The sequence below is a fragment of the Micrasema longulum genome, unplaced genomic scaffold (genome assembly GCF_059751315.1).
Source record: "Micrasema longulum isolate JH-2025_06_02 unplaced genomic scaffold, ASM5975131v1 h1tg000845l, whole genome shotgun sequence".
In the NCBI taxonomy this organism is placed as follows: Eukaryota; Metazoa; Arthropoda; class Insecta; order Trichoptera; family Brachycentridae; genus Micrasema; species Micrasema longulum.
This window is the reverse complement of record NW_028278037.1, coordinates 122911-194999: the sequence shown is the minus strand read 5'-3', so window position 1 is coordinate 194999 and position 72089 is coordinate 122911. Positions and strand designations below refer to the sequence as shown.

Sequence of the window (72089 nt, the reverse complement as noted above, 5' to 3'; positions counted from 1 at the left end):
AATTTCAAAAGTATTGTTTCGATCGGGTTACAGTGCATTCGTATTTTTCAATAGCATATGTGGTTGTATCTATTAACAAACTTTGTTTACTTGCCTATTCTTGTTTACCAAACGTCTTTGAACCGGACCCTACTGAAATATTGTTTTTTTAAGTCTGCGGTTGGAGGTGTCTGCGAGTTGCGTTTCCCCCACTCATTAATTGTACTTTTGTCTGTACCTTTCCCCTCTCAAGTATTTCCTTTGATCTTTTCTTTCACGACAGTTCTGAGATACTTTATGAAGGATTATCATACCAGCTATTTTTCTTCCTTTGGTACAATTTATGCATTAGAACACAGGACATGCCTATCAAAAGAATCATTATTTTATAGTTAGATACGTGAATTATTTACTTAGTTGGAAAACATGTGAAAATATATTGTTTCACTTCCTGGGGAGTTTTTAAGATTAACTTTACTAATCACAACAGACATATGGAACAATTTTGAGAATGAAATATGCAAGTCTAGGATTTACAGGATTTATGATCTGTCATTGGTTGGTTTAAGTGGCCATTTTACACAATGTGGTACATTCACAATTCGAGTTACGTTTAAAAATTTTAATTCTTCAATTTTTCCTTTTGTTGACTTCTGTTGAGTAAAAGGGCTTTAATATTTATAGATGTGGGTGACATTCATTTGACTGAATTATTTCACCTACTATGCAGCCTTAGCTTTGTTTATAAACATTCGGACGTACTCAAAATACAGTAATTTTTATAATTACAAATTAAAATATTTATACAATAGTAATTAGATGGACATTTGTGATAACAGTCAAGTGCTTATAAACAAATAATGACTATTGATTATTTTTAATTAAATAACAATGTTACATAGGATTAAAATTTGTAAACTGTTTCTGAATTCCTATGAACAGACACATTTTTTTACATTAGTACGAGTATATATATATATAGTATGTAAGGGCCATGAACTTTATTTATTTATTTGTAAATTTAATTTCTTGATGGAACTGCACTTTAATTATAATTATAAAAATACAGCATTTAATTTTATTCAACCTTATTTACAGTTTTTATCAGTTAAAGAATTTCATTGTTATCGACATCGTCAGACAGGTTGTAGATTTTTTAAAAAAAATTATAAACGTGAAAGCAGGGGTTATGTATTTTGTATCATGATCTTTTATAATAAAAGTAATAAACGATATTAAATTAAGCGAATTTAAGTATGACGTAAAAATAATTATGTCAATTTAAGTATTATTTAAATGTAATAATAATACTTTATTTGAGCAAATTTTATACATCACTTTAATGGTATTTAAAATAATATAACAGTCTATTAAATAATAATTGAACCAGAAAACAAGGTCTTTCATATTTCCTGACCAAAAAATATCAATTGCTATTTTAATGTGTTACAATTAGTACTAATTTTAATTTGTAATTTCTTTGTTTTTCAGATCGAAATCCGAGTCGCAGTTTTCTCCGCGCCGCGTCGCGTCGCGTCGCGTCATTTCCCCGCCGTTACAGCCTGTTTGAAGGGAATATTAATTTTATGTAATAATTATAATAATTAAATTTTAACTTAACCAGAGCATCTGCACCTAACAAAGTATAAACTAAGCTAGAAATAGGTGTAAAATTAGCTAAGTGTCGGTATTAATAAGATAAACATAAGTTTTCATTTCGAGTGTTTATAGTTCGCGAAACGCTAACAGTAGCGCGCGTCGCGTCACCTCCTCGCCAGTTATACCCTCCTGATACTTCGTTACATCGAAGCGGTTTTGGCGAGCGTAATTTTCGGAGTTTCATCCGTGTGTGGACCCCGTTGGATATTTCGTAGGTTGTGTGCGGAGCTTGGAAGCCTGCCACACATTAGCAAACGTATTTGTTGTAATATAATAACGCATACACAGACAGACAGTTCGCGCGCGAGTGTCGAGTAGTAGCTTCAGTTTATACTTCCTCGAGCGTTCTGTTATCCTGGTATCCGTGGGCGCCGTCCCGGGCGCAGGGCAGACGAATGAACCCTCTGAATCTCTCCACTGAAAAAGGTAAATATCATTTTCATTAACAAAAAACGCAGATTTATTTTTGAAAAATATTTTTTACAACTGTTTATGTTTTCAAAGTAATTTCCAACTATTTATTACATGATTTGGTTGGCTGGAAAAAAAAGTTTCTAGCAATATGTACGCAAAAGTACTAACTTATTATTTATACTAAAGTTAGAAAAATAAATAGCTGGATAATAGCTATCAGTTCAAAACTAAATTTAATTGAATAAATCAAAAAATATATCATAGACATCTCTCATTTATCGCACCGAAAGTGTTCAATATTAAGCTCTCAAGGATAAAATCTATTTTCAAGAAAGTAGTTAAGGACTGGATTTTCATTAGTGGGAGGGATTTGAGTAGGGAACTCCTTGATGATTTTACGAATGTTTGAGTTTACTGTATTGATGTTAAAAAAAAAATTATATGTTTCTGATCCTATATTTGTTGTGCTTATGTGTCTGTGTCAACTAATTGCTAGTCGCATCACAACACAGGACTTTTAGTCCCATAAAGTTGAGACTTATGTCTCAAATAATGTAAAATAAACTTATGTTTATTCTATTCTATTTTATTTGGGAAATCAACAGTTCTACGTACATATTTATAGTAAACAAATAGACATAGTGTATATACTCGGAATTAATAACATATTTCTACAAAGTATACAAAGTTAGTACAGAAAATATAAAACATATTAAATAAATACATTTAAGTGTATACATATAAAAGTGTTATTTTCATGTGCTCGTAAATATTTTTTAATAATCAAAGAATTTTTTAATATTTTTTTAAGAACATTAAGTTATTGTAAATTGGGCGGGATTAGAACAAGAATGCTTCAAGAGAGGATAAGGAGGGGAAGGGAGACCTACAGAGACTAGGTAGAATTTTTTCAAATTCAGGATTATGGATATTCGAGCGTTTACAGGGCTTATGACCTGTCATTGGCTGGGTTAAGTGGCCACTTTACGTTTTACAACATTCCCCATTCCGCTTATTAGCGAATATCGACACAAGTAACATTTTTTTTATTTTTGTATATATATGTTATTAAATGAGAACCATTCACAAGCGTGGTGGAGCGCCATCTATGTATTGATATTGGAGTTAAGTATTTTATAAAAAAAATAAATTAAAAAATTAATTATTTTAAAAAATATATACCTACTCACCCTTGGGAGAAATCCAGATTTGTGTATGTACAAAATACACGTTCCTAAAATAATGTTGTATAATATTTATTATTTTTATAATGTATATAAATAAATAAATAAATTTTAAATGTGTATTTTCAAAGAGCTCTGGTATCTATAATTTATCATAACACGCTTATTTTCTAGATCTGCTAAGACTAAAATAAAAAACAGAAATTCAATGCAGGTTATTCAAACGAATACAATTTGAAATGTTAATTGACTCATTAATTTGGACTAATTCATGAAATGGTAAAAGCTAACATAGACATTTCCTGCCACCTTCATAATTAATGTTATTTAAAAGGTAAAACATCATTTAATGATAATTTCATATCGTTACATTAATATCAGGTTTATTCAGGGGGAGTGCGTCGTTTTGATTTTATATTGCGAGTGATAAATTGTAATTCCGTCCCGAAAACCTGAATTTTAAATGTAACGTCAACGGATGTTTGATTACACTGCACTGCACAATGTGGTGATTAAATGGATAGTTTTAGTTTAAACATGAAATGTATAACACATTGGATAAAAGTACCTACACACTCAAAATAAACTATAAATATTTAAAAGGACATTAATATTCTGTCGGCGTTTAAGTCGAGTCTTTTTTTAAAAATCAAAAACTTTGTTCCAAAAACGGAAAAAAATCTAATGTATGAAGCCTATGTAAAAACTAAAATATGTTATACGCAACTACCATGGGACACAGAATATCAAAATGACATAAACAGACTACGAAAACAACAAAATAAAATATTAAAGTTAGTATTTGACCTTCGTTATCTAACTGCAACTAGAAAACGTTTTAAACAAACTAAGCAATTAAACATAACTGAACTTTTTCAACTAGAATCATTAAAATTTATCCATAAATTAGCCACTAATGTAATTGTAGACGAATAACTAAAACTTGGAAAAAATTGTAGTCAACATGGACATAATACGAGAATATCAGACAAATATTATATACAACTTTCTAGAACAAGACAAGGACAATCAAGACTAATGAACCAGGGACTGAAATTATACAATAAATTACCAAACAAAACTAAACAAAAGACTCGGACAAACTTTTCAAAAGATGTAAAACATATTATTTTGAACAACAGAATATAAATGAAAGTTATTTTTGTCAAATTAATGTTATAATCCGTAAGGGTTTATAAATAAATTTTCAAATAAAAAAAAATAAAAAAACATTAATTATTGTTCAAACAACAAATCACGCCGCTTCCTCGTAGGGGTAGGTAGAAAGAATAGAGCCACATATAACCACACTGTCTTTTCATACAGACTAAACATCCTCTTCATATATACATCATGGGTAGAATGGTAAATGTTACACAGTGCGTAAAGTGGCCACTTAAACCAGCCAATGACAGCTCATAAGCTCTGTAAATGCCTAGTCTTCCATATTTCCTTCTCAAAAATGTTTTCCCTCTCTGTTAAAATAAATTACAATATAAATGTTAATACTCAATATCACGTTTTCCATGAATAAAAGGTTTAAAAATGATCGCCGATACCCTGCGATTTCAGAAGGTACAAATGCAGTACCCTATGAAATATCAGCTTCACGAGAGAATGACGAAGGTAATTTTTTGCTCAAATACGCTGTAAAAACCTCAAGATTTGCTTTGCAAATCACGTAAAAATTTAATCCTTTTTTGTTAACAGTTCATCATTCTTTTTACCATCTTGTATTATTTTGTACCTGGAACGTAAAAAAATGCACACGGCACTGTGTGCATTACATAGTAGCTGGCACTTCATGTTTTCATGTCTTCAAGTACAAACAATGTTGGACAATTTGTCTCCTGAGCACCTACTCGTGTCTTATGACGTCACGGGACCGCACGAGCGTGTCAGCGCGCAGCGCCGCCGTCTCTGAGACTCAATTATATTGTGACGTTGCGGGTAGCTTGATACTGGGCCCTGATTATTTCACTTCTTCGTTTCGTAAATTCGTTCGTATCTCATACCGCATATCCGATAAAATAGAGTCATAACTAAAAAAAATAGATTTTTAGTAAATATTACAGAATAAATTGTTTTCAATGTTTAAAATATATATTTAAGAACCAAAATTTATTTACAAGTAATTAAAATTGATAAAGTCAAAGAAGGAATCGTGTGTTAGAAATACCACATTGTTAATCGAGGCTCGCACAGAGACATGCATATTTTATAGGCCAATTTTTTTAATTCTCTTTTTACTGATAATATTTCATTTTCAAAATTTTCCTTCTTCTAAAAAACATGCACTATCCTGGATTCAAACTAAAGATACGAACTCTTTTTTTCTATGATTTATTTTGTTGCCCTTTAATAATAAGGAATATTTCTGTGTTTTTTTAAAAATATTTTTTATTTCCTTTTTTAACTACTATAAAAAAATACCATATTATTTTTAACAAAATATCTTATTTTTTCTTTCTCATGTTACACAAAAATATTACAACTGTCCATTATTTATTATAGGAGCAAAAATTCATTACCATTTTCTTGTATACCCACGAACAGGTCATTTACTATTTTTACTGTTAATATGTATTTCGTTGTTGTGTAATAATGCTTAATTTTTTTAATACTCTGTTTTATCATTTATTTTTATTGTAAAAAAATAAACAAAAAAATATACATAAAAAAAATCATTTAAAAATTGTCTTTTATATGGATTTTTATTTATTGGGAATATATTTATTTATTTGATTTTATTTGGGATTTATACAGCACTATCATAAAACAATAAGTAGAAATATATTAACAATACTAGAGCCAATTAAAAAAATCCACTGTAAATCTAATAATACATAATATATAAGAGAAAGAGATGTGTGTGACGTTTGTATTCATGTGTGTGTATGTGAAAGTATGTGTGTTTGAATGAATGAGGAAGAGTGTGCACATGCGTGTGTGAATGAATGAAGGAGAGGGTGCGTGTGTGTGGGTGCGTAAGTATAAAAATATAAATAATCTAAAACTTGTAATTATATTGAAAAGTGTACAGGAAAGAGATTGGTTAGAAGTTTAACTATAAAAAAAAATATATCTACTTTCGAAACCTTTTTGTAAATATTTAAGTCAAGAAATGTTATATTTTTTTTAAGCATGGTTAATTTCTAAACCTTATTCTTAAAAAAAAAAAAAAATTAAAATTGAATTGATACACACTGAATGAAGAATGAAGAATGTGCAATGAGTCCCATACAATACAGTAGGTAATATTAACAACAACACCAATAAACCATTTCGCCGTTTCCACGCAATAGTACCATTGACCACATGTAAACAGCAATTTGTTGGACAAAAAATTATCTTGAGACACCGCCACTGAGATAGACGGGCAGGATATTTCCACGGAACAATGGTTACGTCTACCACAGCGCGCGGCTGCATTGTCCTAATGTGAATACGCACGGACAGGATCTTCTGACAATAGCGATTTACTCGACGCGTTTGTGTCACTCCCGCGTATATTATAGAAGGCAGAAAAAAATGTTTTTATTATTTAGTCCTTTTTTCATCAATTTTGATAAATCGTGAAATAAAATATATATTATTTTTCGTGATTTCGCTCGTAATAAACGCCGTCGTGTGGTCATTTTCACAGCGCTCCCGTGTGAAGTGCAGACGAATTTTGTCACAGCGTTCTGTCTCGCGCGATCGAGGCTCTTTACGGAGCTGGGACAAGACGATATTGTCATATTTATTATATTGCCACATGTAAACGGCCCTTTACGATTCACCCAAAATACTTATTTCAGTTATTACTCTATTTTATCGAATGTGCAATATATCCATCTGACTTTAACGGAATCAATGCCGTATTTCGATCCCGTTTTCGCTTCAAACGATACGAACGAACTAATGAAACGAAGGAGTGACATAATAGGGGCTCAGAACAAAAAATCTTTAGACAAGCATAAAATTGTTTTATAGAAACAGAAAAATGTTGAACGTCAAAATTATGCATACAGTTTTTTCAAAAGACCGTTGATGACGATCTTACGGCGTTATTCGGCAGAACTAAGAGACGCGGGATCAACGTGAGAGGAGGCAAGAGACCGCTAAAATAAAGCATAGCCCATCATGTTGCAAAAAATACAGTTTTACATCATGTCTGATTTCGAAGATCTATATATTTATGATGTGCTTATGATTTACAACTGAGAGAGACGAATGAATCATAATTGTTCTCATCATGTTAAAAACTTCAGTTCAAACTTTGATGAAAGATATATTCTCCAACTGTGTATATACACACATACATACTTTGTTAGATGGGCATAATTCAGTAAACGCTGCTCTAGTTTTTGTACTAGTATGTTCAATTGACCATTTTGCAAATTTTACAAGAGACGTGTTTTTGTTTTTAAAGTCAAATAAGTTAAATCAGTAAGTGGAGATTGGCATTAAAAAAATGCTAAATATACTATTTAATAACGAAAGAAAGAATAATTAATAATAGCCACATGGACGCGTAATATGATAATGAATATATTGGGATTCATAACTCAATTTTGCTAAAAATGATCTATTGAACTTACAAGTACAAGAACTAGGACAGCGTAAAGTAAAGTTCAATAAAGTAACAATATTTCGAATATGTAAATAGTTTTTTGCATTTTAATTAAAAACTGGTTTAAAGAAATGTAAAAAAAAAAATTCATCAGTCATTTTAAAACAGCTATTCTTCCGAAACAACAATTTCACATAAAATTTAACTGTATTCAAAAACCGTTTTTAAACTTTTACTGTTAAGAAAAACTAGTCCGTATTAAATCTACTAGTCTTAATTAAACCGTTTGAAATAACAGTTTTCATGTGCACGGAGAAAAAACCGTAGCTTCTCTCTTCTATTGGAACGAGAATAAAATTGCCAGGATTTAAGAATCATGAACCTGTTTCTTAAAAAAAATGTTAAAACAGTTTTTAGAGCAGTATAGCAAAATTGTAGCCACTTTCTTAAAAAACCGTTCAAAACAGCCTGAGTCATAACAAGTAACGGTTTAATTAACGTATGTAAAACTGTTCCAACTAATGCTTGTACTAGATTTTTTGTCCACGCTGCTTAAAACTGTTATTTCAAAACAGTTAAATTTGTGAAACTGTAACTGTTACTGCTATTACTTTCAAATAACCAAAACGCCCATCTATAGTTTAAATAAGTCAATGGTTGTTAAGCCAGAAGTTTTTAAATATATTAAGGTTTCCATATTTATAACGGAATTATTTAAAAATATCCCCTAAAATTAAACTTATCTATGATAATAATAAAAAAATAAAATAATCCTTAACTAAAATTTGATATTTGAATCACTCACTTTGTTATTTTGTGTGTGTTAAACCGCTACATAAATTTAATGTGCCGATCGGTTTCAGAAAACGAGTATTCTTCTATCACGGCTTCTTCTTATTTTTATCGTTCCTCTCCCGATGGAGGTTGGATATCGTCGTAGCAATTCTCCCTTTGTTGGCAGCTGCCCTGAACAAGGACTGAGTACTGCAATGGAACCAGCCTCGCAAGTTCTTAAACCAAGAGATGCGCCTTCTACCCGCACTGCGTCTTCCTTCAATCCTTCTCTGAAGAATGACATGTAAAATTTTATATTTTTCGCCTCTCATCACGTGCCCGAAGTACTCAAGTTTTCTTTTCTTTATGGTCTCAAGTATCTTTTTATCAAGGCTTAAAAAAATATTTTTATTTTCAGTTTTGACATTAACGTATTAAATTTATTTGAGTTATGTTATTCAAACTTAAATGATACGTAATTTGAATATCAATCGTTAACATGTCTTATGATATTTTTGGCACTGAATTTTATTTATTTTATTTTATAAACATAAACGGCAAATCTGCCTTTTACAAACATTTATAATATTAACATATTTGGCTTAATATATATATATATTTTTTTTAAAACATGAATTTCCTTATACCCAAGATTTATAAAAAAAATAAAATTATACAAGATTTATATAAGAAAAATTAACGTAAAAATAGTACAGCATATTCAGTAGAAAGCTTAAATAATAAAACATTATACAGTAAAACAACAAGAAAATAATAAATACTGTTTCATACAGCTAGGCAAAGTGAACATAAAACTATATATATATATATTATGAAATGCATGAATAAATAAATATAATTACCATTCACCATCTTTGAAAAAGTTCAAAAGGTTTGTTTGTTTTACAATACATTACTGATAAAAGGTAGTATTATTAAGCAAATATAATTATGATATGATCTTTCTTTATCATACTCGCATGTTAGATGGAAGTTTAGATATTCTTGACTTATAACAAATATTACACAAGAGAATTCCCTACAAACCCTTGGCATTCACGTTTATCTTGCAATATTCCTTGAGGCATTCTCATAGCTCATATTTATTGGAGAAGTGTATGACGTATGAGTGTGCTAACTCCGAAGCGCTTGAAACGATTGGTAATAAATTGAGATTTAAAAAAAAGTCAGAAAATTGATTTGTTTATCCGACACTGTGATGTTGCTTACTGCTTACTGCTGAAACTTACTGCTGTGCGTGGTACTTTTATAGGCCCTGTCAGATAATTATCCAAAATCAAACAAACACACATACGTATTTGAAGTTTTTTTATGCATCCAACAATGTTTTGAGTATGTCCAAATATTTGCAGACAGGCTGGACTTCCTCCCTGGAGATTCAGATCTAAATTAGTCACAGCAGAGAGGAAAACATATTTGAGAAAGGAATATGTAAGTCTATGTATTTACAGGGCTTATGAACTCTCATTGGCTGCTTTGAATCGCCAATTTATACACTGTTTAACATCCACCCTTCTCATCATCATTCCCTTTCCGCACCTAATGGTGCATAGCGCTCTGCATTGGTACACCAATTGCAACGTATTTTGATCACCTTTTTTTGTTACTTGAAGGTAAGATGATCAGTCTTACGCTTCAGGCATCAGTCCAGGGACTATAAAATATTCTAGTGTAAAAACACCCTTAAAATAAATATTTCATATCAACCATGTCGGAAATCGAACCCGAGACGTCTTGCATGTTAGGCGAACGCGCTGACCATTACACCACGAGGCCGACCTTTCTACCTATGTTTAAACATCCACATTCTCGCAACTCTGAATTAACTAACTGGTTAAAGAAGAAGTATAAAACTAAAAAATTGTTTTCTGCAGGATAAATCTATCCCACAAGGCAAAGGTTGCAGTTTTTTTTATTTCACAAAAGTCAACTATGAAAGCATCCACCCCTTTCCCGAAACTGTTCATGAAGACTTGAGTCTTTCTTCAGTTTCGCATATCAATATATATATTTTTTTAAACAAATTAAGCGAAAATTTAATATTTCTTTACAATCAAACTGAAAATAACAAAACAAATAAACTTTAAAAACTTTCATTGTACCCCTCACTGCAGCATTTATTTATTTATTTATTGTGGATAACTTATATAGCGCCATTTTCGTAATAAAATACCTCAAGGGCGCTTTACATGGTGATTCTACTGTTAAGTTAATTTAATTGAAGCTTTAAATTTGTAATTTGATTTAAATAATTTACTTTGTTGTCACGTGCTACGGATTTATTCAAATGATTTAGAGAACAAGTGGGTTTTAAGTTTTTTCCGAAACATCACTTCACTTTCACAGCCTCGCACCTCTGCTGGGAGAGCATTCCATGCCATAGGGCCTGCGACCGCAAATGCGCGCTCACCAAATTTAGTGCGCTGTTTGCGTAGAGGTATAATAACTTTTCCAGCATTGTCAGTTTGTGATCAATCAAATACACATGGTCAGCACAATCACCTTTTTATAATTTCCCAGTATGACAGTGGAAGAATACAGTGTTAGTTCCAAATCGAGACCGCAGCCGCACGCTCTAGATCCCGCATCGGAAAGGAAGAAGAACGTAGTAATACAAACAAATCAATCAAACGACACGAAACCCAAATACACAAAGGAAACATTGGAATAATTTGCCCTATACAACATGCACTCAATCAACAGAAAAAAAACAACACGTATCTATAACAAATCACAGAGGAACATCAAATTATCAAGACACTACCGGCAAAATCCTAACACAGATCCTAACATGATTCCTATCGAACTCAGGCGAAATTACTTTTCGTCATAGTACTGAATTCCTCGTAAAAACCATTTTTCTAATACCAACAGTAGAAACAATCCCATGCAAAGACCTTAATCGTCCTAACAATCTCACAGACCTTAAAGCAGACGAAACGGGTCCTAGAGCATGGTCGGCGCGTGGTTCTCTTGAGTTAGTCTACTATTTAGATTTGTAATTTACCATTTCCCTTCTATGGGACAAGAACAACACAGACGGACAAGAGTTCAGTTCAGACAACTAATGCTAGTAGTAAAAGTCAATGGATGGAAAATATGAGAAAATGGGGATGTTTGAACATAGGCAGAATGGTAAATGTTACACAGTGTCTAAAGTGGCCACTTAAACAAGCCAATGACAGGTCATAAGCCCTGTAAATGCCTTGACTTCCGTATTATTTTCCTTAAATGTTTTCCCTCCATGTTGCAACCAATTAAGATATTTCTAATGTTTATTTTTAAAAAATAACCACAAACATTGCGTCAGCAAATATAATCGTAACAGCAAGCTTATTTTGTCACAATTTCGTTTCGTAAGTTCGTTCGTTCTCATCCATCCATCTCATTCCAACGCAATCAAAACCATATTTCTCTCTCATACGATACGAATGGATTTACGAAACGAATAAGTTACAGCATAAGTCCACAGAGACATAGACACACGTGGTTTTCATGCCAAACGTTACGTAACTATGTGTTAACCAACATGTCTCTTTGTTAAAACTTTGTACATCTTCATTTGTATTGTCTTTCTATGAATATCTACTTCCCTTTGGACCTATTTGTTTCATGTTACAATATCTATGTAAAACACAAGGCATGGAAATACACAATACAGACACAAGTCTGTCTTTACACACTTGCAACATGACCGTGTATGTATTTTATATATTATGTGCCATGTACGAGTAGGTACTTGTTTTTCTTGCATGTACTTGCATGGCTCCAAGTTCTAGAACGCTCTAATCTTGTTGGCATGCAAACTAATTTGTTAATATAGTTGCCCGAGTTACCACTTCATTAACATTTATAAGCTACTCATTAAATTCACCGTCTAATTCGGTATTTTAAATTAAGTTTCGCCTCTTTTCTTATTTATTTATTTCACATAAAATTTTATATATTTTATTTTCTTTATGAACGCCTCACTGGGCATAACCCGTGTCGAGGCATTCCTTAATAAATAAATAAATAAAATGATATGTACATTTACGAGTACTTTTTACTAAGATATATAAATGTTCATAGAAGCAGAGAAAGAGGAGGAATGTATAGTTAGAGCCATACAATGTCTTCTTCCTTTTATTTCCTTTTTATTTAATATTAATATTTTTTTAGAATTTAATTTTTTCCCCTCTCCCCCTGCATTCATAATAAATTAATGTGAAATCTGTAATTGGTCTTAATTTTTATATTGTTCTTTTGTACCTTGTATTTATAAAGATTGTATGATTTCCTTAATTAATTAATTTTTCGTCGACCTACCAGAGTTGCATTCGACGAGAATGCATTTATAAAAAAAATGGAAGATGTTGTTTTTTTGTGTTTAATAAAAGTTTGTTTTTGAATGTTTACAAACATTATTCGCTTTTAATGGATCCTAATCAGATTTTTTCCTTATATTCCTTATAATTTCTTCCCATTTATATCTTTTTACTGGATTTTTGGTAATTCTAAAGTTATATCAACTGACATTCAATACATTTTTGAAAATTGCATTCATGAATAAAGTTCACCCCTGTTGGTGAGAAGAGCCGTATATGTTTTTTTTTAAATATTGTATCATTACCAGTCTAACTAGAGTTATTACTCCGTACTTGGACCGGCAAGTATACCACAATTATCTTAAAAATATAATATCTAAGTTATAAAGTAACCTAAAAAGTTATTGATTTTAGTTGAAAGCGAAAGTTTTTCTTTTTCAGCTTATGTTTATTAAATATCACAGTTTAACTTCCCTAATTAAATGTACAAGCATTTCTGATCCGTCTTTTCAGTTCAAAATTCAGACGAAAATCTTTTACAAATACTTTAATTTTGCGGAATCGTTAATATAATATTATGTAGCAATATGTCATTATGTTTTGTTAGCATACCTTTTTAGAGCAAAGTAAACTCGCAAATACCACTGAGATTAAATTTTGTACCATCAAAAACACTAACTTGGTATTTTTCAAAAATATTTCACATAGATAGATTTCACCCTAGAAGTACGAGCGTCCATTATAACTTCGTACATTTACGGATGCGTATGTTAATAGGCCGTTAGTTCGCTCTGAAAGCGGCTTACATAATGTACAAGTACACCTGAAAATATCATATATGTATGTACATTTTAGTATTTCGATACTCCTTTCCTCTAAGTGCTCAGTACAGAGTACTGTGTTCCCGTGCATTAAAAAGATTATTCCTAAAGTATTAATGAAGGAAATATGCATTAAACCAAACCATTTTACATACATACGTACATACATCGTGTGTGAGAACTCTATTTATATAGGAGTAGACGTTTAGCTTTTACATGCCCAATGACCAGAAGGCACGAAGACATGGAAAAATGGCCTATCCTTTACTAATAAATGGTCAAACACTTTAATTAGTAACCTGAATGGTAGCTCAACGTTGTCACCTTTTTGCTTGACTTCATTATGTTATGAAATACAAAGTACGCTTCAATAAAATAGTGTTTTTGTAGATAGTAAATTGTTATATTTTATAGTTTATTTGTTCCAATTTTTGCATTTAAGGTATTTTGGCTTACATGTTGCATCTATTGCTTTGTGCATATGTCGGAATCATGCGTGTAGATGAAACAAGAAAGCTTTTACCTAGCTGAAGGTTGACGCAAGAAAACAACGGCATCCGTGGTATTTATTACATATTGAATAAACACGGTAGATGAGAGAGTACCTGTGTAAACGTTTTGCTTGAGCAACTAACTGATTAACTAAGTACCTAGTTCAAAGTGACTGTAATTTTAAGTGTTACTACTTGTATGTATATTGTCCAGTGTTTATTTTACATCCCTTCAAAGTTTTTACGCTATTTTCCTGGCTGTCAGCAATTTGATATCTGCTCGCCTCAGCGATTTGTCTTTAGTAGTTTTGATGTTTTGATAATCTTTTGTTCACATACATCAAATGTATGATTCAATCTCTGCACTGTCCTTAAGACGATCGTAGGTCCGCTGACAGTAAGCGTTTGTTTTCGGATGAGTCATACACAAACAAAGACTCTTCGTTTTCTATACGATTCGTAGATGATAATATTTACCCATGCATCATTACTATGTGATCTGCATCAAATGGTGCAAGTGGAGCTGAATTGATACAGCGATTGCTACAAAAATCATGAAGCATAGATGATCTACAATATTTTTAGTTATTTTTGAGTTGAGGAAATTAATCGTGATTTTTTTCTCAATTCTGGGTGTTGTATGCTATAATTTGCCACTGTAATTGGGTTTCCTGGCCTGTTGTGGTTAAAAAAAACCAAACGAAATAATAAATATTCAACAACATACATAAAAGCAACTTCGTTTATAACGACTTTTTTTTCGACCGGTTTCAAAGCTATACAAGCTTTTTTATCAAAATATATTTAACTAATCCCTGCTCTAGTTCTTCTATGTTAAAATACCATTTTTAACAAAATTAAGTTATACATATATATATATATATATAATTGGATAATTTATACAGCGCCGTTTTTGTGAAAATCACTTTAAGGGCGCCGTAAATAAATAAATATTCCACCACGAGCGCTTAAACGGTTGGGATTCTTGTTCTTCGTCTCCAATGATGATATTTAGGAGCTAGATTACATCACGTCTTGCAGCAACAGAGCGCATAGACAATAAGAAACCTAGCTCCTATTTACATTTTTTATTTGACAATAAAATTTTGAGATTTAGTGTTATTTAAAAAAAAAACAAATTTATAAAAATAGAAGTTTGATTACAAGTTTTGCAGCTACTGAGCGCATGGATGGTTGGAATTCTAGACCTCATTTACAAAATTTGGATATTTAAAATTATCAATAAATTTACAAAAACAAACATTGAGCATAATAGTAAATTTGTAAAGTGTTCGTGCTTTAGCATTTTTTTGTAAAGTGTTCGTGCTTTTTTGACTTTTTAAAGTAAACAATAAAAAACTAAACAGATAAATCACCGTTTCAACACTATATAAAATATCTAAAGGGCAGCTTTCGTACATTTTGGGTAGTTGGTAGTCACTGTCGCAGTGTCGCACATGTGCAAACACATGTTGTTTGCTAAATTCCTAGAAGATGGTCCGGTCCACGTGTAGTTGCCGGGGGGGGGGAAAGAAGCCTATTGTTCCAATCACTTATGTTCATTATCTTATTACGCGTCCATGTAGCTAAAGAAAAATTCTTTTTTCCACTATTAAATTGTATTTTTAGCATTTTTCGAGGGCCAATCTCAACTTCCTGATTTTACTTATTTGGCTCTAAAATCAAAAAAAACTATTGTAAATTGTACAAAATGGTCTATTGAATATAAAAGAACTAAAGAAGCGTAATTAACTCTGTCCTATTTTCTTAAGTTAATGTTTACAAAATATTATGTTGCGTATGGAGCTAATAAATCAAGTATTTTTGTCTAGTACGATACGATCTTTAAAACTAAAGAAGAGTGGACTTAAGGAAATTTTGTTTATTTGGTGGATTTTTTTTTCTTAATATAAATCTGGTGGAGGGGTAGTGACGGTTCTGATTCTCGCGATTGGACTTGTTTCTTTCAGTTTACTAACAAGCTAATTAATTTACATATCACCTTCAGAATTGGGAAAATAAGATTGAGGGTGACAGACAAATTAACTAGAATATACTTTAGTTACTCTAAGGGCGATTGAAGCATTGAAAGAAGTAAATGTCAAATCTAAAAAAAAACGCGAATCTTTTGTAAACAAAGAATTTTAAAAATAAATTATTTGCCGTTTGTTGAATAAAAAAAATCTAAAATAAAGTGCATCGTGCGGAATAAAATATAATATATTAGATAAAAAAAGAGAAAAAAAAGTAAAAACAGGTATTTTGGTAATAGATTTGTAACTCGCTTGTAAAGAGAAGAAATAAATTTTAATTTAATTAACAATGGGATATAAGTTAATAGAATCTATTTGCACAAAATATGAAAATGTCTTCCGGGGAAATGAAGTAATCTTAAGTAGAATTATGTACATACTATAAAAGAACGGCAAAAACATAAAGCTGAAATTTAAAAAACTTTTGTCATTTTAATTGATTAATTAATAATATTCAAATAAAAAAGGTCTGACGTTGCTATTAACTTAAATTTATAATTTATTTACTCATCAATATCGTATTGATTTGAGAAATTACTTTCAAAGCCATTATAATTTGAAATGTATCAAGATTATTTCATTTTAAGCCTTTATAATATGTGTGTAAGATTTTAATTCTCGTATCTTCAGACATAGAAAAGTTGGTAAGTGATTATACACAAATGTTTTCCAACATTTATTGAAATGTTTGACAACAAGTTAGTACTTTAAATATCAATTATGTTGATAATGTTTTTTTACAATATAATAGAATCTCAGCAGTACATTATGTTTATCTAACAATGTGAAATCGGTTTTAAGGCAGATATTTTGAATGCAAAAATAAATAATTTACCAAACAAGACCAATAATAGTATAAACCGTACGCTTAAGAAAAATAAATCAATAAAGTCAACCCTCCTACAACGCAAAGTGAAAATTGGGAACAACCCTTTTATATTACAATTTCTATATAACGAGTTTTTCATGCAAGACAACATTCCAACAAGGAAAAGTCTTGAATAGTTTATCTTTTGCATTCATCTGCATGTTGTTTGATTAGGAAGTACAAATTCAGTTAAAAATAAAGAAATACAAAAATGTACAATAAGGGCCCTAATTTCCCCAAATATGAGCAAACGATAAAGCACAGCGCTCTTTTAATTAAGTACAAGATTATCACTACACAGGGTTTGGCTAATAACAGTGATTACGAATGAAAAGCTCCTAATAAGTTTTATTATTTATTTGGTTAGTAACATTTTTTTAGTTTATAAATTGTTTTTTTTAAAAAATTATGTTTTACATACATTTATTAAGGACAGAGACAGTTTATAGTGACACAACTATTAATTTCTATTTTCTTATAGCGCGGTTTCTATATAACGCGGTACGAATTAATTGCTTTATATGAGAGAGTTGACTGTAATATGCTTTCTTATTTATAATATGTTAGGGCAATTTTTCATAATGCTTCTTTACCAATGTTAACAGCGTTTTTTTATGAGTTTGTTAAGTTTTAAATAATTTAATTACTTGTACCTACGTCATAATAATTAAAAAATTAATTCGCTAATAATAAGCCCGTTTGACTATTATAGAATAAAATCACAGATTTCATAAAACCATCAGGAGGAAATTCAATTGAAAGAAGTAATTTCAGAAAAAAATATTTTGTTTTTACTATCCATACTCGTATTTGAAAAAAGTACAGAAGACAAAATAAATAAGCCGGTTGCAAAATTCCATCTTTTTTTCTATATTTTGTTAATTCTTTTAGCGTTGCAAATGGTTGCTTTGAGGCTATTTCTTAACCAAGAGAGACTTAGTTACATTCTTCAAATCCCTCAAATAGAACGTGAAAGCTTTCCGACTTTTGTAAGAGTAAATTGGACGGATGCCAAAATTGAACCCAACAACAAGCAAAAGTCATATTCTTAAATTGATAGGCTTTATAAACACAATAATATTTTATTGTTTTACCACTCATTTTATAGATTATCATTTATTTATAATGGAAAACCCTAGAACGTAACATGAAATGTAGAAAAGTAACAAGAAAACACCAAATCAAGTTTAAAATATTACTAAACTATTATGGACGTATGCATTGTCATTTTATTTTATTAATTATTAAACAAGCCCAGAGGACTTTTAAATAACAACAACAACAACGAACCATCACACCGTTTCCCCGTAGGGGTAGGCACAGAGGATAGAACGCCTAACACTTTATCTTGGCATACAGACCTCGCTTCCTCTACATTCATACATCTTCTCATGCACGCACGCCGATTATTCCTACTTTTGACATGTCCATCTTCAAGTATTTGATGGACTTGATCGTGCCATGTCTTTCTCGGTCTTCCTCGTTTTCTGCATCCATCAACATTTGCATCGTATATTCTTTTAGCCATTCTTTCGCTGTCCATTCGCTCTACATGTCCAAACCAACGCAGCACCTCTTTCTTGATTCTGTCAATAATGCATGTCTCAGCCTTACACACTTCACGGATCTCGACATTTGTGCACCTATCATACATCGTTTTACCACACATTCTAGGCTTTTAAATGAGACGTATAAAATTAAAATTCAAGCGTTTCATTGTATAACAGGACAAAATGGAGGTCTAATTAATATGTAGGTATGTTTTAACAGAAATATTTTAAATAAAATTATGTTTTATAGATATAAATATATAAATAATGATAAAATACTACATAAAAGTGGGTAGGTACATAATTAAATGTTTTTGAAAAATGGTAACAGTTTTCATCAAAAATAATTAAGTTACTAGGTAAATTAATACAGTTTTTGTAGAACAGTGTTAGTATTAAAGTAATTCCAACATATTAATAAGGAATTCCATAGGCATACAAAATAATTTTCCACATTGACATTGTATTAAAAAAATATTAAGACGACGCATTTGTTTTGCTAAAATGTTCTGAAACAAAACGTGTGTATACAGGTGCCCTTAATTTACGGGACAATTTGTGATCGATTGAAGAACAATTCTGTTCTGTGTCAATATAAAGTTTGGCAATACGCGTCTTGAACAGGGAGCCACCTAGTGCCTTACATATTGCACTAAACACCTGAAGCGTAAGATTGATCACCTTAACTCTATCTAAAATTTAATCGAATAACGCTGCTGCATTAAACAGGTTATTATTTCGATTATTTGTCAATTATTTCCTGATGGTTATCTACTGTTTTAGGAACAAATGAAGATGGAATAAGTAATTGATTAGTTTTAGAAATCATAAAGAAAATAATCAACAGTAGTTTTAGAATATCCTAATCGTCGGAGACTTAGACCAGCTTAACATTTTTAAATACGATATGCGAAGGCTGTGTTGAAGCACCGAAAACGGTGACCTAAAAATTGTAATAAAAAACTTACGAAATCTGAAATCCTAGCCTGGTTTTTTGAACTGTTCCGTTCTATTTTCAGAGCGAGTTTCAAAGGTTTTAAAGCGTAGTTCTTTAGCGCAAAAGCCTCCGTAGGCGCTCCGGGTAGATACGAGTATAAGGGTGCATGTATCCCTTATGCAATCGATTTTCCTGCGAGAAGCAAGTACTAGGAAATACAGTTACGAAAGCTATTTCTCGACCAAGTGGGCTATGATTTAAAAGTGAAACTAACAAGCTTCCATTGGGATCGTCTGTGCAATCGAATTGTGATGGAAAAGCATTGGTTCCACTGAGCAGTGTGATAAAATTCTACTTCCATCGTTTCATTATAATTTTAAATTTCCTACATTGACTCGGTTTCCATCATTTTCTAATGACTCCATTTACATAAACGGCATTGATTGCCGTTTTCTTAACATGTAGGTATATTATTAGTACCAAAAGTTAAACCGAACGATAAAGTTATTCATCATTCGAATGAAATCAATTTCAATTTGTTGTAAAATAATAAAGGTGAATACTTTATTGACCAATTTGTTGTTTTTTTTGTTTTGGTAATAAATTAGTTAATAATTCATAGCATCTTTACTGAAGAAAATAATGTTATTTGTGATATTGTCATATACATTAACCTAATAATGCACATAGGCATGCCCTGAGCCCTAAAAAATGATGACTCGTAACTCATGCTCAAACGCTCAGTCATGCCCAATGCGTTCTTAGTCGTTCTTCGACCGCCAGCCAAACGTGACGTTTAGAATCGAATTCAAAATGCCTGCTTGTGTCATGAAAGCGTGTAAAAACCTTTCGGAAAAACATTGTAAAAAGGATTGTGTGACTATTCATTCATACATATTTGTTCATGAGTGATTAAAAAAACATAAATAATTTATTTAAACATTTATTAGTAAGCTCTTCTTAATTACATGACTGCATTCATAGGAATATGTATTTAAAATATAATAAATGCTAGTTTATATTATTTTTGCATTCCCCGGAATTAAGTTAAAATAAATAAATGTATTTAAAATGTCATTTACAAATAAAAACTGTTATTTCTGGTTATGTATGTTTTTAGCTTTGTATTTAATTTTCTTTTAAATACGTTTTGTAACTTTAATTATACAAAAAACATTTTTATTCTATGGGTTGGTTAGAATAAATTTCCATTTGGCAATAAGCATGTTATGGACAAAAAGTGAAATAAATAAATATAAAAATAGTTACATTTAAAAGCTTTTTTTAAAAGTTTTACGGGTGCCAGCTAGTGTCGTATCTATGGTAACGAGTTACACAGAGATATGCATACTCTTTTTATACTTAAAAAAAAAATGTTGAGGGAAATTGAACACTTACTATATTTGCCGGATGTAGCTAGTATAGGAATAACAGGTGTATTCGTTTCCATTTGGTTTATGATTTTAAAGAGTTGGTAATAGTTATTTCTTTTAGTTATAATTTGTTCTGTTAACTCTGTGCTCCCTGACGGTTTTAATTTGTCCTGGTGTAAAGTAACTCATATTTCTCTTATATATTTATTTATTTATACTTTTACAATGTTTGTATTGTTATTTTTATACAGAATAATATTCCCTCACTGAGGTTTCGTGCCGAGGGTATGAGAACGAATTTGATGTAACTAATCACTGTTGGTACATATTTGGAAGTTTTTGAGTAGTTTCGGCCATGTTGAAATAATTATTTCTAAAAAATGACTCTTGGAGATCTGTTTTGCGTAGAGTTCTTAAAATGACTATTTCTTGACAAGTTTAAATAGTATAATTATGACAGCAAGTAAGTTTCTTTTTGCAATATTTAGGTTGTATGATTATAATGTTAGTTTTTCACAATGAGATATAATATATATAGATAACACTCCACACAAATACAAGCTAAAAAGTCGTCTCCAAAGGAAATGAATTACCAGAGGAGGGAGCAAGTATCGTCACGTCAACTTTGACAAACAAGACAAGTAGTAGAGTAAAAAACATGGACTGTTTACACGGGTCTACTGTAAGTTCTATTCAGTATATCGCTCCCTTCTGCTTACGCGTCGCCTTTGTTTATCGTTTCACTTTATGCCCGATTAGCTGAGCAGGACAGTGACAGGAGTTAGCTTACGACTAGCAACATATTGATGAAACGTTTTTAACACTAACATATCTTTTTTAAAAAAATATTGATTAAGATAAAAACCTTACTTACCGGCGAAAGCTTATACCATCGCTTTTCCAGATCGATTTGTGCTGTATCTTAGCGTACACATAGGCATTTCAGTAATTGCGAGGAGAAAAGTAGCCGGTGAACCCTCGCAACAGACTAAAGTTCGTTCTATCAAACATATGCCAAGTGGCCGCAGGTTGAGGGAACATATTTCGAATGCTTATGTTTACTTTAGTTATATACCGCAATTGGTTTTTTATTTATTTTTGTAAATACATTGCATTGAAAAAAACATCAACTTATTTAAATTGCAATTCTCTGACGATACAAATATAAACCACTATTTTTTTTAATAAATGGAGTTTAAAAAAAAACGAGAAAAAATCGTTATCGTTTTTAAACTATAAATAACACAATTAAAAAAATAAAAATTTAAAAAGCTCTACTAAAAATACGTTCAGGGAGCAAAAGGAAAACGTAAAATATTTTTACCATTTATATAATTATATTTTAAATTAGTAAAACGACATAAAGTATCTTTAAATAAGTTGAATTATGTTCATACGACAGCGAGCAGAATATATAACAATATAAAATTTATAACTGAATGTAATTCTCATATCACCAACCTATTAAACATTTCACATTTTTTAGCTGAGAATGCACTTTTGAGAATTAATGCGCTGTCAGGATTATCTAGACGAGAACACTGCCTATTTCATACTACAAAGTTACAAAGCTACATAAATTGAATGTGGTTATGCAGAAAGATAAGAAAAATAAGAACGTGAATATTTTATTATAAAAAAAAACAAACTAAATATACAGGGAGTATTTTTGATAATCCCGTCGGATCTTTATAAAAAAAACTTTTATTCGTCAAAATCGTTGGTACAAATGGCCAACCTATGATCGATGATGTTCACCGATTAAAATCGACCAACTCGTTCCGGAGATACAACTAAACTGAGCGCGCGCCGTGCCCACCCATGCCCAAATTAAGACCCCCACGCTCAGCGCTGTGACGTCACCTCGCAACCCTCTTCTTCGCTGATAAACAAAACGGACTATCCAGATATAGTTTTAGATAGTCTGTAATATTCATTGTTTTTGTACACGAGGCCCCTTAAAGTACGTAAATGTTGTTTGCAGAAAAACCTTATGTGACACCAAGAACGAACCATAAGCATTCATTTGCATTCAAATAAAGACAATATTTAAGAAAAAACCGATAAGTATACCCGTTAAGTTTTTATCAACTTTAGTGTAATTGAAGATATAGGCATAAAGTGTACATAGGACAAATAGGGCGCACAGCAAAGAAAAGGATTGACGAACACAAAAGAGCGTGTTAACTTGGGCATCCTGACAAATCCGCAATAGCGGAACAGTTTACAGACACCAGGCATTTTTTCGCCTTTGAACCGAAAATTTTGCATAAACCCAGTAATTACAGTGCACGAATAATAAAAGAGGCAATTGAAATATACAGACAGCCAAACAACATAAACAAAGACGACGCGACGGGCTGAAATTAAACTCAACATGGTTCCCAGCACTACACACTACAAAAAAGAATAGAAATGTGCTTACCGCCGACTACGACACGGTACAAATTACTAGTACTTAAACACATACGTTTTTTTTCAACAAAACACTTAGTTTACCCTGAAGATGGCTCTTGTAATGGTAGCTGAAACGTCGGAACAAATCCAACACACATGGTATAACCCAAATAAGAAACATATTAATAAAAGTGACAGTGAAAACATTTACACCTATGTAATTGTAGAATTTTCTCATTACACAAGAAGGCATTTTTATTCGTAGCGTCACGTCTGATCACGAATTCCGTTATAAAATGAAGGCAATTACTAACCAATTGAAATGCCATCGACAACGCACTTGTAAGGTATTATACGTTATTAAATAAGGTGATGGAGCCTGTTTTTTAATTTTAATCGAAAACTTTTCGCTTTAAAGTAAAAGCAGTGAACTATTTTATCTGTAAGCAGCTGAGATTAGAAAAAGCAGTTGGCAACACAATTTATTACAGACTATGTTGTCTCTACTGTGAAAAAACATGACAAACTAGATAGGACTAGTCTTGATCCTTTTTCGAGAAATACAAATAGGATTTACTGAAGTTTTCGAAGGGTGCCTCTTGGAAAAGCATGGCGCGTAAAGTAAGGGTGAATGTTAGTGTTTTCATATATTATTTATGAACTGTTTAATATATTTATTTCAATTTCAAGCAAGGTTTACAAAGCATTACGTTTTATTTAAATGTTTGTTAAATTCTTATAGATTTGAATTTTGAAGAAAATAATCATATTGTGATAATATGTTAAAAAATATATAAGAATTATCTAAAAGTACCCACTAACAAACTATATAAAAGCACTTCATCAGGGTTGTGATATATTTTTATGTATTAATTTCAGAAAATAACAATACTAGTATTTTGTATGGATTTAGTTCTGGGTATAGGCAGGTAGAATGTACTTTGGAGTCTTGTTTCGGTCGGTACATAATATTTTAATGCACTAATTAAAACGGGCCCATCTATTATGTTATTAACAATATTTTGAGTTTGTCCAAACTTTTGTAGACAAGGACTGGATTCAACTCCCTGGGGAGCTGTTTATATTAATATATTACATGAAGAAGTATAAAAATTGGCCATGAAGAAGTATAAAACCTGGTCCATGAAGAAGTATAAAAATTGAAAAAATAATATCTTCAGGCGTTGCCTAGTATGTAGGTGAAATAATTCAATTAGATGAATCTCACCCGCATAAACAAAAGTTTTAGCTCTTTAACTTCACAAACATCAACAGATGAAAGAATTGAAGGAATATGAATGTTCAAATATAGGCAGAATGGTGAATGTTACACAGTGTGTAAAGTGGCCACTTAAACCAGCCATTGACAGGTCATAAGCCCTGTAGATGCCTAGACTTCCATATTACCTTCTCTTAAATGTTCTTCATCTCTGTTGTAATATATTAATATTATGTTATTAACTCGGTTATGTAGAAACAATCGATCAGAAATCACTCTTTCATATTCCAGAGGATGACATAAGTTTAATGTATTAAGAAATTAGTATTTTTTAGTCTTGAGACCGTGTCACTACTGTCAGGAGTGTCCACAAAATTAAGTGCACTCAGCGGTCCATAGAAAAATGTTGGACTTCTTCTTAAGAGAAAGAATATGCAATTGGGAAAAAAGACGCTGTACCAATATCGTAGAAATAGTGGAAAGACAAAAATGGAATTAAGCGGGCCATGCATCGAATCAAGAAGTTGATAAGTGGACCTCCAGAAAACTGAAGTGGAGATTCTAAGAAAGAAAAGGAAGGTGAGGAGACTACAGAAGAGATGGACTGCCGACATAGTTGAACTCGTAGGACATAAGCGGAAACAGAGTGCCAGTACAGAGAGATATGGAAAATTTGAAAAAAGCCTATACTCAGGAGTGTCGAAAAACAGGCTGAAAAGAATAATAATGAAAATAACGATTTATTTTCGTGTTTACAATAAAATTATACAATACATTAACAGTCGGTTTTCTAATAATATTAAAAACAATTTCATTAGTGCAAGGCATTTTTGTGAGAGAACATAAATATAAATAAATAAAATAATAATATGATTTAAAAAATATGTATATGGCACTGGTATACAAATCGCATCGTATCTGAAATATTTGGTACTACTAGGTAAATCGATTCACAAAAAAAAAAAAAACACAAAATTAGTAGATACATACACTGATTGTGTCACCGTAAGGTGTGCCACTTTATTTATTTAGTTTATTTGCTATGTTGACATTAAATAAAAAACAAATGTTTAAATTTACGAAAATGCAGTCACGCTATATAACAGCGCAAAACCTGGTCTAGTACCAGGAAGCACGAGAGGAAAAAGCAATGAGTTCATAAGAGTTAGTAAACTCGTCCATTCAAGTGGATACGTTCTCTCTGGACACACCGTTTTCTTGTAACGGCCAGAGCATCCAATATTGCTTTGGATAAAATTTAATTCAGTCGCTGAAAAATATTTGAAATACAAAACACATAAATAAAAATGTTCCGAGTATAGAATCCACACAGATTATATCAATGTTCACACATACTTATCAATGGACAATGATAAAACATGAATTGAAAAAAAAATGCAAATACACAAGAAGATTCGTGACTTATTCCAGGTGAACCAAATATTAGCATTTTTTTATTCTTTTTTTTAATGCTTAATATATTTTTTCTTCTTTGCATACCTATATGTTCCAAATCCACAATTTGCTAGCCTCCGAAAAGACTCTTGTCTATTTGTGCGACAAATTGTGTTTTGTTGCTTTTAAATATATACAAACTGTTTGTTTAAATAATTAAATAACCTCGGTGGCCAGGCTTCAAAAAGACCTGGGCATGGAGGGCAAGTATTAATTTATGGGGACCCTTCACAATAGATCTACACAGGTCGCAGTGACATTAGGAGCTTATATAAAACAGACCCCCCCTTTTTTTTAATTAAAAAAAAGCTTTATTGAATATTACTTATAAAACAAGGCTAATAACGTTACATTATATTTTAACGTATGTGTAGATGAAAAATTCACTATAATGATTCATAAAAAAATCATGTAACGTTATGTACTCTTTTGTATCATGTGGCAGTTGTTTTAAAATGCAACTACGTATAAATCTACATACATAACATCAGCCTTGACGATGGACGCTGCGATGCGATTCAAAACGTTGGAAAAGAGTGCGAACAATATACGGCATTACAAAACCAGAAAAACTCATTGTGCGTTTGAACGGTAACGGAAATTGAATTCTTTTTACAAATACTTGAACAAACTTTGAATATTCGTTAAACTCATACTAAATTTTTCTCGTTCTTGTATTTCAATAGTATTGTTTATTTCACCGAAAAAATTGCAAATTTAATCAGTGAAGTAAAATTTTCCGTTGGTGATTTTTAAGGTTGGGAAAACTTGGCGATTTCAAGAGATGAGCTCTGCAGGTAATACGAAGTTGTATTGTCTCGTTGACCTAAATTTGAGACCTATTAACTTTAGTACTCGTGAAGCTTTTATGGAAAGATATCAGTGTAAACAGTCACCCTAAAATTGTTATTGACTTATACTTTTCGTAAAATATTAAAATGTTAACAAAGTTTGACTTTTATTTATGAAAATAACAAACAACCAATTAATCCGTTGGACTGAACTGAACACAGACAGCGAACCTCGAGAATTAGATATAACGATGAGCTGTTCAACATCTATGAAGATCCCAGGTTCTCTGTACTTACATAGCAGACTAAATAGGCTTCATCCGCCGGCTATTCCATTCGCTTCATCCGCCTGCACACAGACAATATATTATACTTGTTAATGTTTTTGAATTTATGACAAGATAATAGATGAGGTGATGAGGCTCGCAACCCATCAGGTCGCTTCTCTCGGGGGGGCGCAAAGAGGAGGAATTCTCAGGAATGTAGAATTGCCACTTGGAATGTAAGAGGACGTATGACTGATAAGATGAATGAACTGTGTGATATAATGAAGAATAAATGTATATATTTATTGTGTGTCTCTGAGACTTGGAAGAAAGGGAGTGGTTCGATGGAGCACGGTGATACTCTGGTTCTCTGGTCCGGTCTCCCTGAGACGGACAGAGCTTGCCGGGGTGTTGCTGCGTTTCTATCGCCAAGAATGATAGAGGGCATGAATGAATATGAATTTGTAAGTGAGAGACTCATGTTTGTCAGATTTAAGGTCGGACTGACAAGATTGCTTGTTATCATAGGATACGCTCCTGTCAACTCCGACTGTGAATCTGAGAAGGACGAGTTTTGGACGAGTCTAATGAATGTGATGAATGGGAAAAAAGATAACGAAAGGATAGTTTTGGCTGGAGATCTTAATGGTTGGGTGGGAACAAGGAGAGATGGGCTGGAGTCAGCTCTAGGTATGTTTGGGGATGCAAGAGTGAATGACAATGGGAAAAGACTGCTAGAGGTATGCCTGGAATGGAACCTTTTTGTATCGAATACATTTTTCGAGCATAAAGGAATCCATCAATACACATGGGAGAGAGGAAATGAAAGGTCGATTATCGATTATGTCATCATTGACTCTAGATTGAAGCCTGTAACTGTCGACACACGTGTGTACAGAGGGGCCGAGATGGAATCAGACCATTTTTTAGTGGTCTCAAGGGTGATTCTGTTTAAGGGATGGCGGTCCCAAACAAACAAAGTGCAGGCTCCTTCTAGAGTCAAAGTTAAAAAACTGCAAAATGCTGACATAAAAGATAATTTTGAAAGATCTGTGAGTCACAGACTGAACGAAAAAGATGTAGAATGTATGGGTATAAATGATATGTGGGAGTGTTTGAAAATAAGTATGTGCGAGGCGGCGAAAGAAGTGTGCGGTGTGACAACGCTAGGGAGAAAGAAAGGTGATGCGTGGTGGGACGACGAAGTCAAAAAACTCGTTAAAGAAAAGAAGGATGCGTGGATAAATTTGCTTGCTGTAAAAAAGAATACAATTGAATATGAATCGGCTAAACGCGTGTATGGTGAAAGTAAGAAAAAGGTTAAGCAGGGTGTATGTGAACGGAAGAAAAAATTGAAGGATGAAGAAGGAATGAAAATGACACACAATTTCCATGAAAACATTAAAGTTTTCTGGAAAGCTGTGAAAAACTCCAGGAGTAGCAGTGAAAGCGGAGGCATGACAGTTGTTAAAGATAAGGATGGAAAAATGGTGACTAGTGAGAGTGGAATAAAAGAGAGATGGAAGGAATACTTTGAGGAAGTTTATGAATCGCACACTGGTAACTCGGGCGGTGCCGATGTATCGACATTATCCGAGGTGTGTTTGAACGCAAATGATGAGGTAAGTCAGATTAGTATGAAAGAAATTATCAGTGTTGTCAAATGTATGCGGAATGGTAAAGCGCAAGGGTATGACTGTATTGCAGCAGAGTTTATTAAGTCGGGTGGCAAATTAATTCTCACATGGCTACATAAACTTTTTAACTTGTGTCTCAAGGAGGAAAGGACTCCACCTGATTGGAGGAGGGCAGTTGTTATGCCGTTATACAAGGGAAAGGGTTCTAAGGTGGAGTGTGGGAATTACAGAGCTATCAGTCTTCTGAGCGCTGTCGGCAAAATGTATGGAAGAATACTGATAGAAAGAGTAAGAAACGTGACCAAAGAGAAAGTATGGGATGTACAGAGTGGATTTATGAATGGTAGAGGATGTATGGATCAAATATTTGCATTACGCAATATGACAGAAAAGTTTTTGGCGAAAAACCAGAAGCTTTTTTGCGCTTTTGTTGATTTGCAAAAAGCATTTGATCGAGTTGATAGGAAAAAATTATGGATGGTTCTATCGGAGTATGGAGTGAGTGACAACCTTGTCCGCGCTATTGCTTCTTTGTACAAAGATAGTGTAGCGTGTGTAAGGGTAAATGGGTCATTAACTTCCTGGTTTGACATCCCTAAAGGAGTCAAACAGGGATGTGTAATGTCACCGTGGTTATTCAACATATACATGGATAAATGTATGAAAGAATTGAAAAGTATGGATGTGGGAGCGAAAATGAGTAATCTAACTGTCAGTTGCCTTCTGTACGCCGATGACGCAGTCCTCCTAGCTGACAGCGAAGAGGAACTGCAATCCTTGGTTACAAAGGTTTACGAAGTGTGCAAGGAGAGTGATTTGCTAATGAATGTGCAAAAGTCGAACGTCATGGTCTTTGAAAGAAATGTAACTATGACTGAATGTAAGATTGTAGTAAATGGAGATAGTTTGAAACAGGTCGAAGAATTTGTATATCTGGGTAGTATGTTTACTAGAGATGGAAATATGGACAAGGATATTGAAAGGAGGGTTAGTGCCGGTAACAGAGTTAATGGTGCCTTAAAGTCTGTCGTAGCAAATAAGTGTCTATCGCAAGAGGCTAAATTAGCAGTTCATAATGGAGTTCTGGTACCAACCCTAATGTATGGAAGCGAAGCATGGAGTTGGAAAAAAAGGGACGAAAGTAGACTGAATGCTGTTGAAATGCGATCCCTCAGGCGAATGTGCGGAAAAACAATGTATGATAGGTGCCCTAATGTCGAAATTAGAGCAGAATGCAAGGCTGAGTTAAGCATTATCGACAAAATTAAGAAAGGTCTTTTGCGATGGTTCGGTCATGTGGAGCGAATGAATGATGAAAGAACGGCTAAAAAGATTTATGATGCGAATGTGTCTGGTTGTAGAAGTCGAGGAAGGCCGAGAAAGACATGGCATGATCAAGTACAACAAATTCTTGAAAGTGGTCATGTGAAAAGTCGGAATAATCGACGTGCGTGCATGAGAAGATGTATGAATGTGAAGGAAGCAAAGGAAGTGTGCCAGGACAGAGTGGTGTGGCGTTCTATCCTCTCTGCCTACCCCTCCGGGGAAATGGCGTGATGGTTAGTTAGTTAGTTAGTTAGTTAGACAAGATAATATTCAAGCTGTGAAGAGTTTTCCCCCATGTCAATAAAAGTGCTTCCTAGATTCTTTGAAACTCCGCTTTCTCTTTTGCTTGTAAAACGCGACAATTTCTTTCATAAGTAGTACTAAAAGCTTCTCACTCGAAAGCTTTGAGGGATGTAAGTATGTAAATGATTTCTCGATTTGCAAAAATGAGCCGTTTGAAAGAACATCTGAAGGTTTTTTTCTGAATACCATCAATTTAATAACTTAGGTACTTTACTTGCTTTAGCTTGCATTCTGATGACGTCAGAAGGTATTTGTCGTAAAATATCATTTTTAGCAAAATAGAATTAAAAAAAATAAATTATTTACATGTAATTAATATATACACGTATATTTTTGAACAGGACTCACGAAGCCAATTTATATGGCTTGTCAGGAAAGATTTTGGACATTAAAACATATGATTAAACTATTTGTATAATACTAAAAAATTAAGGAGCGAGAAATTAAAAAAAAAAAAAGTAATTATCTTATTTTATTTAAAAAATTAAAAAAGAAATACAAAACAGGAATAAAAAAAATTAAAATTGAAATGTGAACATAATCGGCATAAAACCTTTTTTAAAAACATTATTTATTTAAATATTTATATATGTATTCTATGTTTATATTCCATTTAATTTATATATATGAATAAAATATAAACTTTATATAAACTCCAGATCGAAAAGATTCTCTTATTTTGCCCGTGTCTCTCTTGGTAGTGCCATTTTGTTTGGCAACAAATTGAAATCAGCTCGAACAACACATTTTAGTGCTCTTTTTCCACATTTGTTGCATGTATTTAGGACCAATAAGCCTTTATTTTGCGTAAATCTCGTATAAAACAATGTTTCAATATATTTTTTAATTCATCGTTTTTTTTTGTTTCAAAATGAATTCCTTAAGTCGGCAGCGCCTTAATAATATACATCTATAAGGTACATATTTATTACTCCTCATTTTGTAAATATCATTAGAGATTTTTTTACGATGGAATACTGTAAACTCTGTATCATTTTCATGTTTGTGATTGTTGAGTGACCCCATGTTTTGATACCATATCTTATTATAGCCTCCAGCAAGGAAAAATAAACAATTCTCAATGTACTTCGGAAAAAGTACTAAATAGAGTCCACAATCGATAAAAAAGGTTAGATATTTGACAATTCCACTTTAAGTTGACACATATATATATATATATATATATATATTATACAACCAATATATAGAAAAGCCAATGTCAGATTTCATATTTTTCTTATCCCATTTTGTAAAGGGTTGATGTTAATTAAAAAACTTGTACATTTAACTATTTTTTGTAAACATATATTATGGGTTGTAATGTTTTTAATGTTATATTTGTTATTAAAGACGTCAAACAGTTCAGTATGACGCGATGCTACAAAATGGCTAAATAATTGCTCTTCTGTAACTAAATTTGTTACAACAGAGAGGGAAAGATGATCAGTTTTACGCTTCAGGTGCTAGTCCAGAGACTATGAAATATTCTTGTATAATAACCTCATCATCATTATCTGTCCACGTTTAATGGTTCATAGGGCATTAAATCGGTAAACCAATCTGGTGAGATGATCAGTCTTACGCTTCAGGTGCCAGGGCAGGGATTATAACACTTTCTTGTGTAAAAACCCCTTTTTAAATAAATATTTCATGTCAACCATGCCGGGAATTAAACCTGAGACCTCTTGCATGGTAGGTTCTGAACGTTCTGACCACTACACTACGAGACCGACAAAAGTGTAATAATACATTTCTAAATCAATATTTCATGTCAACCATGTCCTTGATTTAACTCTAAACCTCTTGTTATATTCTATTTTATTTTATTTAGAAAACATACAGTCATACATAATGTCTTAGTTTTATAGTCTATAACAGATATACTTTTTTATGAAAAACTCTACAAAACATTTGTTCGTTCCCAGCTAGAATACTGCACTTCTATTTAGTCACCTTACTATAATGTTAGTATTAATAGACTAGAAAGGGTCCAACAATTTTTTTACTAAGCAGGTCGACTACCGGTTAAACATTAACTTCTCTAACCATGCTGAAAGTATGCAGTATCATGGAATAAACTCTCTTAAAAGTCGAAGAATAATGTTAGACCAGTTATTTTTATTCAAATTTATAAATAAAAATATTGATTCTCCTAACCTAATTGAAAGACTTCCATTCTGTGTGCCATCTAGATCGACAGGACAAAGTCATCTGTTTTACACAGAAGGCGCGTCAACAAACTATTTTAAACAATAAACAATACCTAGAATATGCGACCTATATAACAATATATTTACCGAGGCTAATATTTTTTGTGATAATGTATGTAAGTTTAGGTCAAAAATTATAGAAATTTTGAGAGAAGCAGATATTTAACTTTATCATGATATAGATTTTTTTTTTTTTTAAGTTTTATTTATTTTAACAAATAAGTAACCAACATAATTGTATTTTTGTTCCCGCAAAGCCGAAGCTTGTCTGCGGGTTACATTACATTTTTAAAAAAAAATTATAAGTAAGTACATAGTTTAATAATAACTGAAGAATATAATATATTTATACACTTAAGTTTCACTTGCTGTTTAATAATTTTTTGCCTATTTTTTTTAAAGAAATTAGGTTTTTTTCTTCACGATTTTTAGCTGGTATTAAATTGTACAGTTTTGGTACTACACTACACATTGTTCTGTCACCATAGTAGTTTTTCTGTCGTGGTACCATCAGCTGCAGTGCCGATACTTGTCGGGTCATGATCTGGTGGTTTATTTTGGATTTAAAATTGCAATCGAGGAAATGATCTGTCATTATCTTATACTGACACTGTTTGTTGATTGGCAAAACGTTAACAAAATCAAATAATATTTTATTGTTGTCTTTTGCCTCATTCTTTATTTTTACAGGTACGATAATTTTTAAAATTTGTACCTGTAAGTTCAAGACTCTATCCGTATAAGATTTAAAACTTAGTCCCCATATTCTTAATCCATATTGAATAATTGGGTCAACTAACATATTTTTTCATTTCGTTTCTTTTACATTTGTTACATTGAACATAATTGAAATTATTGAGTTAAGTGTAAACTATTTTTTTGGTGTGTGCATGAGTGTCTTACACTAAATTAAATCGCTGAACCTCTGAATTATTAATTTTTTTACCTGTTGGCGCATGTTGTGTTCACATACAATTGATGAACAATATCTAAAAATTACAAATTGTAATTAATATACCAATGTCGTACGTATTGTTTATTGTTTGTGAACCATAATAAATGAAATAAAATAAATATCTATAACAATACCTATATTTACGAGTATATGTATGTGTGTACACATGTATGTTTATGTGTGTGTGTATATGTGCAGATGCTTGTGTATGTATGTGTGTGTATTTATGTATGTAAATATATTAAATATCTTTCTTTCTACCCCTTTACCTATGTAGGTGCATTTCTTTATTTTTATTTATTATTGTTTCTTTTAGTTTTTCTTACTTTTGATCTAATGTATTGTTTTTTTTTTTTTTTTTTTTTTATTTATTAAGGAAAAACAACAGTTGTTATATAATAATACAAAATGTAAAAAATAGAACATACATCCAGCTAAAGTTTACAGTAAACATGTTACTAAGTTAAGAGAAAAATAATATACAAAACATGAGAAGAAAAAAAAAGAGCTCGTAAGAAGGTTAAGGGATGAAGAAATAGAGTGAAGGAGAGGGATTTTCACAATATAGTTGACCAATTCAAAATGTTTATATCATCATAAAATAAACATATTTAAACGAACATAAACTTATTACACACTGACAAATGTTTCATTTTACAGTGTTTCAAAAAGTTTTGTTTTTAAGTCACAAGATTTTGTATTTAAAATATCTAAATGGGTACAAAGTAAATTAAATTTGGAGCAGCTACGATAAATAAACGAGTTTTGAACATAATTTTTTTGGGCCAAAATTAAAAAAAAAGAACTTGCCGTGTTGACTTTACGGGACAATTGATTGAAATACGCTCCAAGAGACTTGGACTATTTATAAAATTGTTTAAAATTTTGAAGAGAAAAGACAGATCAGAAATGATTTTACGTTTAGTAAGGGAAGTTAAACTATGAAAAGAAGAAGAGTCTTCATACGAGTCAAAATATGTAAGAAATTTACGATCCAGAAGTTTAAGGAATCTATTCTGTATTCTATCTAGTTGTGATATATAAATTGTATATCGAGGATTCCAAACAACAGATGCAAACTCAAGATGGCTGCAAACGTATACATTATATAAAATTTTGAGGGATGCGGTTGTTTTGAATGGTTAACTGGTGCGCATAATAAAGCCCAGATTTCTGTAAGCCTTATTTATAGACGCCTGAATATGGGAATCAAATAAGAGTTTTTCATCCATAATCTCACCTAAATCTCTCAGCTCGTTTTTCCGGACAAGACAATTACCGTTAATTTCATAGTTGAAAATAATTTTATTTATGTTTCTAGTGAAAAAAATAACGAAACATTTATCAGTGTGTTAGAATAGCTGGTTATGGTAACAGTAATCCGCTAGTTTATTTAGGTCGTTTTGTAATTCCCAACAATTATTTTCTAACTTCATTTTTAAACATAATTTAGTATCGTCAGCAAACATGAGAAAATTAAAATGTTTGATAAATTTGCCAATGTCATTTATGTAAATTAAAAATAATAAAGGTCCTAAGTGGAATCCTTGAGGAAGTATATACTTATGGTACACTGCCGCACTTGAATGTATTACAATTAAATGTAAAAGTCCCTAGGGCGTTTAAATAAATAAATAATGGGTAGCAAGAAATCTAAATAAAAAGATTAAAATAATGAATTCAAAAATGGTATTTATCGACATGAAACCAACTTAACTTTTAAAATTATTTTAGAGGAAATTGATTTAAGAAACCTACATTCATTGCATTTAATAATTATGCACAGAAGGAACATTATACTCGTACACGGAGTCCATTCGTAATCCCGTTACACCGTCTTCCAACTTTAGTCGCTTGACATCTATTTTCTAATTAAATTCAATGTGAATCTCTTGAGCTTTACGATCTACAAACTACAACACATTACATCATCACACGTACCACATACGAGGTAGTTTACGTTTACAATAAAACAGACTTACATAAAAACTAAAACGAATAAAACACCAGCATATTCTTTAGATTCGGTTTCAAATTACCGAGATTTTATACTGAACAATGAAGACGTTCAATGCTACACATGTGGAATGGGGTATGAAAAGATATTTTCTCGCGGTAAAAATTAAAGCATTCAATTAATTTATTCATTGAATGAAATAATTAAATTAATCCCCTTTTCCTTTCCTTCCTTCTTTAAACTTATCCTTATTTCCGTTTCATATATTTTGATGTTTCGTTCTGTTTTTTTTTAAATATTGTTTTAACGTTTATTTTGTTACTTTATTGATTATTTTTATTTATACTTTATACACAATATGTAAATTATTGAAACAATTATATTATTTTACTAAATATTTTTTTAATTTTAATGATATTATTATTTTGTATACTGGTTTTTGTTGGTTACTTTATAGTTCAGTTCAGTTCATTGGCGAAAATCGGCGTTTATTATATTCTGTTTGAAAAACAGTGAAAAAATCATAGCGGTGATTATACGATACATAAATCAAAAGAATGATTATTCAAAAATGCTGGATAAGAGGACATGCTGGTATTGTAGGAAATGAGAGAGCAGATGAACGAGCAAGAGCCGCAACTTGTAAAAGAACGACACCTTTCTCCTCAGAATTTCCCTTTAGCTTTGCTTAACGCTGAATAAAACAAAATTCGCAGCAGCGTTGGGAGGATCATTACCGCGTTTCTTCTACAGGTAAAATTACTAAAATGTTTTTCCCAACGAACAAACTTCCGTCGTCATCACCAAATGACTTTCGAAATGACTCAATTTTTTACCGAACACGGAGCTATGAGAAGTTACCTGTATAGGTTTAAATTAAGGAATGATGACTATTGTCCATGCGATGATATTTCTTCACAGAGTATCGAACATCTGTTATTTCAGTGCCCATTTTTTCAGTTTACAACGCCATAATCTTGAAACAGAATGCAAGAAAGATGAAATATCTTTAACATATATCTACACTGTCGTTGAAAGTAATTATCACGCGCCATTGTTTTTGGACTGCAACAATGGTGATTGCACCCATAAAGGTAATAAATGAAAATCAGTGATCGAACATCCCATTTCCAAGACAAACCATTTTTTTTTTCCGAATACCTTAGCCTAGTACATGACACGTAAGGCTACTAAATACAAGGGTCAAAATATATATATATATATTTATATTTTTTTAAAATACGATACGTAAAATATGTTTGGTAGTGCTTTTTTATGGTTAATCTAACTTCTGAGCGGTTAAAGCTGTGCTTTCCAAAACAATATAGAAGTGCTTCAAAATAAATTCGAGTGGTCTCATAACAAAATGTTTTACTGTATAAACTCAAAATATCCATGAAAGAAAATTACGTTAAGAGAAAGTTTTAAATTTAACATTAATTTTAAATAAAGAAAATCTCACCGTAAACGTTGACTTTATATTGCACTCCGCAGTTGGAGGTGGATGAAGTTTCGTCCTTAACTTAAGGACTAGGGTTCGATGTTTGCATTGCAGTTGTAGAATCAACACAAGCCCTAGATACAGTATGGAGTATCTGCCATTAAAGTTTAGATACAACATGACTGCCAACTTCGACTTGAGGATCGGGTACCCTTAACCACAAAATATATTTTAAAGATTTATTTTGAATTGTGCCAATCAATTTTGGAATATGGTATAATCGGATGGGGTGGTGCGAGTGACACAGTTTTAAATAGTGTATTTGTTGCACAAAAATCCATAATTAAAAAAATATACAGAGTCTCGATACAGAAATCTACTGAAGAAATATTCCATAAATCACAACTTATGACACCAAAACAATTATACGCTAAAACAATATTCACTTATAGATTAAAAAACTACTCTTATTCAAATGAAAGTCATAACTCTCACAATACATCAAATACAAACTAAAACCACTTTCGGACAAAGGAATTTTGAGTATTATTTAATTAAAATCTATAACCAACTTCCACTTTCTATTAAACCCATTAGTAACGAGAAAATGTTTAAAAAGGCTATAAAAAAATGGATAGCGGAGGTAGGTAGAAGTAAAATGGATTTTCTCATTCGCTCATACCAATATTGAATCAACTGCTCCACAAGTGTATAGCTTATGTTAGGTTTTTGTTATTTTCATTGTATGTTTTGAAATATAAATACTATAGATGTACAAAAATACCTTGTTTTTAAAACTGTCGGAATATTTAAAATAAATAAATAAATACTTTAAATGAGCTGCAAAAGTGTAGAAGGCTATGGAATCATAAGCATTAGCATTGTGAGTTTAAACAAATCGTAGTTAAAGTTGCTTGGAATGCAAAATTTAATTGAATGCTCATGAATTTTAATTTCTTTTCTTTTTCATCGTCTTGCTCAATGCTGGGCCTTGTGGTCTTTGAGAATATCAGATACTAGGTGAATTATTTAATATTTACTCTTTTACATATTACAACAGTGATGAAGAACGTTTAAGAGAAGGTAATGTTAAAGTCTGAGCATCCATAGAGCTTATTACATGTCATTGGCTGGTTTAAGTGGCCACTTAACACACTATGTAACATTTACTATTCTGCCTATTGTCAAACACCTATATTCATTCAATTCTTCTATCAGTTGATGCTTGTGAAGTTTAAGAGCTGAAAACTTTATAAATGCGGGTGAAGTTTAGTTGAATCCAGTACAAAAATTTGGACAAATTAAAAACATTGTTGATAAATCCACCTGGTTCAAGAAGTGAAGTATGAAAAATTAAAAATAATTTCTGGGCATTGCCTAGTTTGTAGCTGAAAGAATTCAACTTGATGAATCTCACCCGCATCAATAAAGGTTTCAGCTCTTTAATTTCACAAACATCAACAGATGGAAGAATTTAGGGAATATCGATGTTCATATATGGGTGAATGTTACAAAATATGTAAAGTGGCCACTTAAACCAGCCAACGACAGATCATAAGCCCTGTAAGTGCGCATATTTTTTATTTTACTTCTGTAAAATGTTCCTTATCTCTATTATAACTAATGTTCATATTAACAGCTCCCTAGGTGGTTGAATCCAGTCCTTGTCTACAAAAATTTGGAAAAACTCAAAACGATCATTCTTTACAGATTTTTTTTGTATTTATAATTGCGTATATTATCATCACTCCTCTTTACGCACCCAGTGGTGTATAAGGCACTGCATTTGTAAAACAAATACAACTAATTTCTGTCATCTGTTTTTTTTATTATAACTCTTCAGATGCAGGTGTTAGCCAGGAAGCAATGGAATATTGCAGTTTAAACCGCCTTTAAAAATAATATTTCGCTTTCACCTTGCTAGGAATCAAATGCAGGACCTCAAGGATGGTAGACAAACGCGCCAACCACTACACAACAAGGCAGACTCAACTCCACTCTATTCTCTTTTACACCGATAATTGTATTATTTATCCGCCTAGGCGGAAACAATGAAATAAATTAATTATTGCATTTAACATTATCGATAGGTAATGTATATATTACATATTCGATATTCAGTATCGTATTTTCGGTGTATAGGTATTTACTAAAAAGTAAAATGAAAGAAATATGTATATTAAAAAAAAGGAATAACCCGCTAAGCCTCTACTTTAAGGCTTGTCAGCAGGTGGGATATGGGGAATATAGAAGGAGGTAATGAAAAATACACCACAACACCCAAGCCAATTGAGAAAAAATCTTTCTTGGATTTCTTTCTTGTAACTGGCGGGAATCGAACTTGCGAGGGCAGATTTACAGTTGTCCATCTAACCAACTGCGCCACGGCGCTTGTCAACGATTTAACAGGAGATAAAATAAACATTATTTATTGTGTTCCTATGATTAAACATTTATTTATACAATATTTTGAGTTTGTTTAAATGTTTGTAGACAAATTATCGGATTTCACCCCCAAGAGAGTCATTAAGATTAAAAAATTACAACGGAGAAGGCGATCATTTTAGAGAAGGGAGTAAGGAAGTCCAGGCATTTACAGGTCTTATGACATCTACAAATATGCATACGGCATTTAAAAGGCTAAGGAAATTCACTGAAATCAGCAGATGGAAGAATTGAAGAAAAATTTATGTTAAAACATAGGCAAGATGGTGAAGGTTACACAGTGTGTAAAGTGGCCACTTATATTAGCCAACGACAGATCATAAGTCCTGTGAATGCCTGGATTTCTACATTTCTTTCTCTAAAATGTTCTCCATCTCTATCGTAATTTGTTAATTTATTTATTCTTTTAAAATAATCATTATCCTACAAATGACCATTTTATAAAGCCACCCCCATTTTCGAAATTGGAGACATGTTTAAAAGCGCAAGTGGCCGAATATTGATGGTTTAGGCAATTTTACACCCTTAATATTATCTTTCAGCTGCTGAATGTTACAGTTTTGAACATGAATACTTTGTTACAGTTTTGAGTGTCAACAACATAATTTTTTTATTTGAAATTGATTGCATTAGTCTGCATCTGGATGAAAGTAATGTTTTCAAAGCGGTGCTGCAACTATCTGAAACGCAATATTATAACGAGCGCAGTATGGGTTTTGATTAGCCCTTTGTTCGGCCGACACTTTGTCAACTGCAAATATTAATTTAGAGTAAATTTACTTCATTCACACCTCGGCCAGAATCAGTGTAACCAAAGCTGATTAGTTGAAATTGTTCATGCATTAGCTTCAATCGTACATAATTTTATTACGAATGGCTGCGTGCACTCAGCTTGCCGTTTGTAATGTGGAGTATTCAATTCGATAGCGATGTAATAACACGAAATTTAGGGGATAGAAAGAGGGGGTTTGTGGTGCGCCAGAGTCAAAATAGAAGCATTTGTTTGTGGTTGAGTATTATTTCAGGGTACTTGGTTTACCTACATTATGGCTTTGCTCATATCTCCTGGTGAGGGAAAATCGTGTCATATTTTGCTATTCGAAATCAAACGAATTAAGAAAATTAGTGCAACAACTTTTTTTTTTGTTTTTATTATTGAATAAACGTCGAAAATTTACATTTTACTTAACCTTTTACCAACCCTTCTGAATTCTTTTTAAAAATATTTTTATTATTAATAAAACATATAATACAAAAAGTACATTTTATACTCCCAGGAGTTATTAAAAAAACTTATTTGGGACCGTACATAAGAAAAATATTTTTTTTGACAATACATAATATCAACAATATTTTGAGTTTGTCCAAATTTTTGTAGACAAGGACTGGATTCAACTCCCAGGGGAGCTGTTTATATTAACATATTACAACAGAGACGAAGAACATTTAAGAGAAGGTAATAAAGGTTTCAGCTCTTTAACTTCACAAACATCAACAGATGAAAGAATTGAAGGAATATAGATGTTCAAATATAGGCAGAATGGTGAATGTTATACAGTGTGTAAAGTGGCCACTTAAACCAGCCATTGACAGGTCATAAGCCCTGTAGATGCCTAGACTTAAATGTTATTCGTCTCTGTTGTAATATGTTAATACATAATATCATACAAATTAATACATCCGAAATAGAAAGAAAACATTATTGTATAAGAAACATAAAAAACCCTCTATATAAATTACATTAATAATTATCACTATCAAAAAGGTTTAAGAAATATTTTTTAATTGCAACACTTCTGGATTTTTTATTCAATTTTTCGTGTCTTGGCTCATCAGGCAGTTTATTATATTCGGAATGGCCAATATTTTCCAAGGACCTTCTGCCAAACTTTGTCGAGTGAAACTTAGACACATGCAGATTCCCCAAATAACGCGTACTGTAATTGTGAATATCGTGACCAGATTCCTTACATATGTTTCTTTGTTTTAACCCTGTTGATATTTTTATGTGTTGAGGAGTGGACGAGGTGTGAAGAATACCCCGACCTAAAAGGAGAAAAATTTAGTAAGTGGACTGTATTGTTAGGGAAGAAAGGTTGCGTAACTCCACTAACTTGCAGGTAAATGAGGCGTGACGAGTGCTGGAACCCCGGTGGAGCTGGCGGTCGGAAGACGCTGGCACAGCTTGCCTAGATGGATCTGGCGGTCTAAAATGACGCAGGCACAGCTCGCTCTTGAAATATTAGTAAAGCACTTCACTCGTCAATGTTAGATTTTGTACTGATAATAGCACGTTTGTTCCGGCACTCACACGTAGAATTATTGCGCTAAACATGGAGTGCGCTAGGAAATAGGAAGGACGAATAGGTCGGTAGAGATTAGGTTGAGCGTTGATCGTTGAGGTTGAATATGATTTTGTATCTACTGTGGTTAGTGCAAAATGCGCTTTTAAGGTTTAGACTATTTTGGCAAAAACATATTTTGATTTCGTCCAAATGTTTGTAAACAAGGCGGAATTTCGCTCTCTAGTTATTTTGAGATTATACTCTTAATTTATTGCAAAAGAGAGAGAAAACGTTTTTGAGATGAGGCATGGTTGTCTAGGCATTCAATGGGCTTATGACCTGTTATTTACTGGATTAGGTGGGCACTTTACACACTGTGTAACATTCACCATTGTGTTTATGTTTAAATATCCATATTTCTTTTACTCTTCCATCTGTTGACTTTTGAGAAGTAAAAGAGCTGAAACCTTTATTTTTTTTATTTAACTTTTTGTACATAATGTTATTTGTACATTGGCGGGCTTATTGCCAAATGGCAATTTCTTCCAACCAACCAATAAAATAAAAGTTAATTCAAGTTACAGAACATATACAATAGAAAAAAATATCAAAAAGCTAAAAATATATAAAAATAGAAATAAACGTATTTGTTTACAAATTACCTTAAATCAAAACTATTACTAAATGGGAAAAAGGTAAAAAGAGGAAAAAGGAAAAGAGGAGAGATTAAGAAAGAGAAAGGAGACGTTTCTTCAGACGTGATTTAAACAGAGATAATGTAGTAACATCTTTGATGGTGGATGGGAGATGATTCCACAGTCGAGCCGCATGGACACTATATGAGTTAGAGAAGAAAAAATTTAAAATAATTTAATTTTTTTTTAATTTTAGTTTTTTAATTTTTTAATTTATAATAATTTAAAATTATGTAAATTGCGTTAATGCATTCATCGGGTCTGATTAATTGTATCCGATCAATTGGTAGGTGTTTTTTTATTTTTCTAGTGATTGTTTCGAGATTCTTGCAAATTCTTTTATAAGCGCTTCACAGCTTCATAAAGTGTTGGGAGTTTAAAGTTGTAAAACATATTACGAAGGCATTACTACTTCTTTATACTTCATCAACTCCGATTTATCACTTCTTCCCAGTCTTTCCCTTCCTTTCTCTTCCGTCTTATTCCCGACTTATCCCACCTTTTATTTTTATACACTACGTAAGAGCAATAAAAGATTTTCATTACAGATATAAATGATCGTATGGAATCGTTAAACCTCCCCAGGAAGCATTGGCACGGTGTGTAATACTCGTATCTCGAACATTTTGATCGGTTAGAATTTGTCTTTTCTGATTACCGCCAAAATTGCGAGTTACATTAAATATATTTTTGTTTTCCGAATTCTTGATAGTGATTAACGAATCAAAATATTATTGAAGTAAAATATTTATCCCGACTCAACACAGGACTTTGTTCCTATTGTCTTAATAAACATAACTGAGCAAATTGTTTGTTTACCAATAAATAAATAAACATGTTCATTAAAAATTAGTTTACGTGCAAAAAATGTTTGCACTTCGGCCGGCTTGTTGCTTAAAGCAATATCTACAGCCAACCATAAACCCAACAAGTAAAAAGAAAAAAATATGATTTGTACCTATTTTTTTTATATAAATGCACATATTTTTAATTCATTTGCTGTTATTTTATTAAGAATATTATGCAGACGGATAGAATTCATCATTATTTATGTGAGAAATTCGTTTAAATACCAAACTGCCGATAAAATAACACATAGTGTAGAAAAGAAAAAGTCATTAAAACAAAAAACATATTGCCTTATTTTTGTGTTCTCTAAATTTCTGATTACTGATAATTTTTTTTATTTTTTATTTTCAAATAATATTGAGCTTTTCCAGGGCATGTCGCATTAATTTATATAAAAAAAACTTATTATTCTGTTTTTCATAACTAATTTATTATTTTATATGTTGAAATTCTTAACTAACTAACTAACTAACCATCACGCCATTTCCCCAGAGGGGTAGGCAGAGAGGATAGAACGCCACACCACTCTGTCCTGGCACACTTCCTTTGCTTCCTTCACATTCATACATCTTCTCATGCACGCACGTCGATTATTCCGACTATTGTTGAAATTCTTAATATAGTAAATTATTATTTGTGTATTATCCGATGAAATTTTAAAGATGTAGTCATTGGTTTGCACCTAAAACGTTGTGAATTTCACACAATATGGAAATATCACATACTACGAATACCGATAAAAATATATAAAATGTATTCAGAAAAATTTTTTTTTTTCGAAATCGATGTAGGTATTATGAAGAAATGTAAGCTCAAAAAATTAAAAACAAGTCCCCTTAAAAACGCGATATGTTTGGCCTTGATAATTGTGACGTCAAGATTCGTGACAATGTTCTATAAAAATTTAAACGGTTACAAACGCAGTTTACAATTAACTTAAAACTTAAAGTAGGGGCGTTGCCAATGCAATGACAAAGCAATAAAAATATTATTTATGCTACTAATCAGTAGCCACAAAATATTTTTTTTACTCGACAGTATTTGAAAGACTCTGAATATTTTAAAAATGTTTAAAACAAAGTTATATTTCTCTATAATTGACCGTTAAAAATCTGTTGATGTGGGTTGTATTTAAAATTATGTAGAATTTTGATCGTTACGTACTAAATATAAATTATTATTTTTTGGTCCACAACAGACCAAGAGGCCCAATTACAGTGGTGAATTACAGCACAGACCACCAAGGCTTCGCAAAAGTCATTACTTCAATGTAAATATGTATGCTTATCTAAAAAACATTGCTTGATTTAATGCAAACCTATTTAAATAATATTGTTTGATAAATTTTAAACTAAAAAGTTTACTTGGTGTTGCGCATTTTGCTTTACAACAGGCGCATCGCCGACATCGAACCGGATGTGAGATGTATAAATATTTTTTTTACAAATGCATATATTGAGTAGTTTTGCTATCGGGATCATATTCTGGGTACTACACTTGTGGTTTTATCTAAAGAGGCATTTCATTGTGACCTGTAGAACTTTAGATTTCAGAATTTGACCGACTTTGAGTTGTGACAATGTCATCGGAATTCATACAATAGCAATATATTTTTTTGAAACAAGGACCATTTTGTATTTTTTTTACTAACGTATTTATTACAACAATTCATGCTTAGCAATTTGTACAATTGTTTTTTTTCTTCTTCTTTTTTTTTTTAAATTAATATTTTCACAAATGGTACATTATTTAAAAAAAATCTATACATATCTACTTTACACATCTAGTAAATTTTATCACTGTAACTCTTCAAAAAAAGAGAATAACTCTTGTGCTTAAAGAGTGACTTACACTGTTGTAGTTGTATATGTATAAGAGTTTATATAATTTTCAATACGAGTACATGAAAAAAAAAAAACAAACGACTTATAAAGAAAAAACAATAAAACATTCATACTAATTAAAATTTAATGTAGTTTTTACACGTGTTCAAAAAAATTCTTTAGATTTACTTTAAATTTCTTTATTGATATATTATTTTTAATAGTTTTTAGTTCATTGGGAAGATTAATATAATTGTGTACACCTTTGAAGACAAAGCTATTTTGACCATGACTTGTATGGAATTTAGAAATTTTAATATTATGTTGGTATCTGAGTGACTTATTCATTTAAATTTTTTTTTTCTTCTTTATAAATTTGTATAATAGAATTTATTTTATTAAGAGTATTTACTGTATGAATCTTAAATATTCTACATAGACTTTCCGTATTGAATGTTGAGGGTTTCTTTAAAATTACTTTAATAATTAATCTTTTTAATATTTTAAGAGGGTTAAATATATTGACATATGAACCACCTTCCCTACAATACCATATTGTAACCAAGATTGTACAATTGAGTAATAGGCGATTTTTAAATTATTGATTTTTAAAATATTCCTTAATCTAATAAATATGTTTATACATTTTATTATTCTAGTTTACTGATATGGTCTTTCCATTTGAAGTTTTGGTCTATGTATACACCAATATATTTAATTTTATCTGTTGTATCAAGTACTGAACTTTTAAGATCGCAGTTAGTTTTGTTACAATTCCTTTGGTGAATAATTATTTTTACTGCTGAATCTAAATTTGTTTTGTTGATACAAAATGGGATGATTTTTGTCTTTTCCGTAATTAAAGATAATACATTTTTGTCCAACCATAATTTCAATTTATTTGTAACGTCATTAGCTACTAAATTTACTGAGTTCCAGTTAACTCCCTCAACTAAAACAACCGTATCATCGGCATATGATATTATTTTTTCATTAAAATTTTGACAAATTTTGATGAGTAGTAAAAGTATGCATACACATTTTTTTGGTTTTTGCTGGTGATGTATCTAAACTGTCTAACTAGGGATAAATTCCCCATTTTAAGACAATACATTTATTTTTTTTAGAACTGTATTTTTTATTATAAATATTATCCTCATTAGTATTCAAAAGACAATAGAATTAATACTCAATGTAAAATAATAGTCGGCCTCGTGGTGTAGTGGTCAGCGCATTTGCCTACCATGCAAGAGGTCATGGGTTCGATTCCCTTCATGGTTGACATAACATATTTATTTTAAAAAATGTGTTTTTACACTAGAATATTTCATAGTCCCTGGACTGGCACCTGACACGTAAGACTGATCTTACCTTCATGTAACAAAAATGATCAACATACGCTGCGATTTGTATATCAGTGCAGTGCCATATGCACCATTAAATTCAAAAAGGGAACGATGATGATGAAAATAGCAAATGCAAATTTAAAAATAGACAAGCCGTTTTAAATAATATGATAAAGATAAGTTTTAAAGACAGCGAAGTTTTCAGAAGAAAATGAAAATCATACATATGAAATTATGGTACTTTTTTAAATGTCTGCTTGCATACATGTGAAAGGGTATGTTTGTGACATTATTTATAGATTAGTGTAGAGGTGTGTTTGTGTGAGAGAGAGAGTGATCAGGTGTGTGTAAGCGTGAGCATCATTAAAAAGTAAGTGGGAGCATATCGCAGTCAGATAGAATAAATCTCAATTTATTTTCTAATAAATTAAGGAACATAAAATACATCAAGAAATGAAAAAAGAATAAGAGTGTGAGCAAGAACGGTAGAGGGAAGAGTGTTGTGCATAGTTAGTGTCACAGACTGGCAGATGGAATAAATACTGATCTCTTGTCTCGCGAAAGGGGACTATTAAATTAAAGAATTATTTCACAATGTATAAATTACAGTTTTCATGACGAAAAAATCATTATTTGTTACCGAGTAAAATGTTTATGTACAGATTTATAAATAGAAACATTTAGCTTTGTTATGATGAAAGTAGAGGTGATAATTTTTTTATTTTTTATTTATTTTATTTCACTTTTTGTACATAATGTTATTTGTACATTGGCGGGTTAAATGGCAATTTCTTCCAACCAACCAATAAAATAAAAGTTTTATTTTTATAATTCAAGTTACAGAACATATTCAATAGAAAAAAAGATTAAAAAGCTAAAGATATATCAAAATAGAAATAAACGTATTTGTTTATAAATTACCTTAAATCAAAACTATAACTCAGTGGAAAAATTGAAAAAGAGAAAAAAGGAAAGAAGGAGAGATTAAAGAAGAGAAAGGAGATGTTTCTTCAGACGTGATTAACAGAGATAATGTAGTAACATCTTTGGTGGTGGATGGGAGATGATTCCACAGTCGAGCCGCATGGACACTATATGAGTGAGAGAAGAAAGAGGAATTGTGGATGGGTATTAAGATTTATGAATTTAAAATTTACGTTATTTTCCTACTAAACATGAAATACCCCTTTAATTAATGTTTAAAAAAACGTCATAACTAAAAAACCCCGTTTGAGTCATAAAATTACAAAAAAAAATTAGGTTGACACCAAACCAATAACCGATTTCATCGATATCGTTTTCTTTGTCATTAAAACATGTAATTATTTTCGTATTACGATGAATTTCTGGTAAGAAATTGAACTAATCGGTAAAATATGTTAATCGTTATAAATCCCTAGGGGTTAAATTGTTGTCTACAAAAATTCGTACAAACTCAAAATATTATTGATTAAAATAACTGGTCAAAGAATGTTAAAAAATTGAAATACATTTTTAGGTGTTGCCGTTTCCTACTTTGTAGTTAAATTAATTTGACATATGAATCTTTCCCGGATCAATTAAGGTTTCAGCTTTTTAATTTCACAAGAATCAACAGTTTCGAGAATTGAAGAATTACGAATGTTTAAACTTAAAGTAATAAACATTACGCAGTGCGTAAAGTGGTTATTTAAATCAGCCAATGACAGGTAATAAGCCCTGTTAATGTCTAGGCTGTCACATTACTTCCTGTAAATTGTACTCTAAATGAATAAAATGATTGAACGTATAATACTACCGATTTTAAAATCTCGCTTTGATAAAACCTCTAGGGTTTGTCGTAAATATTGAATAAAGTGCAGAGTGAGCGTCCAGTGAGGGTAAAAATGGTTATTTTAGTTTGCCTCTTTGCATGTCCGCAATTAATTTGAGCTCTTTGCGCTTTTCGCTAAATTTAATTTTCAAATCATTTCTCTCGGTAGCTTAAAAAACATTCAAAGTAGATTTGTATTATGTATGGAGGTACAGTCCGTACATATGTGAGTGACAGAACGTTTTCAAATAAAATACTCTACTGTCCCTACTTAAACAATTGGAATTTGTATGTTTACTTGGTTCACCGATAGGTTCTAACATATAAACATAGTGTCCTTATCGTAAAAAAACGACGCATGTGACTATCTTTAACTTTACACGAGAGCGGCTTAAATATATTTTTTACGCATTATGTCACAACTTGTTAGGTACAAAAGTAAAAAAATTATAATTGGGTTTGTTTCAAGTACTTTACATTTTTTAAACCTGGAATATAAAGATTTTTTATAACCTTTTTAAGTTCAAATGTAAAAGAAAGTTAATGTCATATTTTTTGCAGATCTGTCGTTGTTCTACAATCACGACGATAGGCTTATTAAATATCTGAACGCACCGTAGAATAATTATCATCTTCTCAATAGTACATAGGATTGCTGCATTGGTACACCAAATGGAGAGTATATTCATCGAAAATATAAGAATCAGAAGATAAGTTTTAGCTTCAGGTGACAGTCTAGCGACAGTTAAATATTTCAGAGTAAAACCGCATTTTAAGGGCCAGTTGCATGAATATTGCGTTTTCGTCAAAATCAATAAAAAAAGTCATGTAAAACATCCAGTTTTTCAAATGCATTATTTAACACTTTAAGCACCGGCCAAATACACATAGAATTTACCTAGTGCCCGGTACATTTTTGTGAAATTTCCTGCTTTGTAAAGGGTTTCTTAAAAGTGTCATAATTATAAAAATACTGGATTATATTAATTGAAACTTCTTATATTCATTTGAAACTATTTGAAACATTTTTTATGATAGTTTTGCCAACATTGGCCTTTATGGAGAGCCACATTGCAATTTTCGCACATATACAGGGTCTCACTCCTTTTTTTGTGCTTTGTATCCCGGAACCTTGTAAACATGTGATCAAAATAACCACGCGTTGCGTTCCGGTCCCGAATTTTCATGTAGTTTATCACCAGCAAAAAGGTACCAATAAAAGTCACTAGATGTCAATAAAATGCACTTTTTTAGACAGGTGGTAAACACAGACCGGGACACAACGCGTGGTTATATAATCACGTGTTTACGCGGCTCCGGGATACAAAGTGTTAACATTAAACTTATTTTTAAGTTACGTTTTTGTCGTGTACCTGGACTAAAATCAATATTTACTATCGATCTTTGTAGGAGTCTGTGACGTCAAGCATGGTAAGCTGACCCGATGTGAAGCGGATTGTCTCCACTTGATTTCCCGTTCTAAGGTTTTTACCTGAGTGTAGTCACCGAATCGTAAACACTCATCCAAGATTCTAGTTCTTTTAACAATAGTGAATTAAAGAAACGCCTCGTGGACGAAAAATAAATTAAAAATAACAATAAAAAAAAGGCGAATGATGTGTCCAGAGTTGTGGTTCTATTTTTTAACACAAAACTAAATACTTCCTTGAAGTTTGGTACTTAAACATTTTTACCCGTATTTTTTATTTATTTTCGTGTCCTGTATCTAGACAGATAAATAATACAGTTTTGAGTATGAAATAGAACCAGAATTCTAGACGACTATCTTAGACTCGATGGCTACTCTCAGGTAAAAATCCCGAAAAAAGAAATCTAGTGAAGATAAGTTCGCCACTACGTTCGCCTACCGTTTTTGAGGTTTCCAATGCAGAAGAGGAGCTTTATCAGTCATGTACCCTATGTATATTAAATTATATATACAATATCTTCTCCCTTTTATGTACTTTTTATTTCATATTTATATTTTTATGTATTTTTTTATTTTTTATTTCATTATTTTTTTCCCTCTCCTCCTGCATTTTAAATAAATTAATGTGAAATCTGTAATTGGTCTTACTTTTTTAATTGTTCTTTTGTGCCTTGTATTTAAAAATAGACTATGATTTCCTCAAAAGATAAATTTATAAATATATTTTTTTCTTTAACTTTGGTGTTTTTTATCTCACGTAGTTACTGTATTTAAGAAATACAAAAACCCCTTAAGGCACTGAAGTAAACAAATAACAAATTACTTCGTAAAAATGAATACATATTTTTTTTAAATTTTTATTATTAATAAAACATATAATACAACAATTACATATTATACTCCCAGGAGTTATTAAAAACTCATTTGGGACCGTACATAAGAAAAAAACATATTTTTGACAATACATAATATCATACAATGTAATACATCCGAAATAAAAGAAAACATTATTGTATACGAAACATAAAACACCATCTTATATAAACTACATAATAATTATCAATATCAAAAAGATTTAGGAAATATTTTGTAATTGCGACGCTTCTGGATTTTTTATTCAATTTTTCGTGTCTTAGCTCATCAGGCAGATAATTATATTCGGAATGACCAATGTTTTCCAAGGACCACCTGCCAAACTGACATCAAAATATAAATTTAATTTATTTATGCAAAATCTTTATCAAAATTTCGTATTTTTTTAATTCAACATTTCTTTTAGAATGTAAACGTTTTTTAAAATGATGTTAATACATCAGTCATGCAGACTCAAGTATCGATTGCATTGAAAATTACCTTTCGTGACATTTCAAAGGGACGATTCTATAGAAGGGTTGTTCTGTAATTCTGTCTTGCGTGGTTGAAGCTCACGCGAACCCTTCACGACACATTAAATAGTGAAACTCACGTGCCACATGAAAAACTGCACTTATGTTTTTGAGCGAATTATTATTAACGAAATGCTCATATCCGGAATGGTTCGTAGCACGGTTGTGAAAAATATTAGTATTATGAGTTGAATATGGAAGAAGCTAGAATGTACGTATGTCAGGATGGACGCAAGTATCCTTCTATCCTCACTGCCTACTCCTACGGGGAAATTGTGTCGTGGTAGTAGCTTGCCCACCACATACCGCACACCGCATCTGAGGACATAAATCTCCTTGGCGGTGCCCACATACACGGAAAATTTGCTCGTTGTCAAACGAGAAAAGCTGCTCGAAGGAGCTCTCTGAAATCTGGTAGCCTTAGCATCTTTGCGCTGAAAGAAAGTAATCCAGAAGTACATAATATGTACTTCATTAGATTGAGAAGAGAGGGAAGTGAATTCTTCACTGACTGGAATTAAATTGATTGGACTTGATCAATTCGCCGAAATGATTACAAAATTTTTTAAAAGCCTTGAAATTATTTTTAGAAGCCACCAGATCTGTATATCCGATAGGACCTATAACAGGGCCACGGATAGTAGCGAGAACTCCATTTGGTAATTATAGAGAAGAGGAAAGGGACAAGACCACAGGATGTGTTCAGAAGATTGGTTAGGATATCCGCAGCAGCACGAATTGGAGTCAACAATATTAAAAACAAATAATTTTTGATTAAATTTACCATGAACTGATAAAAACTGAGTAGTTCAGTGATCGGAATAACCCAAGAAGATTCTAAGCGCTGACGGATTGAAGGAAAAAAAAGAAAGGTAACCCTCCCTGAAGGGTAAGATTCCCATCGCGATTGCCAAGCATTAAGAAGAGCATTTAAAGTCATTTTTTTTATATTCGATTAAGACATTCCTTCAGTTGCGAGTAGGCGCACGCCACCAATAACAGAAGAACGACTTCTTTTTAGGTGGAAATTTGCAGATCGTCGCTGAATCTCCAGATCTAAAGGAAACAAGTCGTGTCGTGGTAGTAGTAGAAGTCTGTAAAAATTATGTTTATATGGTTCATTATATAAATAAAACACGGGTGATACTTTAGTCCACAAATTTGGAATATCCAGTGACCGGTTTCATCGCTTTTGCAACATCTTCGAGACTGGTATCTTTATTATAAAGATTATTCGAATTAGGCTAATCATTTAATAGAAAATAAACATTCCTTCGAATTAATAAATAATGTAAAAATAATTCATATTGCACCTAAAGGCCATAAACTTGACAAATGAGAAATTGTAGAAATTAATAGATTAAAAAATAAACCCGACGTAGAATTACTTAATGAACCGATAACACATGTGCATTCTTCATTACTTTACCCATTGTAATATAATTTTACTAATGACATTTTACCCTTTGTTTTTCACAAATCATTATTTACAAAACCACATTCACGAAGGATGGGACACCAAAAATAAAATAAAATACTTAAACTCATTAAAATAGCATTATATCAATTCATTAGTTGACCCAAAGAAAATTTGTTGATAATGATCCTTAAGATAAAAATAACTTTATTTAATTTACTTACATATAACTTTGAATTATCTATCCTTACCTCTGTTCTGTATAAATACATTTAACTTTTTGATAAAGATACCAGTCTCGAAGATGTCGCGAAAGCAATGAAACCGGTCACTAGATATTCCAAATTTGTGGATTAAAGTATCACTCGTGTTTTATTTATATAATAAATTACAATGAACTTCCATCAAGAATTTTCACTTACAAACTTAAATGTTTATATGGTTCGTTTACGTAAAGTCCTGCAGCAATTTCTTATCTCAGAAGTAACATTGTGAGTCCAGTGTGAGGTGTGAAACTAACGCTTGAGTTATGAACACAGGTGTTTTCTCTGTTCCAAATGAATTTTCTAACTTGTGTTATTATTATACATAAAACACAGACACTTGTGTACGTAGCTAGTTTAATAAGCAGGATTCCGCAGGAGATTTGGCGAAAATCGGCATGTTTATTGTATTTTATTTATTGAACTTTTCATCTTACATATTTGTACATAGGCTTGTTACCAAATTGCACTTTTTTCATTAACTAATAAAATAAAGGTGCTATTTATCTTTATATAAATATACTTTCAACAATGATAAAGTTAAATAATAAATATAATATTATTGTTATCAAAAACCTTTTTCACTTTGTGGTATGACATTTTACACTTATTTGTTAATAAATTTGTATAAACCACTTAATTTTTTTAATTTTTTTTTATTTTTATTTTTTTTTATTTTTTTTATTATTATTTTTTTAGTTACACTTCGACCGGTTTCGAGGTTACGTCCTCATCGTCAGGAATTTAACTAACTTAGTTTAAAAAAATAAAAAAATTAAGTGGTTTATACAAATTTATTAACAAATAAGTGTAATAAATATAAAATTGAATGACAGACGAGCAAAGTAATATTTTTTTTATTAATAACAAATAAAAATTCAATATTACAACTGAATACTATTTTTTACATTAATCAAATACATATATTTACATTAACGTTTCCCATTACGTAAAAAAATAAACAATTTTTATGTACATAATAGGGAGTGACGTCTTATAATAGTTTATTTTATTTTAATTAATAATATTTTTAGGATAACATATATTAATTACAAAAAAAATACAAACGATCTTTTTAATCAATGTTACATAAAGAAGAATTATAGATGTAACTTTTCACTTCTTTCTTAAATATATTGTATTCCTGACTACTTTTTATTATCTTTGTTTATTTCATTAAAGAAAAATATTCTTCTGAAAAATATTCCTCTGTAATCATACATCTAAATATTAAACAAAAGAGAGGAAATCAATTTTGAGAAGGAAATATGAATTTACAGGGCTTTTGATCTTTCAGAGGCTACTTTACACACTGTGTAACATTCACCATTATTCCTATATGTAAACATAAATATTTCCTTTATTCTTCCATCTGTTGATTTTGCTGAAGTAAACACCTGAAAACAATTTCAATTCGTCTTTTTTTACCAGTTAGTCAATTCAACAATGTTTTGAGGGACGAAATCTAGCCTATCTGCAAACATTTAGACATACTCAAAACATTGTTGAATAATCTTACATATTAAACTATGGTACATTCTCAAATGTGTGCGTGCGTATAGATACGTGTGTAAGAGGGTGTGTTGGTGTGTATTTTGTATGAGATAAATCACTATAGTTACAAAACGTATGCGAGAGAAATTAAAATAGACTAAAAAAAAAAATACTGATTTGTGTATATAAATGAATTAATCAAAGAGTGAGAAAAAGAAGATTGAGGAACGGAAAAGAGGTGTTTCTTCAGATATGATTTAAACAGATAAACTGAAGAAACATCTATAATGTGAGTTGATTAGGAGATGATGAGAGATGAATCATCTCTCATCATCTCAGTATAACCACATGGACACTATTTGAGTTAGAGAAGAAGGTGGAATGAGGAAGTTCGGTGTCTTTTTATATTTTTTTTACTTTGTAAATAGACTATTAAACTAAGCTTAAAAATATTTTTTTTTTACATATCGTATTATCAGCGCTATGATTTTTTAAAGTTTTGTATTTCTGAAATAACTCCACGTGTGACGTCAGAAGTTTTTCTCTGTTAGTTCTTCCCATTAGTTCGTTTACGGTAAGCCAACCAGATATCTTTCATAGCTCTCACCTCATCGGTTGGTTTATATGAACCAGTGACGTCAAACAAAGTATTGCGTTTTTATTAAAATATTTTTTATTATTCTTTTCGTACATTTTCAAGAAACTTTGCCCTACGATTTAATGCTCTAATTTTTTTCGCATGCAAGAAAACATTTTTTTATATCAGATTACCCGTAGGGCTAAATTTCCTCATTGTGGATGGGGAATAATCACTTTACAAACTGCAATACATCAATTCTGCAAATGCGGATAAGTGACTAAAAAAGCAATACAATGTTTTTTAAACAAACATTTTTTTAATCTAGCTTCCAAATAGGCACGTTTATGTATTACCTGCATTTAACGAAGATTTTCCGTATACTTACATTCTCATTTTTAAATGTAAATGAAAAATAAATATTTTACTAAAAAATTTCTTCAGTTTTCCATCAACTGTAAAGTATTTGTGTTAGGCATTTCAACCTCACCCTCATAGTCACCTGAAGACTTACGACCCTTATTCTATAAAATCCCTCTATATTTTACACGGCGGAGCTAAGTATGTTCATTACTGAAGTATCACTTATCGCGGAGGTAATTTTGTTTGTGTGAAATCCGACGTGAAACTTGGGTTCGTATTTCAAAAAAGGAAAAAATGTCTACATGCGACTTTAAATTATTAAAATAGTTCGATAAATGCAAGAACGTGTCTCGGGAATCATGAATATGCATTCATAAAATGCAGCGGAAATAAATATTCAGAGGATGACCACAAGACGACCCCTAAAGCTCCACTATTGAAGGGTGTAAGAAATAGTAAGAAAAGGGGTGGGCGCAAGTGTTTTAATTCACATGGATGACAATATTTGCAATAGATCGTGTAGTAATAAATCAAATCGCCTGGGATTTGTAAGAATGGCAAGTAAATTAAATATAAATATTACATGGAGGGCCCCCAACGTACATTATTAGGTCATAGTGATTGTATAACATGTACTCGTACAATATGTACATACGATTGATTATATCATTTTATAAGGCGTTTTGCGGTCGGATATTTAATTTGTTTTCAATTATTTTACGTATACGCCCGAAGGGCATTATAAAAATAGCATGATACGATAGTACAAACGTAGTAAGTGCTATTTTTTTTTTCAAAACATTTTTTTTTTAAATATGTGTAGAAACCAAAAATCAATACTGTAATGCAAACAAAACATAAATATCAACGCTCCAAAAAAAAAGAAGGAAATAAATGAGAAACAAATAATATTAAATAAGTGAAAACTAAATTAAACGTAAATTTGTAAATTACTGTCATGTCCAAAAAAACATGTTTTATATATTGGCAGACGTCTTAAACACTTAGTCAATTTGACTCGGCAACAGACTTCAAAATATAGTAAAAACAGTTTTTAAAATTGCGTAAATTTATTTTTTTATTATTTTAATTAAATTTCTTGTGAATAATGTTAATCGTAAATTAGCGGGTTTATGTTTTATAAATCATACTTGACGTGAAAAAGTGGTATGATTGGCAATTACAATCGAGTAAGAAGAGTTTTTTTTAAATTAAATGTTGCTAATAACCAATTTGATAAATTAAGTTTTATTTTATTTCATTAAAATAAATGGCACTTAGTGTATTTTACATATAAGTTACAAATAATAAACATACATTTAAGTATAATTGTGAGTAAAATAAAGCATTTTAAACAAATTAATATTTAATTGTTATTTACAAATTAAGTTAAGAAATATTTTGAACCTTGAAAATGTTTTAATTTCTTTATTAATATGTTTTTTTTTTTTAACAATTTTGAAAAGCTAAACAATAAATTTATATATATGTAGATAAAATATTTTGTATGCCTTAAAGTTACATACTTAATCAATAGTTCAAGTTCTTTTTTTACACAAAAGCGTGTAAAAATCACTCTCGGGTGTTATTTATAGAAAAAACAATGATTTTCATACAATTAAAAGTGTAAATAATGGAATGAGAAATCAATTTTATTGAAAAAACTTGAAAATTCGTATTTTGTTATCTACAACGTTGACATACTGAAAATTATCCATATAAGAATGTAATATTTGGAATAGTAAAAACACTCCAAAAATATATGTAGAACTACCTAATTGAATAAAATGAAAATGCATTAGCAAAGAAAATTTATTACTTTATTGTAATCTTCAGGATTGTTCTGAAGATCCCTATTTACCTCAAGGCGCTGGATGGTCAAATTAAATAAAGCAAAACTTAACAATTTTTTTCTAATAATTATATAAAAATCATTGATTTTGGAACTGTATCAATACGTATCTACAAAAAAACATCAATATTATTAGTGAGTATGTAGTGATCTATGCACCACTTGGTGCGGAAAGGTAAATTATGATGATTAAAGGGACTTTTATGGTGTAATGGCTAAGAAAATTGACTCACGCACGGAAGGTTTCGGGTTCGATTTCCGGTGACAACACAAAAATTAAATCGTATTTTTCTCAAGCCAGAGTGTTCTGCGCGGTAATTCACCACTAAAATTTTCTTGGTCTCAACCTATTGTAGTGCGAAAAAATGCAAAGAAAAATATTTAAAAAATAATAATTTGTTTTATTGCTTGCTAGAATAAATGCCCCAAAGCAATTTTAAATTTCATTGTGTTCTGTGAAGTTTGGTAAAGTTTATTGTTTACGGACTGTTTGACATATGACTAACGATTGTTTTCCTTCCTCAGGTGCCATTGTGCTGATGCCCTGTTTTTGCGATGGCGATCCTGGAAATCCGAGCAACGATTTCCCTCACATTGCGACATCTTCAACACTGCGACATGTATGGTGGCCCCAAGATGGCCGACTTAGTGTTCCCAGCGGCGAAAACTGATAAAAACGATAAGTGAATCTTGTTTTTGATGATGCGATTGTCTTATGTTTGTTGTTTACTTGCTAAGATTAATCTCTTAAAATGATTTCATCTAAAAGTTTTGCGTCTCTAGCAAAAATAAAGGAGACATTTTGGGAGATTATTCTTTATCATTTGACCAAATCAGAATAGGTAAAATGCGACATTTTTGCGAAATGAAATATTGGATTAGTCTTTAAGTATAATGAACTGGCACGTATCATTGTTACTCATTTTAGTGACATTATTATTAAAAGTTATTTTGCGAACAAAGTTATTTAAAGAACTAAAATAAAAGGTCTTTTTTAGGATATTTTGTATTTGTATTTATAATAGAGGGATATAATCATTCTCATATAGGATTGTCACGTAATCACTATAATAAGTTTATAAGTTCATAATCTCTAAAAATAATCTGTTCCGTTGTATAGAAAGTACATTTGTTTCTTTCCGTAAAAAAAAGAGTAACGTCTTGTACTTGGATTAAACTTAGTTTGAGCTAATTAATATTTGCTTTTCAAAATAGCTCATTAGAATGTAGTTATAAATTTAGTACAATAAATCAATTTTGTTTATTGATATCACTAGTTTAATATGTAATCATAGTTAAGTATGTTCACATGTATCTATTTCAATTAGATGCGTTTGTGTTCATAATTTACGACAAGTTTTTTTTTTAAAAAAAAAAGCACACTCATCACTTCCTATTTTAAATAGGCATTATAGTCATTGTAGCATGGAATATTAAATGGTAAAAAAGTTATACCGTAAAGTTGTTTAAAAACATCTTGCAGCTTATTTAATTAAAAAGATTTGATAAGATACGAGTAGCAGAATTCCATAATGTAAAATAAGATTGACTTTGGAAACCAGATTGATATAAAACACGTTTTTATAAAAACTTTGGACTTTAGTAACATAATAATATAAAAACGCTTTTATTTTGTGTGAGTTTTATAATGGCTTTCAAAAAACGCAACGCCTCACAAAACAAATATTTTTTTCTCTCTGGTTTCAACGCTCTAAGGTGGATTGGTTTACAGTTAAGCTCCGAATCTTCTTTGCCACTTCTATCTGTCCTGTGCGGCCCTTTTTAGGTCTTCCTGTGACCTGCAGATCATATCCTCGCATAAATCTTCGAGGTATTTTCGACGAGGGCGCCTCACGTAGTTCGTCCCATCAGACATCTCTATTAGCTGATAAAGAAGACCCCCGTGACGCACTATATTTTCAATATATCTAGCAAGTCTTTCGGAGATGGGCTTAATCAGGTGTCTTCCCCCTTCGATTTTACTAAGAACCTCGTCATTTGTAATGCGGGCCCTCCAGGAAATTCCCAAAATTCTTCTTTAAGACCACATCTCGAAAGCCTCTAAACTATGTGTCTCTTTTGGATCAAAACTCATGTATGTTAATGTACGTCTGCGAGACATGATGCTTATGTTTTTTTAAAAACCAGTTAAGTCCGAAAACGTGGTAGAATTTAAAAGCGTGTTTTATATCATTGTATAGATTTTTATCATTAGCTCATTAAAAATAGTTTTTTTATTAGTACACTGTTTTATGCTTTACTGAATTTTTTAAATAAGTAGGTTTCGTTAAATAAACACTTAACTTTTAACTTAATTCGTAGCTTTTACAGACGTGTGAATAAAATAAATCGACAGGGAATATTTCAATTAAAGGAATTACGTCGAACCTTTTTAGAAGGTTGAATCGTTTGCTCTCAGAAAAAGGGAGTCTTTTGATTCGAGACCATTAAATTCTAAGAACACTTGGACATTTATTTTTCATTCTTTTCTACGACTGTAAAAGCTTTTTAGGAATGGAAGAATTGAAATTCTATGAACTAACGTAAATCTTTTCCAGTTTTCGTTTATTCAATTGATGCTTTGATATTTTGATAAGTTCATTTAACAAGAATTTTTTACATTTAAGGGTGTACGGCAAAAACAGTTTCATTAAAAAATAACTAATTTTGCACGAGAGAAAAAAGAATCATAAAAACCTCGTTAGTTAAACACTGGGTTCATATATTTTATAAAATTGGTTTTCAATTAATTTTGTATATATATTTAAATAAAATCACAAAAAAAAATTACAAAAACTTCCTCTGTATAAAAAAAAACTCCTTTCTTGAATGCACAAAAAACGAGCTAGTTGCAAAAATAATCGCATTTTGCCTGCCTTGACTACATGTATATTTCCAATAATTTATAACACAGAGAACCCAATTTTGTTGGTTTTAAATCTTTCATTCTATTGAACTTATTCAATGGGGAAAAATTGCATTATTATCTCGAAAATCGATACAATGAGCTCGTTTTAGCTGTGTACCCATCATTTAGTTTTTCATATTAGACTTCAGGTTGCTGATAATTAGAATCTATTTCTTTCGTGCAAATCAACGATTTTATTTATTAAATCGTACAATTTTTTTATGTACTCCCAGGAGTTACAACAAATCCGTTTTGGCTTGATTGATTTTCTTTGCTGAGAAATAATCAAATTATATTATTTTTATTATAATCGCTATGTTTTATTTGTCTGCGGACTTGAAGTGAGTTTAATGTTTAGTTGTGTGGCTTTATTACTCTTTGAAACTAAATTGTAGTTCTGTGATAAGCTAGTGTCACGGAATAACATCATCCAATTTCCTAATAGTGAGTTATTTACAACCCGTTGAAAATGTCCTCCAAAAAAAATATTTGTGTTAAGCATAAAAATGCAAATAATTGATTTTTCGACCAGTTATTTGAATTTTGTTTTCAAATATAAGGTGATAAATAAGTCATATAAAATTAAACTCAGTTAAAGTTCATGACAATTATTGGTAATTTAAAATACTGAATTTATATGCGCAGGAAAAGCCAAAATATATTTCATCAAATGGTTTATATATTTTTTATGTGAAAACGATAGTTTATTCAAATTAAAATAAGTATGCATGGAATTGTTTTAAAAACTCATAATTTTAACAATTCAACTTATAAAATACGCAGGAAATTAATATTGCCAATCATTTTAAAGGCAGTCTACAAACAAAAAATTGGTGAGGTTTTACCTTTTTATGTAACAAATTAATTCCTGATAAAAAGGACTGGTACCAAAAAAAGAGAGTTAAAACAATTTTTAATTAAATAATTATTGTTTTTATCGAAACAGACGAAGTGGATTGCACGAAGAAAGTTAAAATCAAAATAAAATTGTTCCCGTTTTTACGAAAACACATAAATTGTTTAGACCTTTATGCAACTTACCGTTGTAGGCCGGTTGCATCGAACAATAAAATAAAATTAGGGCCCTAAATCAGAATTCTCCTAATTTTGTGACGTAATTACCAACTTGCGGGAAGATGCATTTAAACGGCCTTTTAGGTAGAGTTCAACCCCCGGAGCATTCGGTCAATACGGTCCAAGTTGCCAACTATGGGACCCTTTCAACAAGGCCTTAATAACTAGATTTATCAACTAACAACTTCCCTCGATCGGCTGACCATATGTCCGGTTTTGAAGCCTGAAAAGGCCTAATGGGTCACACAGTTACGTTTTCACACTTTAATTTCCATATGATGTGAACGTAAAGATTTAGGCATCTTTATAAATATGAATGAACCTATTAATTTTCACCATCATCATCAAACCTTATCAGTATCCAATGGTGCATAGAGCACTGCGTTGTTAATTGAAACGCACCATATTTCGATCATCTGTCAGAAAAATAATCAGTCTTACTTTTCAGGTGTCAGTTCAAGTACAAAAAACGAACATTTTATAGCAACCTTCCGGGAATCGAACTCGGGATTTAAATCATAGTTGGCAAACGTGCCAAACGCTACAATACGAGGCAGACTTTTCTCCACTCGATTTCCTTTTTCAGGTTTTTTACCAATCGAGCCAAAAATACTCGTCCAAGATTCTGGTTTTATTGAACATTCAGAGCTGTATTCTTCATCACCTTAATTTAAACCATTTTTTAAAATTTTTCTTTCGTTTTTTTCGTATTCCAATCTTGGAATAGGGCGCACATATTCTCAAAAATATATTCTTAATTCTTGTGTTGCTCTTATAATAACAATATACATATATTTAATTCATAAGTCGTTTAACACGTATTTCTTAACCTTCTGTTTGAATTTTGATAATTTTTATAGAAACCGAAATTATCATTATTAATGTTATTACAATGGATAGTTTTGGAAAATGAGAAGTACATAATGTAAATTATATTTGCGATTTAAACAATCATATGATTTTGGTACCTTGACGCGGTTTTTAGCAAAAAAGTTTCCAATTTTTTGCAGGTAGTTGACAAACTATACTTTTAAATTATAAAACAGTACCAAACCAATTTAACATTGATAAATATTTAAAAGTTGTTAATGGTAGGAACATGTTTCTTATTAAATAATTGTTAGTTTGTTTTATTAATGACATAATAAGGGGACCTAATGCAAACCCGGCAAAATCGAAAATTTAAAAAAGTGAGATATTAATTGAAACTTATTCAGAATGCAATTTTTTACAATAATTTTAACATTTTCAGTTAAAAATACGGCTTAATTTGTAAGAATTGGCATTTAAATTATCAGATTTGTTTTAAACATGGCAACCTCTACTTAAGTATTGCAAATTTGGGAATGCATATATTTTAATTTATTATTTCTTTACTGCTTCTTGACATAATCATGCTTATGTAATTACTGCTTACGTATACAATATTTACTGATTAAAATAAAAAAAATAAGTTTAAAAAAGTTGAAGTTAAGTACAGTATATTTTTTTTTTCAATTTCTCAAAATAAAGAATGATGGATTTTGCCGGGTTTGCAAGTAGTAAATGTTCTCCCTGTACTGAAATATGGCTGTGAAACTTTTGTGTTCACGAAAAAACAATTACACAAATTATCAGTGACACAGAGAGCCATGAAAAGGAGAATACTGGGTATTTCTTTGAGAGACAGAAAAACCAATACATGGATTAGAGCGAGAACAAAGATCATCCATTTGGTCGATAGGGCTGCCAACCAGAAATGGAGCTGGGCTGGTCATTTAGCCAGAATCACAGACTCTAGATGGACCAAAAAAGTCCTGGAATAGCGACCCAGAACGGGTAGAAGAAGTGTCGGCAGGCCTCAGACATGGTGGTCTGATGACATAAGACGAGTTGCAGAAAGTGGTTGGATGCGGTTGGCTCAGGATAGGGAAATATGGAGACTAAAGGGCTATGCTCAACATTAGACAAGAGACGGCTGATAATGATGATGATGATGAAGTACCCTCAATTGATCAAATTTGTATAAAACAATATTCAGCGTCCAGATTTCTAAAATTTATTCAAAAAAAAAAATTATTCATTACTTTTTACTTGTTTGTTTCTTTTAAATTAAATATGCCTTGATAGGTGTTATTCGTTTTTTTTATTTACACAAATACGTATTACTTGTTTATAAAAGCTAGTTTAAATCTTAATTATTAATCAGAGAAAATCAATTACAAAGCTTAACTACAAAAAATATTAGTTGTAAGGATTTCGGTTAAACGATATTTTTTACGATTATTTAATTAAAAATTGATACTTTTAATTTATCGTTAATTTTATGAAATCATCAGCAAGAGAATTTTGTTTTCTTAATGTTATTAATGTTTTTTTTTATTTGACTTATTTAAATATTATTAAATAATAGAAATTCAAAGAAAAATTGTAAACTTACTCGATAAACGCTGAGTGTCAGCAAAACAGACCTAAACTTGAAAAATATTTTTAATGGGAAATTTTCTTACTTGCCCCGTATTTCTCACAATGAGTTATGGTCATTCTAATTTAGGTTCAGTATATCCGTCCCCCCTTTTCTCTCTCAGTTTTATATCTGCGTCCCTTTTGCTTACACTGAAACCTATCTAGGTGGCGAACCGCACACTCTAGGAGTAATTAAAATTTTAGGTACGTGTATTGAAAATGAATTTAAAAAGAGTTTTCACTATGCATTTTCATGAAACATGCTGAAATTTTAGAACAATAATGTTGAATTATTTTCAGTTTTTTTACATTTTAATTTGCACCCCAAATAACCTTAAATTGTCAATAATATTAGTGATAAAATAGTTCAGTGCTGCATGAATTTTTATTCAAAATATCTTTTTATCATAAAAAACAATAGGAAAATATCACGTACTACGAATATTGATAAAAATATGGGAAAGGTATTAAGTATAATTAAATTTTTTTTCAAAATCAGAATGCATATTGTGGAAAAATGTTTTCATAATTAAAAAAAAGAAATTGTGAAAAAACATGTCACTAGAAAAACGCGACATGTTTGACGTTGACAGGTTATGACGTCAAGATTCGTGACGATGTTCTTTAAAAATTTGAATGGTTAGAAACAACGTTGAATATAAATTTTAATCGTAAAGTATTAGGGGCGTGGCCACTGAAATGACCGTTTTTGCGGGAATACAAAATTACAAATTCAAAAATACTTTTTATGCTATAAACAATATTCATCTTGAATAATAATAAATTCAAAGGGGATCAGCGACAGCATGCAGGCATTATCACCGTGGGTGGTAATGATGAGTAAATACTTTTTTTTTTCATTTTATTTTAAATTTACAATGGTAAATATGTACAAACATTTTATTAATGGTTTTCCAAATTCTATTCTTGTGTAACATAAATTTATTTTTGTCACATTACGTATATTGATAATTATAAGTTTTAGATCATTTTGAGTCTAGTTTTAAGTACCTATTATATTATAATCATATTATTGTACTTGACTGTAGATATAAATAAATAAAAAAAATAAGTAGCAAAAATTATATTTATTACAAGACAGTATTTCATAAATTCTTTTTACTTATTTCATATAAAATATAAAAATGTGATATTTTCTTATTACGATTCAAACATTTGATGACGACACTTCTATAAAATATGCGAAAATTAAAATTAATTAAAATTAATTTCGTTTTAAATAATTCACAAATCTGTAATAATCATTACACCCCTGTTTGTACCAGACAGTGCATAGGGTACTATATTTGAACACCAGATGCAGCATATTTTAATCAATGGTAAGACGCTTTCACTGCAATCTTTTATTGTCTTTTTACTGGCACCTGTGACGTAAGGCTAATAAATTGATTTTTAAAAAAAGATCTAGATACGCTGCGATTTAAGTAGAACAGTACAAACCACCAAGTGCGTTGATATATTTTTTTTTGCACCACAACAGACCAGGAAGGCCCAATCACATTGGTGAGTTGCATCACAGAACACTCAGGCTTGTTTTTGTGTTCTCACCGGGAATCGAACCCAGAACCTTTTGTGTGTAAGTCACGCGACTTGACCACTACACCATGGAGGACGCCTTGTTATTTGTGTGCCACTATCTTATGTATCATAAGGTATATAAAAGGGATTGTTAATGATAAATGATGAAAATGATTATTAATCCTTTATTTTATCTTAATAATGATTAAAAATAGAACCGCAATAGTTTGTTGAGTGTTATGGCATTTTATGCTTTTTTAAGAACTCTTAGAAGTTTAAAGGACTCTCAGAAATTCTTTTTTTGTAAGTATTTCATAAATGTTTTGTAAAATATTTTGTAGTAGCGTTCAAAAAATCATGAGTGTATATAATTCAACTAAAGAAAATTTGTGTATTAATTTTAAACTAGAAAATAAATAAATTTGATTAAATAGTGTAATTTCATAAAAATACATTTAAGAAATTACACCTAAATTTAATGGCATTAAACACAATTAAAAACATAAAATTAATAAAAAATAATCCTTGTGTTATATAATTCCCTTAGAACCGCAGATTTATAAAATACTATTAAAAATACTTTAAAATTATGATAACGATAGCTCTTTGAAACATAATATACGAATTAAGAATTGTTAACTAAAAATTAAGAATTTTAAGTTTAAACTGAAAGAATGTATTGCAGTTTCAGGAGACAAATGAACCGGAAGTACAAAAAGCGTAGAGAAAATCATACTCAACCAATTCCCTACAATAGTCAAGTTATAGAACAATATTATACTCAAAAATATTAAATATTTATCAAAATTAGTTTATTAAAACTGTATATATAATCGAGCTTTTTATATGCTTCGGCAATTAGTCTACGTATTAATTATTTAGAAATATAATATCACCTGTACAACCGTAATATGTCGTAAGCTATCACATACACAAAATATTTTTGTTTGGCTTTTTTTGGTTTATAGTGGTCTCACATTGAGTTTGAAAATTCATTTGATTATTATTTTTCCTATAAACTTATGTATGTTTGTATATGTCTTAGATTTTATTGAAGCTGAGTGTTATAAACCACATTATTATTTAATGTGTATCTAAAATGAAATATTATGTTTAATTCTATTATTAATTCACAAACTGAAATTATGGAGTATTATTATTTTTTTTAAAAACAGACATTATTTATGAAGGTTGGTTTTTCGATTTCTTGTAATATCTTGTATTTGTGGCTTATGACATTTTAATATTGTTCATAGACGATACAAATATTAAATTAGTATAAATGCTTCTAAAATTGCAAATTTTTTCCCTTGTTTAGTTCTTATTATTAGACAAAAACTATAATAAAATTAAAAATTAGTATTTTTTTGCAGGACGCTTAGTAAAAATGTACAAAAACTAAATAGATTTACAATTGATAAGTGTGATTGAATAAGGATTCGTAAATATTTAGCTTACTAAAGAAAAAACAATAAAAATATTGGAGCTACAAAAGCTTCTTTAAAAAAAAAATTTAAAAACTATTTTTTTAAATTAAAATTATGTTTAGCTACAAAACAATAAAAATGTAAATGAAAAACCAAAGATTGTCTATTCTTAGCTTACGTTTATTTTTTTTAATAAATGCATGTATTAAACTATAAATTATCAATTTGAAGATGAAGGTTTGGTAAACTTATGTGTATTAACAATCAAATATTGATTTGGCTTAGGCATTTTAAGCGGACACGCATTACGATGAAATTAAACTTACTATATATTCATGTGAAAACTATTCATTTAAAGTTCTTAAATATAATAAAATCAACTGTTTATTTAGGGAACACAGCCCTGTCGTGGATCACGGGTCAGTAGTCCGAGGTTTAAATCCCACAGAAACACAACTTGTTTTCCATTTTCTAACAGTTGTTTACGATTTGGCATTAATTGTGTTTATCCAGAACTTTCCTATGCTTTCTAAGTTCCTTATGTTAGGCTAAAAGAACCGCGTCAGAACGAGTAAAATGCAAGAGCACGTAAAAATAGTAGACTAGAATCCTTAATCTAAGAAATTGGTTTGTAAATATTTATACCATTAATTGATTTAAGAATTACAGCATACAATTCCAGAAAAGTACTTAAAACCAAAGAAACCTTCCTTCAATTTTAGATTAAAAATATACAATGGATTCTTCCAGCATCTTATCAATATTTAATGAACAAATGAGCATAGTTCAAGCACCAAGTTTAAATTATTACACATTTTTATTGATCAAGTTAAGTCAAACATTAAAATAATGTTCAATTCGTAATAATTGTTTTAAAAATTATCTTAACATACTCTAAATACAGCAAACTTGTCGGAATATTATCCATTGAAAAATTATCTCACTTTGAGATGAATTAAGTACAGTTATTTAGAATTATAAAGGTCGTGATTATGAAATATACAAGATGTGATACATGAAATTTATTTTTCCCCAAGTTTACAACGCAAGAACAATGGATAATAAAGACCTCAAAGATTAGACTGAACGTATTTGCTGGCAGGTGTAGGGCGTGGAAAAGAAAGCGATATATCTGGTGTTCTTTGATTTATAATGTTTGACAGTCTTTTGTTTGCAAGTCCTGCATTCCTGGCAACGTTTTTTTTCTCAGTATTTGTATTATGTTCGGGTTTTTTTTTTAATTGAAACATTGCAGTTCAATTTCTCAACAAATATTTGTACCAATAATTACCAAAATAATTCATATCCACTCAACAAAAAAAGTATCACAATAAATTAATATTGAAATAAAGTTTAGCAGTAAAATTTTTGACCATATTTTATTTAACGAAAGGTATAAAACGCATTGAATGGATTTAAAACATTGAATGCAATATAAGTAATTTAACTGACTGCATATTTTTTAAATGTAAATCGGGTTAAAACCTTGGTGTAAGACATCTCCAAGGACCTATTTCTAAAAGTACTTCTACACCGGTGTAGCACCACTTTAGCTAGCTATTGCTCTCTCCATATTTAAATTTTACAAGAGTCTGTTTCTTGAAATTTCGCAAGTGCAAAACGCTTCAAATTCTAAAAAAAATGTTATGCTCTCTTAAGATAACCCATAGTATAATTAATAGCTAAGACACTCAATTCTTGGTGATATCATGAAAATTAAAATGTGATTTTCCTTCACCTTCTTCAGTCCTTACTTTGATTACTTTACATTATTTACTGGACTTCGGGCTCATTGCGTGTGACTACAATAAAATAAATGTGAAGAAACGTAGGGTTTGAATTACTATTTTCATCTTTCGAGGCATGGCTTAGCCTAATAAAGAAAAATAATTAAGAATCGGTTTGTGGTCACGTGAATAGTGTCGCGTACTCAGGATCAGGATGTCCGGGGCTCGAACCCCGCTCTATTCCAACTTGTTTCTCAGTTTCTTACTCGGTTATACAACTAAGAGAAAATGGCCTCGGCGCACAACTGAAATATAAAAATAACAGTTTATAAAAATCCAAATACTTAATTCATCAAAAAACAAATTAGTATTATATAATTCAATTTGTTAAATACTATTACTTTTAATAAGATGCTGACAGGAAACAATCGGTGATGTTTTATTTCTTGTTTCTGAAGCTAAGCCTGTATTGCGACAGGTGATTCATTATTTTTACTAACTAATAGACTTGCAATCCACTTTTTATCTTGTTTTTGGATTTTTTTCATGAAATAAATTCAGTGGAAATATGGCTCAGTATTAAGTATGACATGTCACCTTTTAAAGCATATTTAATTAAGTGTATCATCGGATTCATCTTGATGAGATCGCAATCTGGAAAAATAAGGTGTGTCTTCGTTTAATAGGGTTAAAAAAAAATAGCCGCGTCACTTTATGATATGTCTATTTTTCTATTTCCAAAGTTGGCAAATTAAGCCGACATATAATATTTAGCCATCTTTCAACAGACACTACATACAATTTCTAAAAATGGAGTAATAGTTGATAATTTATGGTATTAACATATTACAACAGAGATGAAGAACATTTAAGAGAAGGTAATATAGAAGTCTAGGTATCTACAGGGTTTATGACCTGTCAATGGCTGGTTTAAGTGGCCACTTTACACACTGTAACATTCACCATTCATCACCATCACCATTGTAATATGTGAATATAAACAGCTCCCCAGGGAGTTGAATCCAGTCCTTGTCTACAAAAATTTTGACAAACTCAAAATATTGTTAAATTTATGGTATGTTTAACATATTTTGTTTGGACGTCTTTATTTTAGACGGCAAAATATGGTATATCAGGGTAATTTTTCCAACATTTTGTGTAAAATACGCTATGATCAAAAATAATACTGGAGCAACAAAGGTTCAACGCTGAACTGAATGTAAAATTAGGCTTGCAAATTAAAATATTGAGATTTTAGAGCCAATCATCTATAAAATTGGTCTCCTTTAAAATTGATAAAAAGGGACATATACTCGTACTTGGCCATCTTTCCATTGAATTACATCTTTGAATGTTGTTGGTAAAATCTTTGTTAAACAGAAAAGAGTGGGAACGATAAGCTTGAAAAATATAAACTTTCTTTTTTGTGTACTCACCGGAAATCGACTCCGGAACCTTCCGCGTATGAGTCAATATTCTTAGTCATTACAACACAGAGTCCATCACATATTATGAGTTGTTTTTCCTTCTCTAAAAGATTTTTAGTGTTGTTATTTATTTTTTATTAAAAATCTTTTATGTTAATAGTCGATAAAAAACAATTAGTTTGAGAAAACAATGTTTTTTTAATTTTAATTTAAAAAAAAAAATTATTACTAAATTTCATAAAAGGTACATGTTTTTTCAAAATTCGATACATACCTACTTTTACACATCTAGTAAATGTTATCTCTCTGTAACTCTCCAAAAAAGATACTAACTCTTGTTTTCGTATATTAAACACTCTTGTGCAGTGTCATGTTGTGTAAAATGATTTATTATACAAATTTAAAATAGGTTTATTTAACAAGATGTAATAAATGTTTATTACAACTTGAACAAACACAATACGTTACATATATTTATGACTCACATTTTTTGCTTTTCTGCAATATTTAATATTTCGTCTTAAGAACAGAGTGTAGTATACTTAAGTAAAATGAATTGCCTTGATTGTTTTTGCTTAAACGAGCTTTGCTGGCATAGAAATAAGTAACTCGTTAGATTAAATACATAAATACATTATAGTTTATTAAACGCTAAATTAAGTTAAAATGTTCCAATTTATTATACATCTAGAGAAGCAAGATAATTGTATACTTATATCTAGAAATGTATTTTTATTGTTTTATTATTATCAACTACTACTTAAATGTTTGTTTTTAAATGGGTAGGATATTAGGGTTAAAAACGGTTTATTGTGTGCTAATAACTACGATTTACGAGTATTTACTTACAGCTTGTTATACATTTTTTGAGACAGGTCCTAACTTCAAGGGACCAAAGTTCTATGTTGTGTCGGGACGAATAATTAATAAACACAGACATGTATATAACCACCAATCTTTATATTTATATATGTATATTATGTAATTCCTCTGTATGTGTGATGTCACCGTACTCTTTCTAAACGGCTTAACTGATTTACGTGCGGTTTTCAGAGAAAAACAGATTTTTGCGCTGTGCGTTAAAATCTTCAATCGAATATGCAAAAAAAGTTATCAGCATAAATGTTTTATTCATCGATCTACGGGGTTGCATTCGAGGAGAATGCATTTGCAAAAAAATTTCAAGATGTTGTTTTTTGTGTTTAAAAAAAGTTTTTTTCTTAATTTTTTTAAACAGCATTTGTTTTTTGTGGATCTCAATCAGATTTTTTCCCTAAATTCCTTATAATTAATACTCATTTATTTATTTTTATTGGATTTTTGGTAATACAAAAATAATATTGAATTCAAAACATTTTTAAAAATCGTGTTCCTTCATACGTACACCCCTCTGTTGGTGAGACGACCGGAGTTTGACGTTTGCAAAAAGAATTCCAAATTTAAAAAATATAATATTTTATGTTTTGGAATTCAACTATAAACATGTACATACTTAAATTCAATATTTTTTTAATATTAACAATTTTTAGTTTTAAAATTTAATCAGAAACAAGTACCTAGATGAAAAGGATTTTTCCAAGATAATAGTAGGCAAGCCAACGTTCGGACAGGACAACGTCTCTCGGATCCGCTAGTATTATATAAAATCCGAAATATAATAGTATTTTTTTAGAAAATATATATACGGCACATTAATATGATAAGCAGCAAACACTAACATTTCATTTTTCATTTTATAATAAAAAAAAGAGAAAAAGGGGATCATATATTTAGAAAATCATCAAGGAGTTTCCACCTCATATTCATTTCGCTAAGAAAATTCCAGTCCTTAACACCCCTCTTGAAATGTTATTTTGTCTTTAACAGGACAACGAAGATAAACTACAAAAAGTTTCTAGAATATTTGATAATAATACTTGTGCTTAGAGAGTAAGTTGATAATAAATGAAAGCGAGTCATGTTAAATAAACATTATTAGATTTGTAATAATAGAAATAATAATGACAACAATACGTGTAAAGTAAATTATCAAGGATGTAATACAGGAGTGATAAAAATATTTTATTAATATAGTGTTTAATTTTTTTTTTAAATCGCATTTGTTTCTTTGCTTAAAAATTATATTTTTTGTGTATTTTTGAAGCTATTTTTATCGGTTTTTTAGAGCCAATTTCAATCTCTCTAATGCGTAATTAACATGCCGATAGAACTACATTGATGCGTAAATAAAGATGCTTAATAAAAGTAATTTATTTTGAAGGTTTTTCATTCACGTTAAAGAAATTACATATTTATAATGAAGCATTTATTATCATAAGATAATAGTTATAAGTTATGAATAATTAAACTTCAAATAAAATTAAATAGAATTACGTTCGTTTCAGTACCATTTAACTTACGATGGTAAAAATGAAGAAGTAATGGTGAAATGACTTGTTTTCCTGTCGTTTATCAAAACATAACATAAGGTCTTTTAATGTCATAATCTAAAATAGCACGTATTGTAAAAAATGTATTAGTAAGGGTAGTTATGCGTAGATAAATATGTATAAACGATGGATAATTTAATTAGCCATTTTCCATTAGTCTTAAAAATAGATGTAG

At 30.8% G+C, this 72089-nt stretch overlaps 1 protein-coding gene and 1 long non-coding RNA gene across 2 annotated transcripts; both read left to right on the top strand.

The window, feature by feature from the left end:
- The first annotated feature begins 27438 nt into the window (after positions 1–27438).
- Positions 27439–57609, top strand: LOC148278672 (protein CFDP2-like). Its single transcript, XM_088231041.1, has 2 exons — positions 27439–27982; positions 57464–57609. The coding sequence occupies exons 1-2, from the start codon at positions 27439–27441 to the stop codon at positions 57607–57609; spliced, it is 690 nt and encodes a 229-aa protein (XP_088087167.1).
- A 3282-nt stretch (positions 57610–60891) lies between these two features.
- Positions 60892–62431, top strand: LOC148278671 (uncharacterized). The gene is made up of 2 exons (XR_015823122.1): positions 60892–62171; positions 62219–62431. It is a non-coding gene; the product is annotated as an uncharacterized LOC148278671 (long non-coding RNA).
- The last annotated feature ends 9658 nt before the right edge of the window (positions 62432–72089 follow it).

Bases quoted from the DNA above. Each gene is read 5' to 3' on its own strand.
- LOC148278672 (XM_088231041.1), top strand. From the start codon at position 27,439: ATGGAGCACGGTGATACTCTGGTTCTCTGGTCCGGTCTCCCTGAGACG. The intron at 27,983-57,463 runs GTGTGTACAGAG...TTCCTTCCTCAG, and splicing joins GCCTGTAACTGTCGACACAC to GTGCCATTGTGCTGATGCCC.